The sequence below is a fragment of the Mauremys reevesii genome, linkage group 1, assembly GCF_016161935.1.
Source record: "Mauremys reevesii isolate NIE-2019 linkage group 1, ASM1616193v1, whole genome shotgun sequence".
Classification (NCBI taxonomy): Eukaryota; Metazoa; Chordata; order Testudines; family Geoemydidae; genus Mauremys; species Mauremys reevesii.
The window spans coordinates 283,354,206-283,426,294 of NC_052623.1; positions in this window are offsets into that span (position 1 = coordinate 283,354,206).

Below are 72,089 nucleotides of genomic sequence, written 5' to 3' on the forward strand. Positions count from 1 at the left end.
CAGAGGATGCCTGACCCAGGTACACACCAGGTTGGTCCAGGTACACCCCAAGAGGAGGGTAGGAAGTGGCCCAGGGACAGCCAATTTCAGTCTGGCTGTAGCACTGCTTGAAGCATGATCGGTGTGTTTCGGTTGGATTCCCCAGTGGTGGACTACTCCACCACTGTTAGGGCCCTGGGTCAGGGCCTGGTGGAATTGGCTGGGTCCGGGCACCCTGCCACATTGGGGTGGCACCCTCCCTCTTCAGGTCAAGAGGCCTGAATTTGTTGGCCATCCATCGGTGCTAGTATGCCCAACTAGAGTGCCTGCTCTAAACCTGCCTAGAGGGCTCAGAACTAACTGACTCCTGGATTTACTCTGCCCCTGCCTAGAAGGCTTAGAATCTAAAAACTGCTGTCTGCTCTTGCCCTGCCTAAGGGCCCAGGGCTGATAGACTACTGTGTTTGCTCGGCTCCTGCTTAAAGAGCCCAGGGACTAGAGACTGTTGACTGCTCTGCCCTGGGCTAAGGGCCAGAGCATACAGACTCCTGGGAGGCCCTGTTCCTGCCTCAGGGCCAGAGCCTGTTGACTATGTCGGGTTCAGCCCCTTGAGACTGCTCAGGATGCTAACATCTGTTTGCTAATTCCCCAACACTAGGTGGCGATCCCAACATAGAGTGTGCCACTGTGGCATCCCTATGACCGTCACACCACTACACCCAGGTACACAACATGTTTGAGATACAAGTAAATAGCAAAGATTCATATCTTCATCTACAAGTATAATGAACACATATAAACAGGATAATAATACTTTTCCATTGATACCTTGCAAGCATTCTTTGTGCAAGATCTATTGCAATTGTACAGCAGTGTTAGCAACAGTGATAAAAATTATCACCTTCCTTTTTATACAGCGTCACAGCCTATAGTTCATCTACTTTCTGGTCAAACCACATATTTTGCATTTGACAGAGTTTGCATTAGAACGTGAGGCAAGCTGCCCTATATCTTGCCTTTTTTCAACTCAGAGAGCAGGCCAGCTAAGAGCACAGCATGCACTTGTCACTTGACATCAAGGAGATCTAATATTTCAGGATTGTTATCACTGAACCAGTCATGATGATGGTGTTGCGTATACCCAAGAAAATCTACAGCAGTGTTATAGATTGTGTCACTCACGGATGCCCATTCAGCAGAGGTGTCATCACTAATTGCTGGAAGAGTTTCTAAAACAGTGGTTACCTGTGTTGAAAATTGTTGTGTGATTAACAGGTCTTTCAGCCAGGCAATATGTACATGCATAACTGACTGGTTTTTATGCATTTTTCAGCCAAATAGACAGAGAAACCTTTGATTGAAGAAGATGATAGTTTGAACAGTAAATCTGTGGTGGAGCAAAGAATTGAACCCCTGTCACTGTCTAGTATCTTAACCAATAGGCCACCCTTCTTACTGGGAGTCTGATCTGCAATACCACCTCTTCTCCCCAGCATCCCTGTATCCCTTGTTTTGCATCCCCTCCCAAAATTATAACTTTGATTTGTAATTTTGAAATTTTGTTGAATTAACTCCTCTAGATTTGAGATAACAAAAACTGTTCTGGAATGTAATAAGAGAACAATTTCAGTGCAAGATATTGAGGAAGATCCCATGATTTATTTATAAGTAAAATAGTATCAGCATGTTAGATAAAAATGTAGATCACATCTGAGTGTCAACATTAAATCGATTTTTAAATGCATTGTGTGTTTTCTAGAAGAGACACTCTGTTAATGCCAAAAATGGAACTGGTAAATTAATAGAAAAGTTGAGACATAAATATAGATGTGTAAAAAAAATTATACACTAAAGCTAAACTTCTGAAATTAAGTTCTGTGTAGTGCCTGTGTATTGCAGCCTATAGGGTCCTATGTCAGTGTATTAGTTTTAAGCATAATGCAAGAATGCTGAGTTAAGGGTGTTGTGGGAGCCTAAATTCCAAAGTTCATTGCTTCGGTGAGTGAATATCAGAACCTTAATGTTGTGTTAATGTATTGTTTGTATTGGTTTTGGTTTGATACACAGCCAATTTATTCTCATAGACTTTAAGGCCAGAAGGGACCATCACGATCATCTAGTCTGACTTCCTGCATATTGCAGGCCGCACAACTTTGCCCACACACTCCTGTAATAGACACACAATGTCTGGCTGAGTTACTGAAGTCATCAAATCATGATTTAAAGATTTCAAGTTACAGAGAATTCACCATGTACACTAGTTTAAACCTGCAAGTGACTCGTGTCCTATTCTGCAGAGGAAGGTGAAACCCCCACAGCGTCACAGCCAATCTGACCTGGGGAAAAATTCCTTCCCGACCCAAAATATGGTGATCAGTTAGACCCTGAGCATGTGGGCAAGACCTACCAGGCAGATACCTGAGAGCCCTCCCCATCTAGTGTCCCGTCTCCAGCAGTTGGGGATTTTTGCTATGGACAGTTGCCAATGGGCCACCTGCCATCACAGGCAGTCCCATCATACCATCCCCTCCATAAATCTATCAAGCTCAGTCTTGAAGCCAGTTAGGTTTTTTTGCCTCCACTGCTCCCCTTGGAAGGCTGTTCCAGAACTTCACGCCTCTGATGGTTAGAAACCTTCATCTAATTTTGAGCCTAAACTTGTTGGTTAGTTACAGATATTTGTTCTAGTGTCAGCGTTGGTGCTTAACATAAACAATTCCTCTCCCTCCCTGGTATTTATCCCTCTGATGTATTTATAAAGAGCAATCATATCTCCCTTCAGCCTTCTTTTATTTAGGCTAAACAAGCTACGCTCTGAGTCTCCTCTCATAAGGTAGGTTTTCCATTCCTTGGATCATCCTAGTATCTCTTCTCTGCATCTCTTCCAGTTTGAATTTCTTTCTTAACCATGGAACACCAGAACTGCACACAGTATTCCAGATGAAGTTGCACCTGTGCCTTGTATAATGGCACTAATGTTTTCCTATCTCTGTTGGAAATACCTTGCCTGATGGATTCTACACTTGCATTAACCTTTTTCATGGCGCATCACATTGGCAGCTCATAGTCATCCTGTGATCAACAAATACATGAAAATAGTTCTCTCTTGCTTCCAACTGAACTCCTCAGCTTATAACAATTTTTGTTATTGTTAGTCCCTAAGAGTGTGACCTTGCACTGTTAAATTTTATCCCAGTTTGCAAGGTCAACCTGATTTCCTGTATGATATTCCAGTCCTCCTCTGTATTGGCAATACTACCCAAGTTTATTAGCGCACACTCATTTTTTGTACCAAGGTCATTAATGAAAATGTTAAATAAGATTGGTCCCAAGATCAATCCCTGAGGAACTCCACCAATAACCTCCCTCCTGCCCGACAATTCACCTTTCAGTATGACCAGTTGTAGTTTCCTCTTTAATCAATTCCTTATCTACCTTTCAATTCTCATATGAATCTCCATTTTCTCCAATTTAACTAATAATTTCCCATGTGGAACTGTATCAAATGCCCTACTGAGATCTAGATAGATCTAATCTACTGCATTTCCTTTGTCTAAAAAATCAGTTATCTTCTCAAAGAAAAAAATCAGGTTGGTCTGGCATTTTATCCCAATTACCATTTACCTCTATGTTCTTAACCACTTTGTCTTTCAAAATTTGTTCTAAGACCTTGCATACAATTGACGTCAGACTAACAGGCCTGTAGTTTCCCAGATCACTTTCCCTTTTCTTAAAAATAGGTGCTATATTAGCAATCCTAAAGTCAGAGGGTACAACCCTCAGATTTACAGATTCATTAAAAAATCCTCACTATTGGTCTTGCCATTTCATGTCAGTTCCTTTTAATATTCTTGGATAGAAGATTATCCAGGCCCTTGATTTAGTCCCATTAAGCAGTTTGAATTTGACTTCTACCTCAGATGTGGTAATTTCTACTTTCATATCCTCATTTCCATTAACCACCCTGCCACTACCCCTAAGATCCTTATTATCCTTATTAAAAACTGAGGCAAAGTATTTGTTTAGGTGTTGGGCCTAGATTATTTTTAGGTTATCTTTAATCTCCACCCCATCCTCAGTGCTTAGTGATCCCATTTCTTCTTTCCTTGTTTTCTTTTTATTTATATGGCTAAAACTACTGGTTTTAATTCCCTTTGCAAGGTCCAACTCCACTTGGATTTTTGCAGTTCTCTTTTTCTCTACAATTTCTGACCTCCAAGAAGTAGATTTCTCTTAATAATCTACATAAGAACTACCATACTAGGTCAGACCCAAGGTCCATCTAGCCTAGTATCTTTTCTTCTGACAGTGGCCAATCCCAGGTATTTCTGAGGGAATGAACAGAACAGGTAATCATCAACTGATCCATCACCTGTCGCCCATTCAATCCTGTTTGAGATGCTTGGGCTGCATCCCTTCCATACATTTTTTTTCCCCTGCTTGGGATGCAGGCTTCAGATAGTTCTGCAACTTTTACTTCAAATAATTCTACGCCTCCTCCACCTTCAGATCCTTGAGTTCTCCCCAACAAAGCTATTCCTTGAGCAGGGAAATGTATTGTTGTGGCTTCAATATTTGTGAACAAGAAGTCTGTTCTAGTTTATTTCTCTAGCAGCCTTTTTTACGGGGAACTCTGAGGGGCATCTACCCCACTGGCCAGTAAGGGGTTAATAGAGCCTTAGGGAGGCTCTGGGAAAAGCAGCCAATGGGAGAGGGGCTGTGAGGAGCAGTTCATCAGGATCCAGCAACTTAGCCCATATAAAAAGAGCCACAGGGCATAGCAGAGTCAGTAGCTGTGTGGAGCCTGAGGAAGGAAGAGTGCCTTGAGCAGGCTGCAAACCTGTAGCATCTTGGACAGAGCAGTGTAGGCAGGAACCTGGGGAGAAGAGAAGGAGCTCTGAATGGGCTGCTGAGATTGAGGAGGGAGCTGTGGCTGTGGGGAAGTGGCCCAGGGAAATGCAATGATAGTAGAGGAAAAGGGGCAAAGCAGGAGGCTGCAATCCACAGGGTCTCTGGGCTGGGACCTATACTAATGGGTGGGCCCGGATCCCCCCCACTTACCACTGGGGAAGTGGCAGGACAATTGACTACAGTTGCCATTGGGGAAGTGGCAGCACTAGGAGCTAAACTCCCCCAGAAGTGGAGAACTCAGAGACACGGCTGGAGGCCGAGCCACAAAGAGCATGCTGTGGGTCCTGGACTGAGGCTGCAAGAAGGGCTGCAGATGAACTGTAGAGATGGAGTGATGGTGTGCAAACTGCGGACGGGTTGTTCCCCAGAGTACCAGGACGAGGCACCAGTCCATTGGTAAGTGATGTGCCCTGTGGCAGGGACGTGATTATAATCTCTGGGCCAGCTCCTCAGCTCTTTGATTTTTAATGGACCAATGCCAATTTGCACCAAGTGAGTGTCTTGTAACAGAAAAAAGGCCTGTTAAAATACTTCAATTCTTATGTAACATACATAAGAAATGAAATTTGTGTGTGTATTTGAGTGAGCTGATCATAGCCAAGTTTAGACACTTAAGATCTGATTTTTGAGAGTTATTATCTTAATGGTGTAAGGACTCTAAGCAGACATAAACCTTGCCGAATGATTTAGGTTGTGGATCAGTTGCATGATAAAATCACCTCCACTAATCATGGTACATTAAGGTACTGACTTGAAATTTTATTTTCTTAAACAATGTCTGGTAAATTAATTGAGCTTTAAATATATTGCTCAGGAGAATCCCAGTAGATATTGGTGCATTGCTGTTGTGGAGTGAATGGTTTTCCTTTGTGCATGGTAGTGGAGGAACATGAACATAGAGCACATGGACCAACATCTTTCAAAGAGGAATGCTTAAAGTTATATTCCTAAATCTATATTTATCTATTTGGTGATCCAGTGAATATAGTGTACTTCTACTTTCAGAAAGCCTTTGACAAGATCACTCACCAAAGACTCTTAAGCAAAGTAAGCAGTCGGGATAAGAGGGAAAGTCCTCTCATGGATCAGTAACTTGTTAAAAGACAGAAAACAAAGAGTAGGAAAAAATGGTCAGTTTTCAGAACGGAGAGCGGTAAACAGTGGTTTACCAAGGGTCTATACTGGGACCAGTGTTGTTCAACATATTCATAAACGATCTGGAAAAAAGGGTAAACAGTGGGGTGACAAAATTTGAAGACAACACAAAACTACTCAATATAGTTAAGTCCATAGCAGACTGTGAAGAGTTACAAAGAGTTCTCACAGCTGGGTGACTGGACAACAAAATGGCTGATGAAATACAATTTTGATAAATGTAAAGTGAGGCACATTGGAAAACATAATCCCAACTGTACATACAAGATGATGGGATCTAAATCAGTTTTTCCACTCAAGAAAGAGATCTTGGAATCATTGTGGATAGTTCTCTGAAGACATCTGCTCAATATGCTGCGGCAGTCAAAAAAGCAAACAATGTTAGGAAACATTAGAAAAGGGATAGATAATAAGACAGAAAAATATCATAATGCCACTATATAAATCTATGGTATACCCACACCTTGAATATTGCATGCAGTTCTGGTCACCCCATCTCAAAAAAGATATATTAAAATTGGAAAAGGTACAGAGAATGGCAACAAAAATGATTAGGGGTATGGAACAGCTTCTGTATTAGGAGAGATTAAAAAGATGGGACTTCTCAGCTTGGAAAAGAGATGACTATGAGGAGATATGATAGATATCTATAAAATAGTGAATGATGTGGAGAAAGTGAACAAGGAAGTGTTATTTATCCCTTCACATAATGCATGTATGAGGACTTACCCAATTAAATTAATAGGCTGCAGGTTTAAAACAAATAAAAGGAAGTTCTTCTTCACACAATGCACAGCTGACCAGTAGAACTTGTTGCCAGGGGATGTTGTGAAGGGTTAAAAAAACTATTAGATTTATGGAGGATAGGTCCATCGATTAGCCAAGACGGTCAAGGATGCAACCGCATGCTCTGAGTGTCGCTAGCCTCTGTTTGCCAGAAATTGGGAGTGGATGACAGGGGATGGATCACTCGATGATTGTTCTATTCATTCCCTCTGAAGCACCTGGCATTGGCCACTGTCGGGAGACAGGATATTGGGCTAGATGAACCATTGGTCTGACCTAGTATTTCTGTTCTTATGTTCATGCATTGAAACAAGTAGCCTGATTTTTAAAAAATGCTAATTACCAATCAGTTCTCATTGCCTATTACTTTTTAAATATCCATAATTTTTGTCTACATATTGAACTCTATTCATATAGAGATTCCTATAGAGATTTGCTCCCCAGCCCTTCTAAACTTGGAATTTTTTGAGTGATTAGCCTCAGCACATACCTGTAATGATACATTATTCTGCACTAGTAATATTGGGTCAATTTAAGGAGCTTAAAAGTATGTCTTCACTGCAAAGTTAACTCAGGCTCTGACTTGGGTGCTGTCTGTCCCCCATTCACACACACAAACCTCTGACTTGAGTTTAGTGGTCCTTTTCCCCCAGGCTGGCTGGGGCAGTAGGCCAAACATGGGTTCTGCTTTCTCTCAGGCTGGTAATCTGCCCACTTTGAATTGAGGACTTAGGTGAAATCAAGCAAGGTCTGACAGTCCTTCAGTGTGTTCCCACAATTCCCCCACATGTGTCCTGAAGGACAGTCAAGTTATCCCACAATTCACTGGGAAGGAATCATAGAGTGGCTCAGCTTTAAACATTGGAATATGCCCCCAGAAGTCCTAGTGACACACACAGGAGAGTTCAGTACCAGTAAGGACACAGTAACTCAGGTATGACTTTGCAGTGTGGTTGTCCACACCTGCATTAGACAGATTAACTTGGGTTCTGAACACTCAAGTTAATTCTGCAGTGAAGATCATAGAATCATAGAATATCAGGGTTGGAAGGGACCTCAGGAAGTCATCTAGTCCAACCCCCTGCTCAAAGCAGGACCAATCCCCAACTAAATCATCCCAGCCAGGGCTTTGTCAAGCCTGACCTTAAAAACCTTTAAGGAAGGAGATTCCACCACCTCCCTAGGTAACCCATTCCAGTGCTTCACCACCCTCCTAGTGAAAAAGTTTTTCCTAATATCCAACCTAAACCTCCCCCACTGCAACTTGAGACCATTACTCCGTGTTCTGTCATCTGCTACCACTGAGAACAGTCTAGATCCATCCTCTTTGGAAACCCCTTTCAGGTAGTTGAAAGCAGCTATCAAATCCTGCCTCATTCTTCTCTTCTGCAGACTAAACAATCCCAGTTCCCTCAGCCTCTCCTCGTAAGTCATGTGCTCCAGCCCCCTAATCATTTTGTTGCCCTCCGCTGGACTCTTTCCAATTTTTCCACATCCTCCTTGTAGCGTGGGGCCCAAAACTGGACACAGTACTCCAGATGAAGCCTCACCAATGTCGAATAGAGGAGAATGATCACATCCCTCAATCTGCTGGCAATGCCCCTACTTATACAGCCCCCATGCCGTTAGCCTTCTTGGTAACAAGGGCACACTGCTGACTGATATCCAACTTCTTGTCCACTGTAACCCTTAAGTCCTTTTCTGCAGAACTGCTGCCTAGCCATTCGGTCCCTAGTCTGTAGCAGTGAAGGGGATTCTTCCGTCCTAAGTGCAGGACTCTGCACTTGTTCTTGTTGAACCTCATCAGATTTCTTTTGGCCCAATCCTCCAATTTATCTAGGTCACTCTGTATCCTATCCCTTCCCTCCAGTGTATCTCCCACTCCTCCCAGTTTAGTGTCATCTGCAAAATTGCTGAGGGTGCAGTCCATGCCATCCTCCAGATCATTAATGAAAATTCTGAACAAAACCGGCCCCAGGACTGACCATTGGGGCACTCTGCTTGATAGAGGGTGCCAAGTAGACATGGAGCCATTGATCACTACCCGTTGAGCCCAATGATCAAGCCTGCTTTCTATCCACCTTATAGTCCATTCATCCAGCCCATGCTACTTTAACTTGCTGGCAAGAATACTATGGGAGACCATATCAAAGCTTTGCTAAAGGCAAGGAATAATATGTCCACGGCTTTCCCCTCATCCACAGAGTCAATTATCTCATCATAGAAGGCAATTAGGTTAGTCAGGTATGACTTGCCCTTGGTGAATCCATGCTGACTGTTCCTGATCACTTTCCTCTCCCTTAAGTGCTTCAGAATTGATTGCTTGAGGACCTGCTCCATGGTTTTTCCAGGGACTGAGAGAGTCTGACTGGCCTGTAGTTCCCCAGATCCTCCTCCTTCCCTTTTTTAAAGATGGGCACTACATTAGCCTTTTTCCAGTCATCCGGGACCTCCCCCGATTGCCATGAGTTTTCAAAGATAATGGCCAATGGCTCTGCAATCACATCCGCCAACTCCTTTAGCACCCTTGGATGCAGCACATCTGGCCCCATGGACTTGTGCTTGTCCAGTTTTTCTAAATAGTCCTGAACCACTTCTTTCAGAGGGCTGGTCACATCATGCTGTGCTGCCCAGTGCAGTAGTCTGGGAGCTGACCTTGTTCGTGAAGACAGGGGCAAAAAAAGCATTGAGTTACATTAGCTTTTTCCACATCCTCTGTCACTAGGTTGCCTCCCTCATTCAGTAAGGGGCCCACACTTTCCTTGACCACCTTCTTTTTGCTAACATACCTGAAGAAACCCTTCTTGTTGTTCTTAACATCTCTTGCTAGCTGCAACTCCAAGTGTGATTTGGCCTTCCTGATTTCACTCCTGCATGCCTGAGCAATATTTTTATACTCCTCCCTGGTCATTTGTCCAATCTTCCACTTCTTGTAAGCTTTTTTGTGTTTAAGATCAGCAAGGATTTCACTGATAAGCCAAGCGGGTCACTTGCTGTATTTACTATTCTTTCTACACGTCGGGATGCTTTGTTCCTGCAAATTCAGTAAGGATTCTTTAAAATACAGCCAGCTCTCCTGGACTCTTTTCCCCTTCATGTTATTCTCCCGGGGGATCCTGCCCCTCAGTTCCCTGAGGGAGTCAAAGTCTGCTTTTCTGAAGTCCAGTGTCCATATTCTGCTGCTCTCCTTTCTTCCCTGTGTCAGGATCCTGAACTTGACCATTTCATGGTCACTGCTTCCCAGGTTCCCACCCACTTTTGCTTCCCCTACTAATTCTTCCTTGTTTGTGAGCAGCAGGTCAAGAAGAGCTCTGCCCCTAGTTGGTTCCTCCAGCACTTGCACCAGGAAATTGTTCCCTTCACTTTCCAAAAACTTCCTGGATTGTCCATGCACCGCTGGATTGCTCTCCCAGCAGGTATCTCTCAGCAGGGTGATTAAAGTCTCCTGTGAGAACCAGGGCCTGTGATCTAGTAACGTCTGTTAGTTGCCGGAAGAAAGCTTTGTCTATCTCATCCCCGTGGTCTGGTGGTCTATAGCAGACTTCCACCACAACATCACCCTTGTTGCACCCACTTCTAAACTTAATCCAGAGACTCTCAGGTTTTTCTGCAGTTTCATACCGAACGTACCCAAGATGTACCCAAAAGGAATTAATTGCCCAAATCCATTTGACTTTCAGTGCCATGAAGGTGCCTAATTCAACTGGGCTCCTTTGCAAATCCCAGCCAAAGAATTCAGTGTGTTACCAAAAGGCCTACAGTCTTTCAGCTTTTATTAAATCTTTACTCAAATAAGAACATAAGAATGGCCATACTGGGTCTGACCAAAGGTCCATCCAGCCCAGTATCCTGTGTTCCGACAGTGGCCAATGCCAGGTGCCCCAGAGGGAATGAACAGAACAGGTAACCATCAAGTGATCCATCTTCTGTCACCCAGTCCCAGCTTCTGGCAAAAAATCATCTATTTGTTTGGAATTCCTACGTTGGCCTATAGTCCCAACAGAAGTACCATCTTGCCTGCTCCCTTCTTGCCTTTTCCCTCATAGCTGGAAATGGTTCCCTAGTGTCTTATTCTACTGTTGGATACACCTGCATAAATCTAAAGTTCACTGAATATTACTGACTTACTAGTTTTATACAGGATTTAAATGATCCTGTCACTGAAGCAACATCTGTGCAGCTACATTCCCGTTAAATTCTGTCAAATGGTTCAGAGCAACTGTGTGATGAAGAGGATAGTTTTTCCTTTTGGGGTTTTAGTAATACACTGATTTTTGTCAATGCTTGTATAATCCATGCAAATACCACTTTGGGAAATTCATTGTATTGATTACCAAAGAGAATACAGGTAACGTAATACTTTCCTTAACACTTGTGCAATTCCCCTGAAGAGAATGAGGTTGCACTGGTGGCAGAACGGAGAGCAGAATGTGCCCCAAGATGGTTGCAGTGTATTTATTTTAGATTTTATTGAAGACGAAAGCACACAAACATAATCTAACGATATCATCAAGAAATGTAGATGCCCTCTGCTTAACTGTCTGATGTTGTTTTTAGAGAGACAAGATGCATGAAGTAATATCTGAAGAAGATCTCTGTGTAAGCTCAAAAGCTTGTCTCTCTCACCAGCAGAAGCTGGTCCAATAAAACCTATTACCTCACCCACCTTGTGTCTCTAATATTCTGGGACCAACATGGCTACAACAACATTGCATGCAGAAATGGCTAATGTAGTTGTTATGAGCCCTGTGGAGTGACTCCTAGGAGAAAAGGGGGAAGTAACTGAGTGAGCTCTCAGGTAGTAGCTATTGAAGACTAAGGGGAGTCTACTCAGCGAGGCTGTACTTCATTTACATATTAACTGTGGATAATTTGGGGTAGAACTTGTCTAATTTTGTACTTGGGGCTGCTGTTTTGGACATCACCCTTTTGGGGACCACCTGGGCAAAGTCTGGATAATGACTGGGCTTGGGTTCACCCTGATTAAGACTAATGTTTACCGAGGTTGGGTAAAAGGCGTTGGACAGCACCAAAGGGTGACAGGGAGAGACTGCATGCTTCTGGCTTGCAGCTGGGAGCATATCTCTGAGTGGTAGGGACTCTGTGTAGGCTACCATATACCACTGACCCCTTTCTGAAAGACCTGAGCTGGGGGTAGCAGCTGCATCCTGTAAAGAGAGCAGAGCAGCAGATCTGATCCACAGCTGAGAGCTACAGCATATTTTACTATTCTCAGTAGCACCTATGAAACTTATAAGAGGGGTCTCCCCAAATGAGTGGAGTGGCATCCAAGCACTGAATCATTATCCAGCTATTAGCATTACTTCCTCTATTTTTCTACAGTAGAAGTCACTGCAGTGTTCTGAGGAAAAATACAGCCACAGTGGGATTAGCTACTGCAGAAGGTGACAGTTGTGAGAGGTGCACTGACCATTCTAATCAGTTTACAATAGAACTACTTTGGCTGAGAGAAATATAAACCAAATGACAGACAGACCACATGTGATGAGTACCCTGCAGTCCTGGTCTACTTACAAACTCTCACAGATTAAAATAAAATAAAGATGTGATGTTAAAATGGACTAAACTTTCTTACATTGGTTTAAACTAGGTTTATGTTGGTTTAGCTTGCCACTGTAATTTAAATAAACCAATTATTTAAATCACAGGACGAAGCTAAACCAATATAAGCCAGGTTTAAAACAAATGTAAGAGTATCCACACAGAAATTTTCATTATTTCAGTTGCATTGGGTGAACATCTTACCTCTAGCTAGACTGGTGCAACTGGCGTAGACAAGGCCTTAGTGATGTGTGAGGGGAGGGAAATGGTATATGAAATTTCATAAACTTTAATGGTACTACTCATGGACCTACAGTTAAGCTTGTGCGTAACTACTAGGCTGATCGGTGGTATAGACAATAGGCTCAGCCCAGACTGCCACCAACAAACCAGTATATTAACAAAAGTGTTATTGCTTTAACTATTATTTATTACACTCAAAAGTGTTCTAGGCACCTTGCAGAAGATACAGAAATATATGGTACCTGATCAAATGTGCTTACAATCTACATTTACACATAACATGATCCAATATGTAGGATACTATCTTGTCTGGTTAGACTATAAACCATTCATGGCAGAAACTCTTACTATAACTTGTATAGTACCTAGCACACTGGGGCTCCGACTTAATTTGTGCTTTTTAGACATTACTGTAACACTACTACTAATTAATGACAAGGGACTGTGACAAAGTGGAAACAGGATGTGGCAAGGAAGCAGGAGGCTAATAGCAATGACAATGTGGTTACTCAATTTGTCCAGGTGCACGTCTTGGTGGTTCTCTTAGGTTTTTATTTTATTGTGGAGTCATTGGGTAGTGACTATAGTTAACGTTGAGTTCTGCTTTGTGCTTAAAGCAGGGATTCCTTATTTATATTATGTATGGAGAATATGGTGTATCATCCCCAAACTTGCAACACATAGTGTCTGGGAATTTACTCAGAACCTACAAGTAAATTAACGAATTGCATTAAAGTTAATTAAATGAGTCCTTGAAGAATTTTAGCATTCTGTATTGGTCTTTTAGTCCCAAATGATCTCACTAATGAAATAACAGTCTTCAAACTCTCAGTGTAGTTAAATGCACTGAAATATCATGCCTGGGATAGATATACTGGTTTATTATGTTTAATATTAAAAATCCAAGTATGTTAAGGTAATGGAATGCATAGTTAAGGCCTAAGCTACCTTAAATCTGCCTTTTAGGCCTGGTCTACACTAGGAGTTTATGTCGAATTTAGCAGCATTAATTCGATTTAACTGTGCAACCGTCCACACCAGGAAGCTAATTAGTTTGACCTAGAGGGCTCTTTAGTTCGAATTCGGTACTCCACCCCGACGAGGGGAGTAGCGCTAAATTCGACATGGCTATGTCGAATTAGGCTAGGTGTGGATGCAAATCGAACTTAGTAGCTCCGGGAGCTATCCCACTGTGTTGACACTCTGGACAGCAGTCCGAGCTCAGATGTTCTGATCAGCCATACAGGAAAAGCCCCGGGAAAATTTGAATTCCTTTTCCTGTCTGGCCATTTTGAATCTGAGTTCCGGGTTGGACATCGGGGCGAGCTCAGCAGCACTGGCAGCGATGCAGAGCTCTCCAGCAGAGGAGTCCATGCAATCTCAGAGTAGAAAGAGGGTCCCAGCATGGACTGACCGGGAAGTCTTGGATCTGATTGCTGTGTGGGGCGATGAGTCTGTGCTTTCGGAGCTGCGCTCCAAAAAACAGAATGCAAAGACCTACGAGAAGGTCTCCAAAGCCATGGCACTCAGAGGATACAGCCGGGATGCAACGCAGTGCCGCGTGAAAATCAAGGACCTGAGACAAGCCTACCAAAAAATCAAAGCGGCAAACGGACGCTCCGGAGCCCAGCCCCAGACGTGCTGCTTCTACGAGGCACTGCATGCCATTCTCGGTGGGTCTGCCACCACTACCGCACCAGTGACCGTGGACTCTGAGGATGGGATAGTGTCGACGGGCAGTTTCTCGGCGATGTTCGCGGATGGGGAAGATGAGGAAGGGTTTGTGGAGGACGAGGCAGGCGACAGCGCTTACAATACTGCTTTCCCCAACAGCCAGGATCTCTTCATCAGCCTCACAGAGATCCCCTACCAACCCTCCCCGGCCGTTAACCCGGACTCTGAATCAGGGGAAGGATCAGTCGGTAAGTGCTATAAACATGTAAACATTTATTTTTTTAAAAACAGGAATAAAAACTATATGAAAAGAAGGTCAATACATATAGGGATCGAATAGTTTCCAGAGGGCTATGGCCACTCGCTTCTGCACAGTCAGGGCTGCTTGGATCCTCTTGGGACAGTTCCACGAAGTTCGTGGAACTCTTGGGACAGTTCCACGAAGCTCTCATAGAGGTACTCGAAAAGCCTCCGCAGGAGGTTCCTGGGGAGAGGTGCCTTATTGGGTGCTCCGTGGAAGCACACTCTTCTGCGCCAGGCCATCCTGAGGTACAGTGGGAGCATTGCCTCGACCAGCATGGCAGCATAGGGCCCTGGTCTGTGCAGGGATTCATGCAGCATGCGCTCTCTGTCTCTCCTAGTGACCCGCCTCAGGGTGATCTCGCTCGGCGACTGCTGCATCTAATTAGGGGAATTACTGTAATGTTACTATTGTGAATGCTTGACTTTTCCTTTGCATAACAATGACCGTCGTTTAACAGCCACGTGGTGGAGGCTGCAGAGGGAAAGCATACAGGGATCTTTCCCGGGGACAGCCGCGAGGGGCTGGAACAGGGTCAGACTTTATGCTTTCCAGATTGCCTGCAGCAGGAGGGCACTGCTATCCATTAACTGTTAAGCAGCCTAAAGTTTACGGCTTACCAGGCCTGGCTGCTACACGGATTCTGCTGTCCTGCCCTGCTTGTCCGATCTCCAGTGCAAGACCCCAGGCAATGAAAGTGAATGCCGAAAATTCGAACTTGTCCTGAGAGCACATGAGATAGGTCCCCTGTATGGTCTTGTTCACAGAAACTGAGTAGACTGTGTTCAGTGTTCGCAAACATGTATCTTTGCAAGGAAATCACTTCCTTTTTCCCATCACACAGCTGCGGCTCTTTCCCGAACTGCCCCGGCATCCCCCTCACAGAGGCTGGCGCAGATTAGGCGGCGAAAGAAAAAGACTCGGGACGAGATGTTTGCTGAACTGATGGCCTGCTCCAGAGCCGAGGCGGCCCAGCAGAGCCAGTGGAGGGAGACCCTCTCTCAGCAGCAGCGCTCACACAGCAAACGGGAGGACAGGTGGCGGCAGGAAGACCTGCAGGCGACTCAAACGCTGCTTGGACTAATGAGGGAGCAAACGGACAGGCTCCGGCGCCTTGTGGATGTTCTGCAGGACCGCAGGCAGGAGCAGAGAGCCCCCCTGAACTGTATCTGCAACCGCCCTCCCCCGCCACAAAGTCCTGTCCCCCCTTCACCCAAAATCACAAGAAGGAGGGGCGCTAGGGGCCGTGAAAACTGCCACTCCACCCCAGCAGAGTGCTCATGTACCAAACAGCTCTCATTCCCTAAAGTATGAGAATTGCTTCCCTTCCTGGCTCACCCAATCCAAAATCCCAGTTTCATCCCCCAACTGTGTAGTTGAGTATTAAAAATAGTTTGCTGTTCATTACTGTTTCCGTCATGTTTCTTTGCAGAAGACTTTGTGTGAAGGGGAGATAGGGGTTTGTTAATTGCATAGGACAGCCACCATTACCAGGGTACAGACATGGGGGCAGGATCAACAGCAGGTCACACACAGAGTGCAGTCACTAGGCACCCGGGTCACTCTGGGAGGTGTCTGCTGCCCCAGGTCAGTCTGGGAGGTGTATGCTGCCCCAGGGTCCGAGCGCCTGGCATCCACAAATGGCAAGGCAGGCTGCCCTTACCATGCCCTTCCACCCTAGCCATGAACCTCTCCGATGCCCTGAGCCCCAGCCAGAGCCATCATCCCCCTACACCTACTCACCCTTCCCACACACCCCTCACCCCTTCCTGCAACCCCCCCTTCCTGCACACCCTCCTGTAACCATCCTCCCCCCAGAGACCGCTGTAGGAGCAGGAGCCTGTCAGTCCTCAAGTGTAGAAGTGGTCTGTACATCACTGCACACCGTACCCACCACAGTCCGCATCCCTGTTTGAACCCTTTAACGCGAATTCGTTAGTAAAGAAAACTTTGTTAATTAAAAATGTTCCAATAACTTTATTTTTAAACATCTGTTGGAAGGGGGGAAACCTGGTGAACGGGGTATGTAACCGCTGAAAAAAAGTGAATAGTAAGTGAAACAGGGGCAGGTTCAGCTTCTCTGTAAAGAGACTGGACAGTCATAGGTTACCCTGCTCTCTGAGGAACCTAGCTTTCAAAGCCTCCCGGATGCACAGCGCTTCCCGCTGGGCTCTTCTAATCGCACGGGTGTCTGGCTGAGCGTAATCAGCAGCCAGGCGATTTGCCTCAACCTCCCATCCCACCATAAAGGTCTCCCCCTTGCTCTCATAGAGATTGTGGAGCACACAGCAACCTGCAATAACAATGGGGATATTGGTTTCGCTGAGATCCGAGCGAGTCAGTAAGCTCCTCCATCTCCCCTTGAGACGTCCGAAAGCACACTCCACCACCATTCTGCACTTGCTCAGCTGGTAGTTGAAGAGCTCCTTGTCACTGTCCAGGGCGCCTGTATAGGGCTTCATGAGCCAGGGCATTAGCTGGTAGGCTGGGTCCCCGAGGATCACTGTAGGCATCTCCACATCCCCAATAGTTATTTTGTGGTCCGGGAAGAAACTACCTTCCTGCAGGCGTCTAAACAGACAAGAGTTCCTGAAAACACGCGCGTCATGAACCTTGCCCAGCCACCCGACATAGATGTTGGTAAAACGTCCCCTATGGTCCACCAGTGCTTGCAGCACCATTGAAAAGTAGCCCTTTCAGTTAATATACTGGCTGGCCTGGTGGGCCGGTCCCAGGATAGGGATGTGAGTCCCATCTATAGCCCCACCGCAGTTTGGGAATCCCATCGCGGCGAAGCCATCTCTGACGACCTCGACGTTTCCCAGGGTCACTACCTTTGAGAGCAGTAGGTCAACGATTGCGTGGGCTACTTGCATCACAGCAACCCCCACGGTAGATTTGCCCACGCCAAAGTGGTTCACTACTGACTGGTAGCTGTCTGGCGTTGCAAGTTTCCAGAGGGCTATGGCCACTCGCTTCTGCACAGTCAGGGCTGCTCGGATCCGGGTGTCCTGGCGCTTCAGGGCAGGGGCCAGCAAGTCACACAGTTCAAGGAAAGTGCCCTTACGTATGCGGAAGTTTCGCAGCCACTGTGATTCATCCCAGACCTGCAGCACTATGTGGTCCCACCAGTCCGTGCTTGTTTCCCGGGCCCAGAATCACCGTCCCATAGCATGAACGTGACCCACTGCCACCATGATCTCCGCGGCGCAGGATCCCGTGCTTTGTGAGAGGTCTGTGCCACTCTGACACTTCATGTCCTCACCGCGCTGCCAGAGCCTCCTCACCCGATTTCTCAGCAGCTGACTGTGGAAGAGGTGGACGATAAGGTGCGAGGAGTTGACAACGGCAATAAGTGCAGCGATGATCGCAGCGGGCTCCATGCTCGCAGTGCTGTGGCGTCCGCGCTGTCACTGACCAGAAAAGTGCGCTAACAGATTTCCCGCCGGCGCTTTCAGGGAGAGAGGGCGGGAGTGACGGTTGAATGACGACAGTTACCCCAAACCACCCTCGACACATTTTTCCCCCAGCAGGCATTGGGGGCTCTATCCAGCATTCCAATGGGAAGCGGGGACTGCGGGAACTGTGGGATAGCTGCCCAGAATGCACCGCTTCCAATGTCGACGCTTGCCCCGTTAGTGTGGACTCACAAAGTCGAATTAGTGTCCTTAGTGTGGATACACAAATTCGAATTCATAAGGTCGAATCCACAAATTCGACCTAAGTTAAATCGAACTACTCTTGTAGTGTAGACATACCCTTAGTGACTGACTCTTTCTTGGGACATTCAGGACTATAAGTCACCTTGTTACCCATTTGTCTTAGCAAAAGAGGAATCTGTTGGTACAAACTGTGTAACAGCTCCTTGCCACCCAGCTTGTTAGCCAGTCCAACAAATTCTTTAGGACTCTGCCACTCCTAATTTTCCCTTGCAGGTTAACCCGATGTACTTCAGTTCCCAAACTCTCCAGAAGCATCTCCCTGTAGCATCCAGTCTGTTCCTGGATGCTCATAAAAATTACTAAGTCTGCTGTTCCCAGAGAGACTGTATACACACCCGTCTGTTGTTTCAGTTGAGTATTCACACTTTACTTTAATCTAACATTGAGATGAATTTATAATAAAACAAATAAGTTTATTAACAGAACAGAGATTTAAGGTGATGCTAAGCAGAAATAATAGCAAAAGAAATCCTTACAAATAAAGCAAAAGTATAATAATGTTTTCTAGTGACTAAAACTTAATTCAACAGGCTACAATCTTTGTCTAAGACAGTTTTCTCACCTACAGCCACGTTTTAGCATCAGCAACCCATAGGGCTTTCACAGATGAAAAGAGTGCTGACCACTTTCTTCCCTCAGTGGTGGATAACAAGATGTCCTTTTGCTTCTCCTTATATTCCCCAAGTTCATTGTCTTTGTCTCAAGAGTCAAGATGACCCCTGGAGTTCAGACTGCAGCATGTCCTCTAGTATGCTGATGCCACACTGTTTCTTCATCCTCCTGATAACTTGGGTTTACCTCAGACGCAAATAAACTTCCATTGTCTCTGACATCACCATGTTCAATTTACATTAGAGACACAGGCAAATCAACATTCCTTTGTCTAGGACAAATTTATTTGCCAACTCTGCCCCCAAAACACATTTGAGGAACATATTTCCTGCACACATAAGAACTCTTTACACACCATCCATATATACATCACACAATGATATTAATGACCCATGTGTCACCACCTTTCATCTGATATTTCATATGACACTCTTTACAGATAAATACTATGGCTGCAAGGTGTTAGATGTAGCGACTACATTAGGCCTGGTAGGTGGCGTTGTTACATGGCAGTGGTGAACCCTTTGCATTGAGGGGCGCTTAGGGTCACAGTGACATTCTACAATAACTTACATGAGATCAAATATTTGATAATGGGCTCTTCAATGTAGCAGACAGGATAACAGATCAAATGGTTGGAAGTTGAAGCTAGACAAATTTGGACTGGAAATAAGGAGCAAATTTTGAACAGTGAGAGTAATTAGCCATTTGAACAATTTACCAAGTGTTGTGGTGGATTCTTCATCACTAGCAATTTTTAAATTGAGATTGGATGTATTTTTAAAATATATGCCCTCGTTCAAAAAAGAATTATTTTGAGGAAATTCTATGGCTTGTGTTACAGCTGAGGTCGGACTAGATGATCATAGTGGTCCCATCTGGCCTTAGATTCTATAACCTATACAATTGATTAACAATATTAGTACTTGTGGTACTGAATTAGATTAAACTGATTTTTAAGAGTTGCATTTATTTTTTTCAATATAATCTGGGACCATGGGCATTAATATTCATCCATCAATTGTATAGTCATTACAGTGTGTCACTACAAGGCAGAGTTAGGGTTGTCTGGGCCTTAACTATGCATTTCTATATCTTAACATGTATGGATTTTGTTAAATTGAATCTTAAAGCCAAATTTCCTAGGTTTATAATGCTTGCTTTAAACCCTTAAATTATGGATGTATTTCTGAATGTAACTTTACACAATTCAAATGTAGAATCTAAATTTCACCAAACTGATTTCATTTCAAGGCAATAAACTTAATATCTGAGAATTTTAAAGTTGATAGTCTATGATGCTAGTGGAGCTGAGCCTGGGTGGGTAAGTTCACATCTGGAGCTGAAGCTCCCAACAGTTTCGAGATTTTTAGGGTCTCAGGTTTTGGTTTAAATTTTATTTGTTATCATGGCATAAAATGCTGAAGCCACACGAGCCACCTTACCTTTTAGTAATCACTGTTGTCGCATGGCTTATTTGATCCTGCAGTTCCTATCTTAAATCAGGGCCACCCAGAGGATTCAGGGGCCCCTTCCATAAAAAAAAGTTGCAATACTATAGAATACTATATTCTTGTGGGGGGTCCCTGTGGGGCCTGGGGAAAATTGCCCCACTTGCCCCCCCCCGGGCATCCCTGTCTTAAATGGAAGGAGGGATTGCTTGTTTCTCCATGAAAATGCTCACTTGTCATTTTCAACGGCATTTTCAGTCATTGGTAGGATGTTGGTTATCCTAACATTCCTCCTCTGTGAGATCCAACATGAAAAAGAATGAACAAAAATTAAAACATTTCACATTGTGTAGCATCTGCTTTTTGCAAGGTATTAACATAAGTTAAAATGGAATTCAATAAGAGATGACTATCTCCTGTATGGCTGTACTACTAATTAAATGAACTATCCATTTCTAACTAGGCATGGTCCTAAGTATTCTTGTCAATACCTTCTTTTAATGGTGCTTTGTTTCACAGTCTATTTTTCTTTTGTAAAGAATCAGTTCGTCATATTTAACATGGTGCTAAAGTTGTGCACAAAAGTAAAGCTTCGTATTTTGAAATATTTTCCCTTAAACAATTTTCCTGCTTGTAGTGCCTCATGGCCTTAGAAATATTGACATCTGAAAGGAAAAAACAGTCCTTGGATTATTTTATAAACAAACCTCATGGAAGTGTGAAGGATGTGTCAGTATACCAGAAGTTAGCTGTGTGCTCTTCTTTAAATAAAAACAAGGGGCCTGATTCTCTATTATCCTGTACCTTGTATAGGTGTTTAGTGCAAAGTGCATCTTAACCACTACCGTATCAGAATGGTAGTACTTTATGCCCACTTTGCACTTATTCTGCACTGATATGAATATCTATGCCAGATGCTGGTCAATTGTGACTCAAAGTCTCTTCCTCAGTTACTTCAGTGGGTATACTTCAATTAGAAAAAACAATAAAATGATCCTATAAGTAATCTCTGGGTCTATTTATACAAAATATATTATATAAAGTATAGACTCTAGTCAGGCAAACAATTCAAACAGTCACACAATCCCTGAAGTTGATTATGGAGGGAAGAATGGTTGTGTGATTAAAACACAGGATTGCAGTTTTGTTTACTAATATTTATATAGCTTCACAGATGATGCTTTATAGGCAGATTAATATAAGGTCCCTGTTCTAAATGTCTTAAGAGTCTAGGCCAGTAAACCCTCCCTCCTTGCACTGAAATCAAGGGGAGTTCTGTGCATAGAGGGTTTGGAGGACCTGACTTTAAATGTTTCTGGAACATGACAATAATGGCAAAAAGATATGCACTTCTTGTTGTGAGGTATGGAAGATTTGTAACATGAAGCATTCTGAGAGAGAACTGTATCTGTCACTGGTTGCTAATGACTGATCTTGTGAAATTGAAGGGATTTCCTCTGCAAAATAAATTATTTACAAGCTCAGAAATGGCTAGGTTCAAAGTTTAAAAAAATAAAACAAAGAAGCATTTCCAATTCTCGAAGGCTTTTACCTATTTATTATTGTATAATACCAGTAAATCTTACAAAGAGTAAGGGCAACTTATTGTAGCAGTATCACAGCAAACTTTTTATAAAGCTCTGGTTTAAGAATTGACTGCATATAATGACAATATTGAACATCTCTGGAATAAGTATTCCACACGAAAGAAATCCCAGAGATGGATTGGATGAATCCTCTCACTTCAAGTTCAAACCTGATCACATGCATCATAAAAGGAAGATCGTATTATCAGCAGGATGTTCAAAAGAAAGAATTGACTTGCTCATATAATGCTTTAAACCCTCTACTAGAAAATCTTAAATGATTAAATAGTGATTTCATGTCTTGGGTGAGATGAAGAAATGAAAATTCTAAGCAAACTGAAAGCTTTCATTGTAGTACTTGAAAGGATCCCGTAAGGGTCCTATTGAAGTGCATCTACTTATAAACCATGAAACTGGCAGGTCACTAGCCACAGGCTTTGCAGGGTTAGGAGCTCAGTGGAATGAGTTCATTGCTCCATTAGCATAGGATGAGGGAGAATTTCTTTTTGCCCTTGCCCCCCGCAAGTTCTCAGTGGTATACATCCTGGCTGTTCAAACTGCTCTGGGGATTAGAACTGGGAGAAATTTTTCATCCCTAAAACTTTTTTGATGAGAATGCAGATTTTGCCACAGCAAAACATTTTGCAAAATGTTGAATTTGCCAAATTTATTCGGTCAGAAAAAAGCCTGGAAAAATCAAATAATTTCATTTTGATTTTTTATTCAAAATGACTTTGATTTGAAATGCCCTTTTTTAGTTTTTTTAAATAAAATAACTTAAAATGCTCAAAATCTAAACAAAACATTTAGCTCTGGATTGAACAAAGTGTTTTGTTCAAGCCAAAAGAACTTTTTTCCATATTTTGGAATTGCCAGTGGACTAAAGAATCTGTTATTTGCCCAGCACTAGTGGGGATATCGCTTCGTCTTTAAGGCTATTAGTAAACTATAGATGGGTGCATAATGATTCCTCCTCTTGCTTATGTAAGGCCCGACAAACTCCTATAGACTTCAGAGAGACAAAGATTGGGACGACAGTTAATGCAGTAAAGTGTTTTGAGATACCTAACTATGAAAACCAGAGCTGTATTTACAATTAAATTCTACAAACATCTAAAAAGGAACTTATGCAATTGCAGGCAAACTATCTATGCTGAAAATAAATGCTGCATTTCAAACTTCAGGTAATGGAATGCCTGCTAGGCCACTATTCATAGTAATTAACTCATGTAGGGTCGCAGAGGAAAAATAGGTAAAACTCTGTATGGTAACATACAAACTTTGTGACCGTTATAGTTGTAGCAGGGCACACCTCATCCACTCAAAACCTTAAAACATGGAATTAAGAAGTTAAGGAGTAAGTCGTCTGCATTCTTTTCCACCTTAACATTGCCTACAGCACTGTGAATAACACACTTCAACACCATAAGGCTTTCACTTCCATCTCCAACAGATACCAAAAAAGTAAGGCGTACCCCAGCTTCATCAAACTTACAGTGTAACACCAAACCTTAATGATGACCTCAGATCTTGTAGTAACAAATTGGCACATTTGACTGTTGCACATTGCATGCATTTGGGAAATTAATCTGCTTTAACATTGCTGATATCACCTTGTGTGGCATCAAGAGCATTGTAGGCAATGTAAAGGGGGCAAAGAATTCAGGAAAGTTCCTTAAACAACTACTTCTCCATACTTTTTAGGCTTCAGATGGGGTGAATGGTGTCCTGCTGCAACCTTAACTGTCACTTAAACTAAGGTTTTTTTGTGTGTTAATTTCCTAGTTTCATATCCAGAGCCGCTGTACTTCAGTGGGTAGCTCCTTAGGGCCAGGGAGGGCTATAGCACCTGGGAAACAGAGGAAGAAACTAAAGGTAAAGGTAATAATTGGAGATATACCAATCTCCTAGAACTGGAAGGGACCTTGAAAGGTCATCAAGTCCAGCCCTCTGCCTTGACTAGCAGGACCAATTTTTGCTCTAGATCCCTAAGTGGCCCCCTCAAGGATTGAACTCACAACCCTGGGTTTAGCAGGCTAATGCTCAAACCACTGAGCTATCTGTCCCACCAAACTGTGCTGCTGAAGTCATTGTTGAAGTTGACCTTCTGAAAGGGCCTGTGAAGCTGCAGCATGTCACAGAAATATCCTTGTTTATATTATATTTTAGCATTGCTTAAAAGTTTTTGAAACAATATGGCAAGAACAAACTCTCCATATTTAGCAATGATGATGTAATTTATCAAAGGAACTCCTGAAGGAGCCTGTGTCATGCAGTCTTTTAGTTCTTTCTTGCCATTTCCCTATAAGGGAATCAGTGATTTTTTTTAGAGCCTTCTTCCAAAACTTATAATTGGATGCTTGGCTATCATGTAAATTCGTCTCGCTCCAAGGTCCACTAATATCTAGTGTTGCCAGGTGTCTGGTTTTCGACTGGAATGCCCGGTCGAAAAGGGACCCTGGCGGCTCTGGTCACTGCAAAATGGGATCTTAGTTAATGACTGAAGCTTCTAGATAATACTGCAGTACTGAATAATTAATATATTTCAGCTGTTTTAAAATGTTCAAAATTTTAGACATACATACTACTATATATAACTAATACTTTAATAATCAGCATACGGAAAGCAACATGTGGAGCAAAATAGAGAGCCTAGAGTATTTCAGATTTCTTGCAAAAGGAGTCTGAAAAAAACAGAAACAATCCAGGAGAAAAGTGGTGAATTTTGAATTCCTAATATTTTTTCAGTATCAACTTATTTTTCATCAAACCATAATGAAAAAAAAATATTATCTAAAGTTCACATTCTGTGTCTGTTTCCCCATTTTTGTTAGATTAAAGATCCTATTAAACTTAATTTAAAAAAAAATCCTGTTGTACAAATCTAAATATTTTATCTTCCTCCTTACTGATATATAGAAATAGGGTAGTTGAAAATAAAGGAAACATTATTGTACCAATTCCACCAAATGGTTAATAACCCATTTTCTATGATAAATGTCTTAAGAGAGTCCTGCCTTCCAGATCAACCCTACTATGTTTTAAATCTTCCCTAACTTTATCTCTATCATATAAATTATGCATACAACTTGTCTGTAGGTCTGGGGATTTTTCATTATTAAATCATGAGCTTTTATTCCTTAAGATCAGTTTCTTCCTCCATTGAGTTTGTGATGAATTCTGTTCACTGCACTCTCAGGCTTTCTTTCTTTCTCTTTGTCTAGTTCATTTGGCCCATGGAGAATTTTTTTTAACACTTGAGACGTTCTCAGCATGCCTATCTTATCATTTTTTCACTAATGTTGGCTTCATTTTTTTCATCAGTGATCTCTCTTCCTAGGAATTACCCCTAGCTCCTATTGGTTGCCTTCTCTGTTTTTGGCTATAGAGATAATGTATTCCATGTAAACCTAGGGAAGAGAAAGTACCACTTTGTATAGCCCATGTTACCTGGGGTTCTTTCGACCCAAAGCTCTGGATAACTTTCCTCCATGTGAGGTGGTGTCAGGAAATAAATCAATGGAGACATGTCCATCTGACTGATGTAGTGTCCTGTTTGTGCCAGTCATCTAAGAGTGCTCGCACTTAAAGTTATACTTTACTTAGTCTCAAGCACTTGCACATGTCTGCAACAGGTTAGTAAAACATCCCAAAAATGCCAAATTCATATTTACTCAGGCTCTTGAGGCAGTCTCAAGTGGATAATTGCAAGCATCCAGTAGTCGGCCAGCCGTCTTCTGGGGAACTTGAGAGTTGTCAAAGCATCCATCGAGCTCAGATTTCTTCCTCTTTTTATATCCAACTGGTTAGTATTACATAGCTTGTTCATTAACAAAATTGCTCAGCAGAAGCTAAGTTAAGAGTGGAGATTTTGAGCCTGTCAGGTGAGCAATTTTCCATCCGTCAGGCACGGGAACTTGCCATCGGTTAACCAGCTGTATAGCAATAGTTAACTATTGTCAGACTTTCCATCTTGCAAAAACCACATGCTTCAGAAAAACAACTCAAGTCAGGTGGGCAGAGGGTCATGTTCACATGTCGAGGTCTTTCACTTCACCCTCCTCTCCTGGTCTGCTAGTTGTGCTATGGTTTCAGAAAGGCCTTCTTTTAGCTGCTTTAGGCAATAAGCATAACAACTGGTCTTCCAACTGCTGGCAGTGGTTTATACATGTTACTGGTCTCTGGGCTATCAAAATCTGCACCTACAGACACATCTAGAATAACAGATGCAGTTCTAGTCTTTTCTATTTAGAAAGGGCATTGAAAAAGTAGAGAAAACACAAGAATACCAAAAATGTCATAAAGAACCACAGCCTGCCCCTCTGTTCTCGTTGCTTCATTCTGCATTGGTGGGGCAAAGCAGCCATGAATCTTATAGATCTGGCCCCTGAGAACTCTTCCTTTATCATCAGATGACACAGGGCCTCTGTTGTGGCTCATATACCACCTCTTCTGAATACCCTACATGGATATCTGGGTGACTAGGAGAAAGGGGGGAGAGGTGTCTGCAAAATCCAAATACTAGAGCTGTGCAAATAACTGATTTTTTTTCATTCACTGGCAGGTCTGAAGGTCTTTTTTTAAAAAAAAAAAAGTTTCAGGTTAATCCAAAACCAATATTTTTCAGAATTTTTGGCAAATAAGTCAGAAAAAATTAGATCCTGAAACTAAATGTTTCATTCCAATGTTGGGCATTTTTACCCTTTTTGTGGTAAAAGCAAATGACATATAGAAACAAAGGTTTCACACAATAGAGGAGCCAGTGGTGCCCCCCAACAGTCCAGGGGTTAGGGCACTTAATGGAAAGAGGGGAGACCTGAGTTCCATTTCTAACTCTGGAGAAACATTTTGAACCCATGACCTCCTCCACCCCATCTGAGTGTCCTAACCACCACCAGGCAATTGGGTATTTTGGGGTGAGTCTTCCTTAATCTCTTATGTAAAAGCTGTTCCCCTTCATATCAAATACTTAAATATTCATTGGGCCAGAAAGAGTGAGAATGACTCTAGAGCCTGTTGGTTAGGGCACTCGCATCAGAATGGGAACACCCAGGTTCCAGTCCCTGCTCCAATGAACATTTAATTAATTATGCAAAGTGGAACAGCTTCCATCGGAAAGACTGGGACTTGGAATAGCCAATATCTTGGTGATTAGGGCATTAACCTGAGAGGGGGGAGATGTCCCAGAGTCTCCCACATCTCAAGTGAGTGCCCTAGCAACTGGGCTGTGGTGTATAAGTGGACCTCCTCCTCCGCCTTGGTTTTGTGAATCTACTCAAATGGTTTTGAAACATTTTTTGGACTAAACAATTTGCCAAAATTGACACACATTTACAAAAAAATGTTTTGGTCTACTCACATCTGCATTTTTTGGCAAAAAAAGTTTTGATTGTTATTTCACTGAGCTTTAGCAAATATCCTACCAAATTACCAGCTGCCAGATTAGCCCCTTGGGACCATAGCCAAGAAGATATAAATTAGAGCAGCCTTGAGTCTTCTCTAGCATGCAAAGAGTGGTCTGATCTTTTGCCAGCCCCAAGTTCAGAGTACTTAAATAGACCTTTGTACCTGGCTTGCCCCAAAGTAGGGAATGGTGTTGGGAATATTTGTGATGATTTCAGAGGCTCAGATTGGAGGAACTATAAAGCCTTTTCTTTTCTTTCTGGTCCTTCCAGCTATAACTTCAAGAACATTTAATTTAAAAGAATATTTTAGAAAGATTAATTCCAAGTCCACATTTTATGAAAGACTTTGACTACTGAGTGTTGTCATTGCAGAATGAGAAAATTAGTCATCTTGTTACTCAGTGCTTGAAAGTTGCTGTCTTTTCTACTAGGGTCATTGTTTATTTTTCTTCCTTTTTGAAGCTTTGAACAGGAAAACGTATATTATGTCAAATCTGCGTAGTATATGTTATCCTAACATAGAGGAGTAGAGTAAAATGTATTTAGTTTTTAATTAACAAATCAGAGCCTGTGGTAAAATCTAGTGTCTTGTTACATAAAACATTCATTTTAAAAAAGCTTGCTCTGTTACTGCAGCATGCTCAAGTAGCAATACATAGCTCTTCATGTAGTTCCAATGCCAAGGAAAGAACTTGCAGTACACAGGGTGTCAGTATTTAGCTGGGAGGCCTTAAGCACTCAAATGATGTAGTTCCCCCAAAGCCTATCCCTGAAGATACTTTAAACCAGTCAGGATTTGAACCTTCAGCATGTTGACATTCTCATCTCCCCAGTGTAATCCACCCTTTAGTCCACATTTTATACCTTTGTGGACCACTTTGTGGTTGCCCTGCATGAGTGGCAATATGGTGGAGAAGGCATGGGAGCTAGTGCTTAAATAACTTTGCAGAGCTGGCCAAGATGATGCTGTCTCTCTCTCCTCCACTTATGACTATGACACTGTGTATGAGTCAGCCTCAATCTTAGTGGTGGGAGTACAAGTACTGCACTAGGCTACCAATGTTACTAGGTGCCCAAAAAAGTGGGCAGGGAGGCACAATGTAGTTCTATAGCTTGATCTTGCCTTTCTTCTGTACCAGCTAGCACAATGAACCCAGCATGGGAGCTTATGCTGCCTTCCCTTTATTGCTTCAGGATGCACTGCCTCAGAACCCCTGGAGAAATTCTGGCCCTTGCCTCCATTACATGCTTGGCTCCTTCCACTCTCATGACAGAAAGAAGATCCACTACTGTGGACAGATACTGCAGATGGCCTCACCCTGTGCTGCTGCAGATGTCCCTCCTATTGCAGAAATAGGGGAGTTCTACAGCCCAGTGCAGGGAGATGCCTGCTTTTCTACAAGCACAGATTGTTAAATTCTGCTGGGGTCCCCTATTGGATTTGGATGGGGAAAGAATTTTGGAGAAGCCTGGCTGGCTCGACTGTCACCACCCGCCTACTCCAGCTAGAGAACTGGAACTCTAGAGAAGGAGTTCTGGTACAGGGGGCACTTTATACCTGTGACCCTCACTCCTGTCCCTGTTTTTGCATTTGTTGTCCCCTGAACTTATAGGATGCCCAGGCCCAATGGCTTCTCCCCTTAGGCTAAGAAGGAGAGGCCTTTAACATGCCCCATGCTTAAACAGGTGCCAGCACCCACCCAATTCTAACTAAGGAACTGGAACTCTAGGGAAGGAATTCTGATACGGGGGCAGGTATCAAGGGCCAAGCAGAACTACCCTGTTGGTTAGCGCAGACTCCTGTTTGTAACAATGCAGAGAGGAGCACCGGACCCTAAGTTTTCTAGCAAAAATGATTGCTAGAGAAACAGAAAATGTGACGGAACATTTTTGGGATGCTAATGCATTTACTAGCTTTTTATGGACAATATGCTGCAAACTTGTCAAATTAGTGGAGCTACAGATGCTAAAGTTATTAATTTATGGTGTCAAATTGTAAATCATCGTTTTAAATGCTGGGTCATCTACTGATGCAGTGAAGACCACTGGCAATTTTCCCACCTCGGGCTGTTTTGAAGAAGTGACTTTTTTTGCTCATCTTATTTACAAATCTAGAAGGAAATTGCAGCAGTTTCAAAAATATGCTAGGAAAGCTATCCAGGGCAATGTCTCATTTTCAATATTTAAAAGTCATTGCAATAATGAAAGCCCAATATGCATTGTAATGGATGTATGTTAATATTAAAGGGAAAAATTCGGACTGATCACGTTAGCTCTCTCATGAACAAGAAAATGTATGTACAGTGCAAAATGAGCCATAGGGGCCTAATCTTGCAGGATGCTGAGCACCTTAAGTAGTCATGGCTGTCACTGGGAGTTAAAGGTGCTCACTGCTGGTAGGACATGCTCAGCAACCTGCAGGATGAGATTTTATACTCTTAATTCAGCAATGCACTTAAGCATGTGCTTAATGCTAAATCCCATTTAAATTAATGGGATTTAAGGATGTTTTTAACCCTAAACACATGTTGAAGTGCTTATCTGAACTGGAGCCTATATGAAGAGTATTTCTAGAAAATCATCATCCAGAAAGAGGCAGTATTCCTGGGAAAAAAAATCAGTCAGACAAGGCAAATGCAAGTGTTTCTGTAAACCATATAAATAAATTGTTCTGAGTGGCAAATGTGGGAAGGGACTTGTATGGTTTTGCCTTTCTGTTGACGATAATGAAGGATCACCAAAATTCAGCATATGCCAAAGATGTGAATAAACATCTGACAGTGATGCCATGGTCTCTGTGAAGGAGAAACTTATTGAATGGCTTTGTTCTCTACGTCTATTTGATTGTAGTTAGCAAGAAAAATACAAAAACACTTCCTGCAAAGTGGATTAGTGCAATGTAATGACTTTCAGTGTGATTGCAATTGACATCCTGTACTGTAGGCTCAAATTAATGCAAAATCTATTTCTGCTAGTGTAATTCCCTGCTTTCTAAAAAATTTTTTTTAAAGAATTGACACTTTTAAGGTTCATTCTTGTATCATACAAAGAATAAAGACATCTTTCCTTATTTTATGCTAGACAAAAAATTGAAGTTTTTCATCTAAAATACATTAAGCTCCATATACAAACTTTCATCTTTACTCATTGAGGACTAGCAATTTTTTCAGACACTTTCTGTAACTTGTAACTGCCCTGAATATACAGAAAAGCTACTCAGCCATCTATCTACTATGATACATGCTACAACTCTGATATAGGGCTCTGAAGGTGCCAGTCCCTGGAGTGTATTGTTGCATCATACTTATCTCAGAATATCTCACGTCAGAAATGGAAATAATTTTTCATTTCTAAAAATAAATCTGAACATGTGGTATATTTTATGAGTCCCTAAATTGTATCTCACACAATCGCAGCATGATAACTTTATATTCATATTTTGGTATAAACTCTGGAAGCATATCCACATTAATTCATATATTGTGATATACCAATTGGGCAGGTAAATGGAGATTGCTGCTTTTAATTCTATTTGTTTTTTAAAGTCTGAAAACACAGTAATTATACAGTGACCCAACAGCTTGTTTCCTTTGCTTCAAAGGCTTCATTTGAGATAATCATTTGTTTATTCTATTTGGTTTATTTCTCTTTCTTCTCTCCCCCCCCCTCCATTTTTCTAACTGCTTGTGCTTAATCTTAGAACTTTTTCACCTCAAAATCAAAACTCTCTTGGTCGAAAAGCTAATTCTTCCTTGATATAATGTAATTTCACTTTATCTCCGTTGACATTTGAATTTGTATGCATTCATTAAACATGCAGATTGTATAAATAATATGATCTGTATGTTAACAAAGGAAGCTTTCATGGCTCAGTAATTTTTTTTCTTGCTGTTGTGATAGCTAGGGGGAAACGTAGGCCTCTGCATTTTAAAAATGTACTACTTGTGAAAATACCTTGCAAAATATATCCAACAGATTTACGTTTTGGCTTTAACATTTATAATCACCAGATGATTAGAAACGTAAGACTGTGTTCTGAAGACAGAATTTTGTATTAATATGGGGAAAAAACACTGTATTGGGGATAAAAATGGATATATTTAGTCATCTTAAAAGTACAGGCAAGAATTTTCAAACTTGAGTGATTAAAGCTTCACAAATAGATACATATTTAGGCATATAAATAACTGGCCTGATTTTCAGAGCTGCTGACCATCCAGGAGTCCCATTGACTTCAAAATATTTGCCTACAATTTCTTTTATACCTCTTGTTTCTGAAATCACAGTAAGTGAATATATACCTTAATGAAAACAATCTAAAAGGAATCCTACCTGTCCTGTTGTCCTCCAGTGAGGCAAAATTCCCTTTGATTTCCTGGGATCAGTCCCATTGTAATGAGTTCTTTAAAAATGTGTTTCTAAAGCAGCTAAATGAGTTGCTTATATAATATTTTTTTCTTAAGTGTACATCTGTTAAATCCCTCCCCTTTCTGCAAATTGGGCAAACTAAGAAAGAGACCAGCAGAGAATCCATAGTTCTGCCTTAAAATTCCTGAGCTATCCATGTTGCAACACACATTGAAAAAATTCTAAAAAGAAGTGCTTGTATGTGTACATATTTCATTCATGTGTTTAGGGCAGCATTAGCTTGTTGCCTGACCTCCATGCAGCCCCAATTCAGGAAAGCACTTAATCATGTGCTGAAGACCCATCGGACATGTCTGCACTGCCTCTGGGAGTGAGCCTCCCAGCCCAGGTCTAAAAATGTATGTAGATGTTGTTTTGATGTTGTGGCTCTGGCTTTTAACCCCACACCCATCTCACACCCCTGAGCTCCAGGTTGAACCTCAACATCAACAGAGCTATTTTTAGAGCACAAGTGTGAGATCTGCTAGCACAATCTGTGGCCCCAGGCTGGGAGATTCCCTCCGAGATGCAGTGTAGACCTACCCTTTGGCTTCAGTGGAAGTTACACATTGTAAGTGCTTTCCCGAATTGGAGCCATTGTACCTGAGATTTTATACCATTAAGGCCAAACTGTCAAATCCTTTGAGATTCTTATATAAGCACTTATTTTCTATGTAAGAGGGAGATTGGAACACATGGAAGCTTCAAAGGAAGCTGACGGGCTTGTGCAGAGTGTTTGGGCACCAAAGGAGAAGATGTGCAAAAACTAGTTGTTTTGTGGTTGTGACGTTGGATAGTGCACACGTCATATTTTCAGAATAGTGCAGGTGCCACTCAGGCTAAGACTGGCACACAGTTTTGGTTTAGGCAGGCAAAAGCCAGTAACTGGTGGTAGAGGTGGCCTTCCATTAACCCAGGCTATCCACTGCAGTTAGAGGTTAGACCACACAACCACACATGACAGAGGGCTACGGTTAAGAGGCTGAGGAGCAAGGACCCTGCTTGTTTACAGGAGGATGAAGAAGAATGGGCAGGAAAGGGGGGGAGAGAGGCAGAATAAGGTCCCCCTTCCCATCTCCATAGGCTCTGCAAGTAATGTGAGAGTCTCTGTAAAAGAGTCTGTGTAAAGCCATCCCTGCCCTTATATCTCATCTCCTCCACCCAAAACTACCATGTCAGGTCTTACTGAAAAGGATAGAAAGCATATCTTCCATGTTATGATGAGGTTTCTTGTGCTGGGCTCAGGTCAAGTTGTTGTCTGATAGAGCTGGATAGAGTTACAAGGGTCAAATTAATGAAAAAATAAGAATAATTAATTCTGCCCACTTTTCTGCCCAAGCACATTGAAGTACAGTACTTCTAACACTTTTCTGCTGCTGCATAGCTACTTATAGTGTTTCTGGATTCTTCCACCTACACCCAGGTAGTGGACTACACTCTCATCATTCCAGTTTGTTTGACAGTAACTACAAAGTAAAACTGAATCAGTGCCACTTGGAGATGCAAAGGTCCTGGAGAGGAGCAAAGAAGTGAGCTATTTAAGTGAAGGGCACACACACAAGCCCCTCTTCAAAATCCCATTTTTGTGAGTGCAACCCAAATGTCTGAGCACACCCCGGACCTAGGCCATCCATGGTTCTATTCTAATTCTCAAAGCACTGATGTGGAAACAGACACCAACCTGTAGACTAACTACAAGCTCCTTTGTGGGTAGGTACAAGTAGCACTGGAAATTTGGTCCTTATTCATTCTGACATTCAGTAATAAGCATAGTAGTATTCAAGGCTGCAGAACACTCTCGGGTCAATCTGATTGGCCTGTCATGCCCTGTTACTTTGTCACACTGCCTTACCTAATATGCCGATGTAACAGGGCATGATGTGCTGTCAAGATGATTTGTCAAGCCTGGAAAGTTTCAAAGGCAACATTTTACTACACTAGAATCATTATTTTTTAAATAAACTTTTAAACTTAAAAAGATGTTCAACGCTCTGTTTAGCATCACTCATTGGACTTGCTGAGTATCTTCCTTGTTAGTATCTGCATCTAAAAGAAACACACTTATAATATGTAGGGAGCAGGCAGTCCAGCGTCCATTTCTGACTGCTTTTCTTTTTTTGTCAGCTCTGGATTTGTTTTGTGATAGAATGGGTATCATTCGCTTCATGGCCTTTTCATTTAAAGAATATCCAGAATATAACACTGTATATGGTCCCTGGTCCATGTTAAATCCTGGGATTGGGGAATTCTGGGCAATTAGCCTTTCTCACCTCCCCCCAGCTGACCAATGGGTGCCAGAGACTCACGGGGGTGGGGAGGAGCACCTGGCGTCCTTCAGTAAGGCCTGGTCTACACTGGGGGGGCGGGGTTTCGAACTAAGGTACGCAAGTTCAGCTACGCTAACTAGCGTAGCTGAACTCGAAGTACCTTAGTTCGAAGTACTTACCTGTCCTCACGGCGCGGGATCGAAGTCCGCGGCTCCCCTGTCGACTCCGCCACCGCCGTTCGCTGCTCCAGGTTTTCTGCCGCCGAAATGCTGCCCCAAACCCCCGGAGTGGAACTCCCGCCGCCGAAATGCCGCTGAAGACCCCCGGAGCGGGGCCCCCTTAGGCGCGGGGCCCTCTTCGGCATGGGGCCCGATTCCAGGGAACCGGGTGAATCGGCTTAAAGCCGGCCCTGGTCCCCCTTCACTACTAGCTCCATCAAGTTCCCCCACCTATAGAGACAGGTGGGTGGCATATAGCAGTGTAGCCAGTGAGGCACTGCTTAGGCAAGAAGAGTAAAGACACAGCTGGAGGATTTGAGTATGTATGCAAGTACATGTCCTGCATGCTCTCTAGTTACCAAGCTGTGCTTCCCTGTCTAAATATAGCAGTGTAGTGTCCCATTTCGTCCCCGCTACTGGAGCCCTTCCCCTGTTGTACTGAAAGGCTTTGACAGCAAAGAAAGGCTCACAGTAATGAAAGTTTTCCCTTTGGGAGTACTCCAGATACTGAGGTAACTTTGTCTTAGTTAAAATTTACAAATTAAGGTCATCACTCTGTGTGAGAAAGGGAGGGAACAAACCTCTAGAGGTAATAGCCATGTGACAAATTATATTTAACACTCATCTCTGACTATTTTACCTCCATGCTGCCCATTAATCTATCTACCCCTGAGGCTTCTTAGAACATTGCAAAATTCTCAGCTTCTTCAAACAGCCACCATTTTTATGAAGAGCCACACAAAAATCTGGTGTCTTCAGATCCTACAGGATTAGTAATGGGAGCTTTTCACTAGTGGAAAGGAAGATTTCCAATTTATGGGATTTAAAAGTTGCTTTAGTCCTAGAATGAATGTACAACTGAAGAATTACATACAGAAAATGTATTTCAGATTGCATATTTAAAGGTTTTTCTGATTCTCTCTGAGCCCTGTGTTAACCCCTGGTAGTGAAGGTACATGTTTTACAAGTCGGAGGGTAGATTAAAGAACCAAGAATGGATATGCTTTAAAAAAAAGTTCTAAAACATGTCTACAATATGTGGCATTTAGTCTGTAATGTTGGTTTTATTTCACTTGTTTGGGACAAACTGCAATTGACTCAGCTTCACATGACTCTGACCTCATTTACATTACATTCATACCAGTGTAGCTTCCTTGAATTCAGTGGAGTTATTCCTGATTTACACTAGTTTAAATGAGGGCAGAATCAGGCCCATGTGTATGTGATACATTTATTAGAACAAACTAAATATAACAATAATACAATGTGGTTATAGAAAAGCATAACTGAATTTGTAAAGAAATAGATATGCTACTAATTAATAGTTATGAGAAGGAGATTATCTCAATTAATTTTTGAAGTTTCCATGAGAGCCTAAAGTGCCAGGAAGAAGTTCCTGTTACAGTTGTTGAATTTTAAAAAGACATTTTAAAAATTAAAATTCAGCAGATTAATCATCACCCTGGTGGCCTTGGAGCTCATTTGGAGGAGCGCTGAAGCAGTCTGAAGAGTTTAAAGTAATTTTGTTTCCAGAAACAGCAGCCAAATTTCTTTCCAAATTAAATATATTCTCTGTCAATGCAGAACTAAAGAAGTTACCATCCATTTCTTAAGCAAATAACATAAAAAGAGGAAAAGACTGGAATCTTGAATACTGTTTCTTGCTAGTTACTAGATATTTTCTTGGTAGTTACTAGATATTAATTTTGATTTCCCTCAATTTATTTTGTAACTAGACATTGTGCTGAAGCAACTGATACGATCTAAAATTTCAAGAATTGCATTCTATGGGGCCATTGTAAATACCAGTATTATTTGCGTACACTGACTGTAAACACATTTTTTCAATGTAGCTGCAGACTTCGAACCTGATCCAAAGCCCGTTGTAGTTGATGAAAATCTTTCCACTGACTTCACTGGGCTTGGATCAGGCCCTTTTTCTCTGTACTGCTCCACTGATTTCGGTGTGCTGCATGGAGTATGAATTGTGGCAGAATGTGGCACTTATTTGGCATCTTTGATCTCTTTTTAATTTTTGGTATAATTCTTTTGTTTAAAAGTTATATAGTATGACTAAGAGCTAGCAAGAGCTGCTGTGCTCCTTTTATTTACAGAAAGTTAAGGGGACACCAGGAGACCCTCTTGGGTGACATATCTTAATGTCATTAAATAGCATCTTAGCCCAATATGAAAATATTCTTCAAACAGCCTGGGCTTGATTTTTCTGGTTTTACTGTGGTGCCATTCCATTACTTCCGTCAGTGGTAAATCCGGCCCCTTTTTTGCATCTGGTATGACAGCTATCACTTAATGACTCCCATTTTGAATTATACTAATGAGGTCAAGAACAAGTCATATTCTTTTTTGAGTGCCTCATTCTTATGAATCCTGTTTGAATCTCATGAATTGGTTTTGGTTAGGATCAACTCTAATCATTTTTGTTATTACTTGTGTGAGTATTTTGCAGACTGCATTAATTCAGAAAATTGCTCTATAATTACTGCAGTTTCCTGTACCTTACCAGGTTTCAAAACAACAAAAATAATTGCACTCTTAATAGAGACAGGCAACTTTTTCAAATGCTGCATTATACATGTTACAATAAATGCCCCCAAAGACTCACTAAAATATTAATAAAATTCAGCTTGGAAAGTGTCAGATCTGGTATTTCCCTGCTGCACAGAGGATCACTTCCATTCAGGACTATTTTAGTTGACTTTTCTAAAATGTACTTTTAGATGCTTGCTATCTTAAAAGTCTGTATATATTTAAAGAAATCACTGAGTTGAATCCTGATGGGGTGGATATCCTCTGACTGCAGTTTTTCATAGTAAGACCCTAATTTATTTTCCATCTGGATATTATTACATATGCCTTTGCTTCCATTTTTATGGAAGGTAGTAATATTTTTTTCTAGGTCAAAGCTTTTAGTGACAGCTTTTAGGGGGAGGGATAGCTCAGTGGTTTGAGCATTGGCCTGCTAAACTCAGCGTTGTGAGTTCAATCCTTGAGGTAGGCCACTTAGGGATCAGGGGCAAAAATTGGTCCTGCTAGTGAAGGCAGGGGGCTGGACTCAATGACCTTTCAAGGTCCCTTCCAGTTCTAGGAGATTGGCAATATCTCTAATTATTACTTTATTAATCAAACTACTTGGATTAGGAAGGGGAGAAAGATTTGCCTATAAAAGGGTATTTTTCTGGAAAGATGATCTCAAATTCCCTTTTTAAACAGAAATAAAAGGTAGATAAATAAACCTTTTGTTACAGAACACTTCTATCTTTTGATTGCTGTTAAGACTGTACAGTAAAAAGAAAGATAGAAACGTTGATAGAAAACACCATTACATCGCTGCCTACTTTTAGTATCGATGCAAAAGAAACTGAGTGATTTTAATACCCTATAATTTCTGATAAGGCTGATTTTAATTAAAATTTTTTCCTTTTCTGTCTTTCTTTGTTTCTTCACTTTAATAAACTTTCATATTTAGAAATAATTTTCATGTGTGTGATAGGTCATAGTAAGAATATGTCATTAAATACTGAGCACTTATTAATGGTCATAGGGTAAGATTCTCTGGGGTGATATGTTCAATTTGCACCATGTCATTGGTTCAATCTCATCACCTAACTTGCTAAAGGGGAGTCAGCTCAGTGCAAGAATGATGCTGACGTAGAATACAGCTGATGAAGGAGGAGTGGCCATTCTGATTCTGGCCTGTATTTTGACCCACTATGGTCATTGAAGTCTGACATAACTCAGAGAAGCACTCAAGCTGCTTTAAGATGGCACAAGTTTGATCAGCCCTGCACAGAGCAGTATCAGGGGAATGCAATGGCAAGCTTGGGGTATGGCTACATTGTAAGCGGGAACTGTGAATTCAGCGTATGTAGCCATACCCAAGCTAGGTTTGATCTATCTAGATCAAAGCTAGCTTGAGTAACAATATCCATGAAGCTGTGGATGCAAGAGTTAGCTCTGCCTGCCTGGAGTCCTGAGTTCATATCACTGGGATGTATGCAGTTTGGCCACAATCCTGGATCTAGCAGACTAGAATTCAGAGTTCATCTAGCCACATTTAAATTCCCTGAATCCAGCAGATTCTGACTTTAGAGTGGAAATAAGGTGTAAATTTTTAATAAGGTGAAAGAGAATTCATCACTGGAACAATTTACAGATCATGGTGGATTCTCCATTACAGACCATTTTTAAATCAAGATTGGTTGTGTTTCTAAAAATATGCTCTATATATTTCTAAAAGATATGCTCTAATTATTTTGGGGATGTTTTGTGGCCTGTGTTATACCGGAGGTCAGACTATACGATCACAATGGTCCCTTCTGGCCTGGGAATCTATGAATCTAGCTGAAAATATAATCAGTAGTTCTAAAACTTTGTAACTGTATTTCAAAAGTGTAATTGTCATAGGCCCAGATGTTGGTCTCAATGTGACAGATATATCAATATCCTGCAATATCTTTGGGAGACCTTTAAGTATCTTTGGGGTCCGTTGTATAAAATGAATCATTTTTGTATTATTATGGGCTGAGACTGTATGCAGCTTCTCTAGGGGGTAGATATGATGTGAGGCCTGGGAGTTCAAAAGACTGTATTGAAAAATGTGCCAGACAAGAATGGATTTTTCGCACAATACACGTGAAATTAATTTCTTGGAGAGGTTAATGCAATTTCCCCACCTATGGTTATGCAAAAACCCAATCTTTTGAAACTATGCCATAAGAAGAGGGTTTTTGTCTGCTATTTACCTGTTCCCTGAGACTATACATCAAAAGCAGAGCTGTATACAGAAACAGATGAACTGCCCAACTGGCTCTTATGGTTCTGATTCTGAAACAGTTATGAACTTGTAAATTCAAGGAAAACCTGCTCATGGTTTTTGAAGGACTGACACCTACTAGAGCCTGAGGTTGGAGTTATGGTGACCTCTGGTAAGCTTTTTAGCTTGTGTATTTTTTTTATTGTTTTAACATGTTTTCTCTGTAATGCATTCACCTTAAGAATAAATGTGCTTGCTTAAAAATAGATGTGGTGACTACTGGTAATTATAGCTGTTCATAGTCTTCAGAGAGAAAGCAAAATGTAGACACTGGCTGTTTAGGCAGTCTGGCTTACTGGGAATATCACAGTGTAGGCAGAGAACTGTGCAGCCTCAAAAAACAAAACAAAACAAAAAAACAACCACTCAGGAGGGAGAAAGACATGGGTTCTTCCCTTGATAGATGATGGCTGAGGAGCCTGGTGCCTAGAGTGGGTGCTTTTGATCATCCATATTTTTATAATTATAACTATCTCTACTGCAGAGAATAGAGCTACTCTATATTTACACAGGTGTAAATGAGATAACTGGTTCATTAAATCAATCTTAAAAAGCACTTTTATACTCTAAATTATATTAAGACATTACCAGGGAGAAAGAAACTGTAAACAGCTGGATATCACTTCCTGATATCTAGACATTTATAGTCATGTAACAATTAACCTTTCAGCCGCTGAGCTCCTCCTCTGAGGTGCAGAGCACTTCACTTCCCCTTGAGATTAGAGGGAGTTGGATGTGCCCAATACTTCACAAGAGGCACTTGCAACTTTTACGACCAAACCCCCATGCACTATAGCGGAAGAATGAGAAATTAAGGTCCCCATCCCCTAGCCTGTGCTTTTGTGAATAACCCTTATGCAAGTTGTCCTACTGAAGCAAATAGAACTAACTTGAATAAATGTTATATGAATAGGCTGTGAAGGAGCTTCATTGCTTTGAGCTACACAGTAGATATATTATTATTATTCATTTTGTTATAAGGAAGCGGTTATTTTTATTTCTATTTGTTGGGGTTTCATTTATTACCTACAGCTAAAACATCTATCTAAAAAAGCATTTAAAGCTACTCTAATGGATTGCCTTATAACAGTCTATCTTCTAGATCTGATGCTCTAGATATCTCTTGACCTGTTGACAAGTTTACTGGAATATCACATTACATTCACTGTTATTAGATTCATGTTCTATTTTTTTCTCTTTTGATGATGCTCTAAAATTTTTACATACCATTTTGTTTTAGCAAATCAAATTTCAAGAAATTTCCATTTCTTAAATTGCTTATCTATCTTTACTTGCCTTTATATTTTGTGTTAGTTCAGTGAATATCCTTATAGGTTTTTTATGCCTACTGGCTTTCCAGCCTTCTGCTGTTTCCATAGTTGCTAGTGATTTTTAGTAGAACTTGGTAATTTGTTCCTTAATGCTTTTTTAAAAGTGATAAATACAGTAGTTCTTAATATTTGAGAAATTTTCAGTATCTCTTAAAGTTTCTTTTTAGAGTTGCTGTTATCTTTCAACAGCTCTCTCAGCTTTATCTTGTAAATATGCCTTGTTAAAATGCAGTGTATAGACAATAAAAAAAGATGATGTAAGCTTTTATTTTTTAAAAAAAGTTAAGAGTTTTTTATAAATCTTTTCTGTTGCCTCACAGTGTGTTCATGAGCCCAGAGTGGCAGCAGCCACATTGAATAGTTTCAACACACTTGCAGGTTTATGTTTTTGTCAGGAACTGCTGATATAATAGCTCCAAGGGCTTAAGGGCAGAGTTTGCATTATAAAAAGAGAATTACAGTGGGTAAGCAATTTAATGCATCACATTACATGGAATATGCTAAATTTTAAGTAAAGAGACTTGAAACGCCTTCTTTTTAATCACTGAAAATGGAACTAAAAATTCATGTTAGACGCTAAGAAAAATAATTGTGGTAAAACAATTGATAAACATGTTTTTGCAGTTCCAGTTTTGTGCAGCTAATGGCTTTGATAACCTAAATAACACTGACATTAGCACACAAGATTAGCAAATGTGTATACTAGTCTAACACTTTGGCATATCTGCACTGTTGAATACAAACATCTTGTGAAAAAGGCTGAATTTGCAAAGGCTTCAATTCAAAATATGTAGCAAGACATGACTTTTATATTTTTGATTGCCTAGATGAATTATAATGAAGACTATTTTTTTCATATCCCAGACCATTAGATGGACATAAAATGTAACTACTGCCACTCTTCATAGGATGGATTCTTCATGAATGAATTATGATAGCATTTTTACTTTGAAATCTATTTCAGTTATCTTTGAAAGCTTCCTCATGCTTATCTGATGCATTCATTTATATTCAGTGTTGTTGAAGAAGAGCTCAGTGTAATCTTGAAAACTTGTGTCTCTCACTAACAGAAGTTGGCCCAACAAAAGATATAACCTCACCCACCTTGTTTTTCATATTCCTTTATATTCATTCTCAACAAAGCAAGCACATTATTTAATAGTATATTTTCCTGGAATATAAATATGAAATGAGAAATGCAATAGAGGAAAAAGATGTAATAGTTATCATTAAACAAAGTTAGGGCCAAATCTTGCTTTCCTTACTCATCCAAGTAAAGCAAGCTGCATTTGCCCCATGCCACCTTCTCTTCCACAAGGGGAGAGGAGCATCTTTGGTAGATATGGCAGGAGAAGGTGAAGGGGTGGTGGAAGTGCTGTATCCTTGGCACCTCTACATCCTACTGAAGCTCCATTGGGATCCAGATCCCTGGGATTGGTGGGGCTGGGACTGGCTTCTTTCTATTAACCCGTCCCTTCCCTCTTAATAAAACTGCTAAGCAAAGGTATGCGAGTTACTGCAGACCAAATGCACAGATGCATTGTCCTAAATTCTTAGAGGGTCTGGGCAGTAGGGCTTTTTCTTGTAGGAGCTTTGCTGTGTCTATTTTAGGTGTAAATGTAGTTCCAATCACTATAGTTTGAGGTGCTCAGAATAGGCCACAGAAAACTGGAGTGTGAAAAAGGATTGCAATGCAAAGGCTAGGGACCTTTCACAGATCACTAAGGATCCATGAGTTTAGGTTGCTGAACTCCTGACCCCTTATGCAGCAGAAGATCCTGGGGAGACCTGACTCTAGTGAGGAAGCATGAGGAAGAATCTGCATGACTTGGGATTGAGTTTTTGTTCTCCATACAGGAAAAACATAGTATGGGCACATAGAGCCTACAATATAGAAAGAGGCGGAGGTTGGTGTGCCAGAGTGGGTTCATGATACTGTATGGTTCATTTAATAAATTAATGGAAGATTAGGGTTGGAAGAGACCTTGTGGGGGTCATCTAGTCTAAAGCTCAAATCAGTACCAACACGATCTAAATCATCCCAGCCAGGGCTTTGTCAAGCCGGGCCTTAAAAACCTCTAAGGATGGAGATTCCACCACCTCCCTAGGTAACCCATTCCAGTGCTTCACCACCCTCCTAGTGAAATAGTGTTTCCTAATATCCAACCTAGATCTCCCCCACTGCAACTTGAGACCATTGCTCCTTGTTCTGTCATCTGGTACCACTGAAAACAGCCGAGCTCCATCCTCTTTGGAACCCCCCCTTAAGGTAGTTTGAAGACTGCTATCAAATCCCTCCTCATTCTTCTCTTCTGCAGACTAAACAAGCCCAGTTCTCTCAGCCTCTCCTCATAAGTCATGTGCCCCAGCCCCCTGATCATTTTCGTTGCCCTCTGCTGGACTCTCTCCAATTTGTCCACATCCTTTCTGTAGTGGGAGACCCAAAACTGGACACAGTACTCCAGATGTGGCCTCACTAGTGCTGAATAGAGGGGAATAATCACTTCCCTCGATCTGCTGGCAGTGCTCCTACTAATGCAGCCTAATAAGCCGTTAGCCTTCTTGGCAACAAGGGCACACTGCTGATTCATATTCAGCTTCTCATCCACTGTAATCCCCAGGTTCTTTTCTGCAGAACTGCTGCTTAGCCAGTCGGTCCCCAGCCTGTAGTAGTACATGGGATTCATCAATCCTAAGTGCAGGACTTTGCTCTTGTCCTTGTTGAACCTCATCAGATTTCTTTTGGCCCAATCCTCCAATTTGTCTAGGTCACTCTGGACCCTATCCCTACCCTCCAGTGTATCTACCTCTCCCCTAAGATAATGGCCAATGGGTCTGCAATCACATCAGCCAATTCCCTCAGCACCCTCAGATTCATTAGATCTGGACCCATGGACTTGTGCATGTCCTTAAACTATTCTTTCACCGAGGGCTGCTCACCTCCTCCCCATACCGTGTTGCCCAGGACAGCAGTGTGGGAGCTGACCTTGTCTGTGAAGACCGAGGATAAAAAAAACATTGAGTACATTAGCTTTTTCCACATCATCTGTCACTAGGTTGCCTCCCCCATTCAGTAAGGGTCCCACACTTTCCCTGACCTTTTTCTTGTTGCTAACATACCTGTTACCCTTTATCCCTTGCAAGCTGCAACTCTTGCGTTTTGGCCTTCCTGATTACACCCCTGCATGCTCAAGCAATATTTTTATACTCTTCCCTAGTCATCTGACCAAGTTTCTGCTTCTTGTAAGCTTCCTTTTTGTGTTTAAGCTCACCAAAGATTTCACTGTTAAGCCAGGCTGGTTGCCTGCCATATTTGCTATTCTTTCTGCACATCGGGATGGTTTGTTCCTGCACCCTCAATAAGGATTCTTTAAAATACTGCCAGCTTTCCCGGACTCCTTTTCCCCTCATATTAGCCTCCCAGGGGATTCTGGGATCCTGCCCATCAGTTCCCTGAGGGAGTCAAAGTCTGCTTTTCTGAACAGGGTCCGTATTTTGCTACTCTCTTTTCTTCCTTTTGTGAGGATCCTGAGCTCAACCATCTCATGGTCACTGCTGCCCAGGTTGTCACCCACATCTGCTTCCCCTACCAATTCTTCCCTGTTTGTAAGCAGCAGGTCAAGAGGAGAAAGTAATATTCCTTTTCTAAGGTGAAAGGAAAAAGTATTCTGGCGACTCTGCATCTTTTCAATAAATTATGGATTTGGTATGGCTCATCACTATTCTTAGTCTATGTGTTGCTAAACAGAGGAATGTCTGCAAGAATCTTGTTGGCGTTTCTTCTAGAGCTGTTTTACCAGTCAGAGAGACTCTTCTTATATATAAAAAAATTAGGTGTTTGAGCTATTAATAATGCTGATCAAAGTTGCATTTAGATTACACCTTATCCTTTTAAAGAGGACAAATATGTGTTAGTTATTAACAGCAGTGAAAATACTGTGCCATGGTTTCGAATTTTCTCCAGCTTGCTAAACTTAAGAAAAACACCTCTTGACCTGTTTCCTATTTCACTCTTAGCAGTGTAAATTGGAGGTAATTCAATGGAAGTTAATGGTGTTATACTGTTGTAAAACCAACATAAGATCAAAATCAGACCCTATAGTTTTAGAGTATGTGGCTAGGCAAAAGAACTTTATTCGTATTAAATCAGAGACAAGATGCTAGGATGGCTTCTCCTTTTACAGGAGATTCAGAACAGATTCAGAAGAAGATAATCTAGGAGGAGCCAAGTTTGGGGAGAAGACTTGTTTTGTTCATTTACATAATATATTAAAGACCCAGGAAGGGAGTGAGTTTTAGCTTCCACAGGCTGTGTGGACTCTATTGTGAAGCATGTGGGAAGATCATTTGACCACAATCGCTTTTTACATTTCAGAAAGTTAATTATGCCTGTAAATCAGATATTATTGACAGATGTTATTTTGTTCCACCTCTTTCTCGTTACTAAATTGTGGATTTCTGTAACATACTGGGCATTGAAAAAAACTCCAGCAAAGCAAAGTGACTTATAATATGCAAAAAGAACAGGAGTACTTGTGGAACCTTAGAGACTAACAAATTTATTTCAGCATGAGTTTTTGTGAGCTACAGCTCACTTCTTTGGATGCATAGACTGGAACACGCAGACAGGAGATATTTATACATACAGAGAACATGAAAAGGTGGAAGTATGCATACCAACAGGAAAAGTCTAATCAATTGAGATGAGCTATCATCAGCAGGAGAAAAAAAATTAAGATGGGTCATCTTAATTATCACTTCAAACGTTTTTTTTCTCCTGCTGATAGCTCATCTCAATTGATTAGACTCTTCTTATTGGTATGCATATTTCCACCTTTTCATGTTCTCTGTATGTATAAATATCTCCTGTCTGCGTGTTCCATTCTATGCATCCGAGGAAGTGAGCTGTAGCTCACAAAAGCTCATGCTGAAATAAATTTGTTAGTCTCTAAGGTGCCACAAGTACTCCTGTTCTTTTTGCGGATACAGACTAACACGGCTGCTACTCTGGAACCTTACAATATGCAAATAATTCATGTCAGCCTTGTGAGAAGAGGCTTGATATTTGTTTGCTTTGTTGTTTTATACACAGCGTTATGCTAGAAACTGGTTATTCTGCTGCCAGTGATTCAGATATGACATGCCTATTTCTCTATTCTCTAATATTTCGTTTAACAGTCAATAAAAGGTAAGCACTGCACATTCCTTTTCTAAGAACTTGTCAGGCCTCTTCAGCAATCTGGTTACTACTGTTCTCCAGTTACCTTTGTCTGCGATATGAACAATAGCAAACAAGAATTCCTCTTAAAGCATGGCTATAGTCAGAAAAGTGATGCTGTAAAAAGACTCATGGCATTCCATGTTTATTCATTATTATTACAGTGAATTCCCTAGCAAACTTGCTCAGTTTATAAGTCAAAAGGACCTTTCAAGCTTCCAGAGTTTCAAACTCTATTTAGGTTCTGTTCTATTAATTTAAGTGGAATAAATATACTAAAGATGTTAACATAACCTAGTCACCGTCTAACATTAAACAATGTTAAATAAGGTTCAGGATTTGGTATACAGATACCTCAGGCTGCTTGGAAACATCACACTATTAAAAGCCCTTTTAAACCTTTTAATAAAGATACAGAAAAGAGAGAGAGTTAAAACACCTGAAATGTACAGGGTTAAGTAAGGCCATCATTTTAACATTTCTTGAAGAAGAAGAGCTCTGTGTGGTTCATAAGCTTCTCTCTCTCACCAACAGAAGTTGGTCCACTAAGACATATTACCTCACCCACCTTGTCAGTCTGTTAGATGCTAATAACTGTCCTTTTTGGCAAAAGAGAAGTTAATTGAGATGAGCTGTAGCTATTGATTCTGCTGCTGCAAAAGTCCAATCTTTCTCAATCTCAGGTGGTGGTTGGGATTCAGCTGGAGCTGGTAGGGGTCGTGATGTTAACTGGGCCCTTCTCTCTTTTACTTGGTCTAGTCAGGACATCTTTCAGGATCACGGCGATGAAGCCCTGGGGTCCCAGGAAAAGATGGGGGTAGCAGCCAGGATGGTGAAACTCACTCCAGTAGCCTCCATTTGTTCTTTCATATTCTCCCCTCAAAGTCTTTCTTTAAGGATTCCAAAAAAAGGGAGCGATGGATGGAATAGCTCATCCCCTCATGATTTTGTCCATCAATTAGGCCTAATATCTGACACACCAATTTTGGTTCATTAATTTCTGGTTCCATGTCTTGTGTTTTTTACCAAGGATGATTTCAACATAGTTCTTATATCATATCAACGTGGCCTTTTTTTGTTTGGAGTAATTTAACCTCTCTTTCTGGTTCTATTGCACCTGTTTATAACATTCATTGTTGAAAACAGCTTGACCCTCTTTTCCTATAGTAGGTTATTGAAATGTCTTATGAACTTTAATATACTTTTACAATTGAGCTTACAGTTAGGGTAAATTTGTAGGCCCAGTTATCACAATAGTTCTTACTGTCAGTTTTATGTTATATCAGAGCAGGGCATTAGGGCCATTTACTTCATATTTATGGAATTAATAGCATCTTAATTTGTCTGTCCCCAGTCTTCCACCATATTCCAGTTTGGTTCTGTCTCTAAATGGAATCTAAAGGAGTATTCTGTTTTGGGGATATGCTAAACTTTGCAGTGACAAATAATGTACAATCCCATGTAAATTAGAGCATGATTGAGCCCTACAATTCTCTAGGGATCTCTTTGTGTGACTATTTTTAAAATAACATTAAAAGAAAACTGACATCACATGTAATTAGGGTTAGAGTTTGGAAAATGTCCCGAGGTTTCCTACACAATTTTTTTCAGTAAAATTTAAAAATTGTCCAATCTAGCAATTTTAATAAACATTTTTTAATGTGTGAACAGACTGCAATTTCTTCAGATTTTACATGTTCATCATCATTGGAAAATGTCTAGCTGTTTCATGTAAGTTTGTTTATTTACAAAAATTGCCTTTGGTCAATGACAAACCCTAGAAAAATGTTAGCAGAGCAGAATAATATTGTTTTCCTTTTTCAACATTGGTGGAAACCTCAGAGCACCTCAGTCTGTTATTTCAGTAAGGCAAAGTATATTAAGGAATCCCTCTTGTCTTTGGACAGCTGGGATAGCCCCTAACTAGGACAAACACATTGGGATGCAAATTGTAGAAACAGCTTGAACCAACAACAGGAGTCCATTTTATTTTCTTTAATGAACAAGATCCTTAGCAAATTTTTGCTTGAAGGCATTAATAAATCTGTTCTCCAAAAAATCTGTATCATCATACCATGGTTCCTTTCCTCAAGGTAAAGGAGATTTTCTTTCTCATACATTACTTATCTAAGCTTTAACCTTTCTCCTATCCCCTGAGTTAACTTGCAATACAGGTTTTTCTGCAGTGATTTATGTATTATATTATAAAATATTCAAAGTAAAGTATGCTTTTACTCAAATAGCCCCCTAAGTCAATTTAATTTGCCCTTCTGGATAATTTTTTTTAAAAATATGGTTGATGCTGTTTTATTCACTGGGTTTTTTTAAAACAAAACTATTTTTGAACTAGATAATCTTGCCTTATTAATGCTTACTTTTCAAATAAGCTACTAAACCCACTTCACTTATACATATGCTTTAGTTTAAAAAAAAAGAATTGTAATGTTGAAAATAATTACTAATTTCATGATACTATGAATTTTAACCGGGGCACTGATGTGCATATAGAATAGAAGTACGACTGAGGATTGCAGTTCTTGAGCTGAGAAGCAGAAGCCCCCAACAGAGTGATAGGCTCTGATAGACTAGGCACAAGAGAGTCTGGACTAAGTAGGAGTTCAGCACTGAAGGAGTAGGGAGCTTTAATTAGTTGAGTGGAATACGTAAAGATCTGTTAAACTATGTAAAGCACTAAAAACTTAATTTCAGCTTGAACATAAAGACAACACTTAATGCAATCTATCCCCCCAGTTAATGGTGCCAATTTACAATACACACTGAAGAAGCAGTGGGCCAGTGGATAGAGCACTGGAGTGGAACTTCATAGATTCTAGTCCTTGTTCTGCCACTGACCCAGCATGTAACATTGGACAAGTTGCTGCACCCCTATTTACTATCCCTCCCTTTTTGGGTATACCTACACTTACAGCTGAGGGTCTGATTACCAGCTTGAGGAGACATAATTGTGCAACCTGTCATTGAGCTGGAATGCTAAAAATAGAATGAAGCCATGGAAGCACAAGCAGCAGGAAGAGCTACCTGTGATGAGTACATACCTAGCATCCCTGATGGCCATGTATTCGAGGTGGCTAGCACTTCCTGCTGCTTGCCCTGCCATGGCTACACTCTATTTTCAGTGTGCTAGCTTGATGACAGCTAGCACAAGTATGTGTCCTTGATCTGGGAATCATGCCCCCAGCTCAAAGTGGAGACATACCCATAGTCTTGTCTGTTTAGATTAGAAGTCCTTTGAGGCAGGTGTGGTTGTTTACTGCATGTCCCTCCTGCCTAACAAAATGGGAATCCAATTTTGGTTGGGGCATTTAGGTGCTACTATAATGCAAAGAACAACAAGTATAGAGCAAATAAAAGTACTGGGAAGGAGGTTGTGTTGGTAGAAAGGAATAGGAAAGAGGTCCTGGAAGATAAATGTAGGTGATTATGAAAGAAGCTTAGGTCCAGAATCTCTCAAGTTGCTTGCTCTGAAGTGATGCTACTTCTAAGTACAGGAAACTAGATAAAAGGATGCATCTGAATCTCAATATATGGATAAAAAGATAGTTTAAAGATGAAGGGGTTAAATTTATTAGGAATTTGTGTAAGGAAGAGTCTATACTCAAGACATGGGCTCTCACTTACTCAAAGTGGAACCAGACTGTTATCTATAGCAGACAGTCAGGAGATTGAGAGATGAGTGACAAAAATTATTACAGGCATGCAAAGATCTCCTTATGAAGAGAGACTGAAAAGATGGAAACTATTTCATTGAGAAAGGAGATGAATAAGAGCGGAAATGATAGAATTATTCAAAATGGTGAATGGTATAGAAAAGGTAAATTGTGCACTGCTATTTACTCTTTTTCCTAGCATAAAATAAAGGGACATAGCAAAACTGGAAGAGCAGCAACCAATAAAAGTAACATTTTTTGTGCAGTGCATAGTTAATCTGTAGAACTCATTGGTACTAGAGATTGTGCCTTAAAGTAGGATTACAGAAACCTAGTTGAGGTAACACAGAGCAAGACTGAGAAACATTAGAAGGCACAATCATGTTTCATGGCATCAGCAAACCTCCAAACTTAGAGTCTAGAAAGAAACTTCCATTGTGGGTAAATTATCTCTGAATAGTTTGTTATGGGGCTGATCAAAAAAATGTTGAATGAGACATTTTCCCTTTGCAAAATGCACTTTCATTAAAATAAACATTTTCCACAGGAAAAAAATATTTTTGGTGGAATTTTCAAACAAAAAGTTTGCATATATATACCTGCCCCTGGAAATTTCCACTACATGCATCCGATGAAGTGGGTATTCACCCACGAAAGCTCATGCTCCAATATGTCTGTTAGTCTATAAGGTGCCACAGGACTCTTTGCTGCTTTTACAGATCCAGACTAACATGGCTACCCCTCTGATAGGTTTCAAATAATCTATTTATTCACCTAAGGTACAGCAGTGCATCATGGGAGTTGTAATATTTTCTCCCATGAGGAACCATAGCTGCTCAGCCATCAGGAAAGACCATGATGTATTATAAGAGATAGAGGTAATCCAGAAAACAGGTTTTAAATGGGGAAAATGGAGGGGAGAAGGACATGGAACTACATCTCCTATGAGGCACTGTGGTGGCTCAGGTGGATGGAAAGATTAATATGAAGCTGAAACAAAAAAATTCCATTTGGGTATGTCAAAATGTTTCATTTTGATTGAAAACATTGAAATTAAACATTTGGATGCTTCTAAATACATTTTTTTAGGAAACTTTCATTTTATGAAAAGTATTGAATGATGCCAGACAAAAACAAAAAGTCAAAATACCAGAACTTCCCTGCAGAATAGAAATTCTGTTTTTTGATCAGCCCTATTATGGGATTTCTTTCCCTTGCTTTGATTCTGTCCAGTGTCAGAAACATGATACTGGACTACAAGTCCACTGGTCTGATGTGATGTAGAAATTCTTACTTTTTACTTATGGTCTGAGTGGTGATGTGGAAACCACTTAATTTAAAACTTCATAAACTATATTACTTTTTCAAACCTCAGAAGAAATAACTCTGAAATATTAATATTTAAGCAAGAACTGATGTCGTGATCCTGTATCATTTAGATAAAAACCACCTGGAGATAGTTAAAAGCCTGAGGCGCTGACAAGGATGCTTAATAAACAGCCAAGCTTTATCTAGCTGATGCAGGCCCACTATCTTTGTTGCTAGTATAAACTGATTGTGCTAGCCAAAAAATTAACTGTCATGCTAACATGAGACAGACAGGTCTTTTTCTTATGATTTTACAGATAGAATGGGCCTGTTTTTGCTCTCAAGGAGAGAATAAATTTTCGGTGTGATGAGTTTAAAAGAAAGAAAAACATGATGCCCCCAAATTAAAACAAAATTTGAATAATAAGTGTAGGAAGAAATTAAAACTTAAAAAAGTAGGCCTGGCCTCATCTGGTGTAAATTGTCTTAGCACGGACATTATCGGAACTATGACTTTAATGGAACTATGCCAATTTAAACTAGCTGAGGATCTGGACCAGTATTTGTATGGTATTACTACAACAGTCTATGAAATAACTTTTTAAACAAAATATTCATTATATTTGTAACAATGCAGGCTTCTCTCTTCTGGCTGCTAGAAATAGGCCAGAAGTCTATAGAGACACAAGCAGCATTTTTTATCTTTGCTCCTATTTTCTCTTCCCGTGGTGGGGTTGGGTGTGTGTGTGTGTGTGTGTGTGTTCTGTGTTCTAGGAAATGGGATTGGACTTTAATAACAGCAGCAATAACAAGAGCTCCTGACCATTTCAACTAACTTCCTCTCTTTTCCTCAGAAAGGATAGTTATTACCATCTTTAATACCATCTAAAAGACTGTCAGACAATCGAGGGATTGTTCTAAAAACTCCTTCAAGCTAAAGGGAAAAAGAAAAAGTGATTTAGTTAAAATGAAAGCCTTACTTAATACTTTACAGTTCAAATGTTTTAACTATTTTTCCTTCTTTTTTTGTATGTTTAATAAAAGGTTAAAAGGATTTTTTGATGATGTTTGCCATAGTACTAAGCAAGCTGAGGTGTCTGTATACCAAATCCTGAATCGTGCTTAAAACTATTTAGTGTTGGACATTGACTGGGTTATGTTAACACGTTTGATTATTTGGACCTCTTTATTCCTTCCAAATGAATGCAACAAACCAAAATGCCCCAACAGTTGGGGTGCAGAGACATTTATTTAGTTTGAAAACAATTAACATAATTTTAGGAGCGCAGTTCAATTACCTTGGATAGGACATCAGGTTTTCCAGGGAAAAGCAATCCAGTTTGAGTTTTTCAAAAGCAAGGTAGGACTAAAGTGCTCTCAGCAAGGGATGGGAGAGATTTAATTTTAAAGTATGCCACCTATCCCTGTATCTGATCATATCTAGTCATGAATGGTACCCCTGTACAATGGGATATTCAAAAGCACTCAGTGTTGGCCTAATTCTGCTCCTACTGACTTCAATGAGAGTTGTTAGGTGAACGTTAAGGGCTTCTGAAAAATCTCACCCATAATGCAAGACAACTGTGCAAAATGTTCAGTGATTCTATGTTATTAAGAAATATATAATATGGAGCCAAAACACTTTGCCATTTTTTGGTTTAGTGTGTGTAGCAATTTGATTTTTACTATGAGTAAGGTTAGCAGGGTCTGGCTTTATATACATGTTTTGGAATGGTTAGGGAGTATTTCCTGGCAATATTAATGTTCTACTTGTAAGCAGAGTCTGATTGAGCTCGCTCCTGACATCTAGTGTTGAGCTGTGGAAGAGGACTTTAGGAGCTGATCTCGTTTACGTGGAAACACCCAACCTGCCTAGGTGCTAAGCATGATGGGATTGCTTGCCTAAATGGTCACTTTTGGCTGGTGTTGGATTCCCAGTCTCCTTGTTATTGGGGCAGGAGTAGTAAAGGGTTGTTATCCTTACTGTGTGAATCCAGGGCAGCAGAACTGTATTTGGCATTTCTCAGTTGAGGTAATCACTCTCAACTAAATGACACTCATTAGGCAGGGGACATGGATTCCAAAGCCCAGTGAGTTAAGGGAGGGTGGGGCCAGATACTTGTACCTGGTGGTGTGGGGCCTGCCTAACGGCGCTAGACACCATCTGATCCTTCCTCTCTCCACTGTGTAATAACAGAGCTAATTTAGACTCAATTGAGAGTCTTGTTACATGTTGTACAGCTGAAATCACTGATGCTAAGGTCTAAGTATTAGACCTGCTTTGGGATAGTATCTCTGATGCAAGAGACTTCCCAGTGTGCACCAGAAGTGAGGCTCCCCCATTAACAGCTGAAATTACTGAGAGCTTTGTTAAGCGGTGGACCCTAAAGACATCTTGGTGAGTGGCCAGCAGGGTGGATGGTGGAGATGCGTGGCCAGAGGGTGGCCAGTGGAGTGACACAGTGAGCAGCCAGCACAGTGGTTGGCAGAGAGGAGCAGAACCCCACAGAGAGGGGTGGTGAGTGAGTGCCTGAGTAGCGGAGCGAGAAAGGTGCCTTCTTACCCCCAACCTCCACTCAGCATGGGAGGTGAACACTGCAGATGCACCTCTGAACTCTGGGTCTTCACTGTCCAGGGACAACAACTATGAGTGGGGTGCAGAGAAGGGATGGGCAGGCTATAGGGACTTTTGGGTTGCTGGACTTAAGAACCTGAGGGGAAAAGGACACTGCTCAACTTACTTGGGGGTGGGTCTTTTGATCATGGTTTATGTTTATGAGCCCTGTTTGTGGTGTTTCCACAAATTAATGCTGAGTTATTTCCCTCCTTTATTAAATTTTCTTTGCTACACTCAGACTCTGTGCTTACGAGAGGGGAAGTATTGCATCTTAGAGGCACCCAGGGGGTGGTGTGTAATTGTCCCATGTCACTGGGTGGGGGCTTGAGACGGTTTTGTGTTGTGTTGAAAAGGAACCCCTAGATACTGAACCCGGCCCTTGTTGCTGCTGGCTTCACCTGGCAGAAGGGTTACATACTGAAAATATTAGTGTGTTATCTCTCTATCTCTCTCCTTTTTATGGTGGCAGATGACATTTTTTTAATCTTATATTGCAGTGCATATACTTGACTTCAAGCTCCATTAAGATATGTTATGAGGTGTATATAGTTGTAAATTATTGGCAGTTCAGGTGATTATAGTGTAGGAGCTCAGGTACCATACTAACAGGCTTTTTTGTTTAAATGTAAAGTTATACATCAATGAATGAAGGCTATACTTACACAATGAGGAACTCTATCCTGGGAAGCAGTTAGGGATCATGATGGATGATTAACTGAATGTGAACTCCCAGTGTGATACTATGGCCAAAGGGGCTAATGTGATTTTAGGATGTATAAACTGGGGAATATTGTGTAGGAGTAGGAAGGTTATATTACATCTGTGTTTGGCTCTGAAGCAGTGGTGGGCAACCTGCGGCCCATATGGGTAATCTGCTGGTGGGTCTCCAGACAGCTTGTTTAAATTTGCACAGCTGCCCGCAGCTCCCAGTGGCCGCGGTTCACTGTTCCTGCGAGAAGTGGAGGCGAGCACGTTCCTGCGGCCCATGCTGCTTCCCGCAGCTCCCATTGGCTAGGAACAGTGAACCATGGCCACTGGGAGCTGCGGGTGGCTATGCAAATGTAATCAAACTGTCTGGTGGCCTGGCAGCGAATTACCCTGATGGGCAGCGTGTTGGCTGCGGGTTGCCCACCACTGCTCTGGAGCACTACTAGAATACTGTGTCTGGTTCTGGTGTCCATAATTCAAGAAAGATGTTGATAAATTGGAGAGGGTTTAGAGAAGAGCCACCAGGATGATTAAAAGGTTGGAAAACTTTCCTTATAGTGATAGGTTGAACTCCTTGAGTCTATCTTATCTAAGAGAAAGTTAAAGGGTGCTTGATCATAGTTTATAAATATGGCCTGTTTGATTATCTAGTCTGACCTCCTGTAGAATAGCAATCCCTTCTGGTTTTATAATCTATGAACTGTATGTAACTTTGTTCCACCAAATGCATTTTTTGAGTCCCTAATTCCTCTAGCATGCTAATGCTTGTTTCCACATACTCATGTTCTATATTTTTAGATTTTATTTAATTTCCTTCAGGGAAACCTGCTGAAAAGTTATATGCAATATGAATGTAAAACTGAGTCTTTTAAAATATGCATATGACGAACAGTAATTCCTTGAAAACTTGCACCTTGAAATATAGATAGAAAGTGAAACACTAAGGAAATAGTAAATTGGGAACTGGCAGCTCTGCAGGCAGCTCTGTCATCACTAGTCAATTCCTCCTGGAGCTATAAGCTAGTGGCATAAACATAAATTCAGTATATATTATGTATCATCACTTATTCTCTTTAAACAGAATGAAAGTGAAGAAAATGGATAAATAAGGCTCAATTACGATTCTGCAGCATCCCAAACCTCAGGCTGATTCTTCATGTTAACCTTCTTATTTTGTCCATGAGTCTTTTGCTTTAAGCATGTTCTCCTCTATCAGGTTCCATTTTATCACCAGCAGAACAATATCTGCAATCCCTGTTTTTTAAAATTTGTACTTGAATTTGCCTTCAGAAACTGCAAGACAGAGCTGAGTCTGGCTTTCTAGGCCTCCTGTCTGTCTTCCAACTAGCCTTCTGGGAAATGGACTATCTCAAAATCTGGTTTCAGAATATAACAAGTTCTGCAATATCAGGCAAGGTACCTTTACAATGCTACCTAAAGTAGATAAAAGGCTGCAATCCCCTTTGGAAATGGAAAGCTCTGTTATTTTTGTATAACTAAATGGGTGGACAGATGGATGCCTCATTGCACAGGGAAAATGGATACTTAGGAATATGACTATCCGCTTTGGTTCCAGTTCTGTTCCCGTTTAAACCAGTAGGATGTCGCTGCTGACATCAGTAGGAATGGTACCGGTCCTTTACTGTGTGTCATAAAACATATTGTACACATTTAGAACAATGCTCAAGTGGGTGCACAGGCTTTGTGAAACAGATAAAAATGTAAATTTCCAATATTTTTTACTGGTCCACTTCAGATCTAGAAGTTTCATTGTTTTTCCAGCAGAAAATGTCATAGCAAAAACATGAGAGATTTGAAATGCTGGCATCTTTAAAAATATGAAATGATATTACTGATTGAGACTGCTCAGTACACCAAACCACTAAGCTGCCAGTAGCTTGCAGCTTGGCAGCAAGCACTTTAGAAGCTTCACAAGCTAGGCCTTGTAGAAGTAGCTATGGTGTGGGTCCCAATAACCACTTAGACCCACAGCTAAGGGAAAGGGTATTTTACTAGGGCTGGCAGGAAAGGGAAGGGTTGCAAATATCCTAGGTACAGAGACTGAAACAGTTACAGTTCAAAAGGAGCAATAGTAATTCTTTCTTGGATCCTTGGAAGGGTGGCCAGGTGTCTGGTTTTTGACCAGAAAGTCCAGTCGAAAAGGGGACCTGACAGTGTCTGGTCAGATCTACTCACTGGACACCCAAAGTCTGGTTACTGCAAGCGGGGGAGGCAGGGAGGCACCAGCTCATCACCGGTTCCAGCCGCTACTCAGCCAGGGCCACTTTCTACCTGCATTGCAGGCAAGTCCCTCCTGACCCGAGTGGTGGGGGGTGGGAAGGGAAAAGCAGTGATGAGAGGGGGAAGAAGAGAAGAGGAATGGATGGGGCAGGGCCTCAGGGCAAAAGGCGGGGCAGGGCAGGGACATGGGGCGGCTCCAGGCCCCAGCACGCCAAGTGCGTGCTTGGGACGGCATGCCGCGGGGGGCGCTCTGCCGGTCGCCGGGAGGGCAGCAGGCGGCTCCGGTGGACCTCCCGCAGGCGTGCCTGCGGAGGGTCCGCTGGTCCCGCGGCTTCTGTGGAGCATCCGCAGACACGCCTTTGGGAGGTCCACCGGAGCTGCGGGACTGGCGACCGGCAGAGCGCCCCCCACTGCGTGCCGCTGTGCTTAGGGCAGCAAAATGGCTAGAGCCGCCCCTTGTGGGAGCTTAGGGAAAGAGGTGGTACAGGGGCAGGGCTTTGGGGGTAATAGGCGGGTCAGAGGCGGGGCTGCAGGGGGAAGAGGTGGGGCAGAAGAGGTTCCAGCACTCCTGCTGGAGTATCTGGTTTTTAAATATTACCAAGTTGGCAACTCTAGGACAGTTCAATAGTAAGTCAAGGCTCTCCAGGGCAAGTGCCTGGGGTACCTTCTCCAGTCCAGTCTCTATTACAGGCAAATAGGCGTTTGCAGGTTTACAAGCAGGTTTACAACCCAACCTGAAGCAAATACTCACCAGCAACCACACATCACTGAACAAAAACACTAATCCAGGAACCCACCCTTGCAACAAAGCCCGATGTCAACTCTGTCCACATATCTATTCAAGTGACATCATCATAGAACCTAATCACATCAGCCATACCATCAGGGGCTCATTCACCTGCACATCTACCACTGTGATATATGCAGGGGTGGCTCCAGACCCTAGCACGCCAAGCACGTGCTTGGGGTGGCATATATCCACCGGAGCCACCTGCCGCCCTCCCGGTGACCGGCAGAGTGCCCCCCGCGGCATGCCGCCGTGCTTGGGGCAGCAAAATGTCTAGAGCCACCCCTGGATATATGCCATCATGTGCCAGCAATGCCCCTCTGCCATGTACATTGGCCAAACTGGACAATCTCTATGCAAAAGAATTATTGGACACAAGTCTGACATCAGGAATCATAACACTCAAAAACCAGTAAGAGAACACTTTAACCTGTCTGGTCATTCAATGACAGACCTGCGGGTGGCAATTTTGCAACAGAAAAGCTTCAAAAACAGACTCCAAGGAGAAACTGATGAGCTGGAATTGATATGCAAACTAGATACAATCACCTTAGGTTTGACTAGGGACTGGGAATGGTTGAGCCATTACAAACATTGAATCTATCTCCCCTTGTAAGTATTCTCACACTTCTTATCAAACTGTCTGTACTGGGCTATCTTGATTATCACTTCAAAAGTTTTTTTTCCTTACTTAATTGGCCTCTCAGAGTTGGTAAGACAACTCCCACCTTTTCATGCTCTCTGTATGTGTATATATATCTCCTCAATATATGTTCCATTCCATGCATCCGAAGAAGTGGGCTGTAGCCCACGAAAACTTATGCTCAAATAAATTTGTTAGTCTCTAAGGTGCCACAAGTACTCCTGTTCTTTAAGCCAGGCTCATTTAGTGCCTCTCATTGGGGGCCCATCTGCACTGGCTCTCTGCCCCTTCCCGCACAGCATCTCCCCTGTGAGTCCAACACAGACCCGCACCCAACTGTAGTATCCAGCACTCATAGCCTGTTCCACATACAGCTCTGCATCTGATTCCTGGGGAATGAGCTCTGAATTCAGCTTCTCTCCAGCTCCCTGCTTGCCATGAAGATGCTGCTTCAGCTTCTCTGTAACTCCTGGATAGCCATGCGGAGGAAGGGGAAGGGTCCCTCCTGAACCTGGCAGGGAGGAAGTGGATGTGCAGTGGGAAGGGGGATGATGGAAGTTGTAGCGCTCTGTTTAGCAGATCCACCACTTGATTTTTCATCCAAAAGAAGTTCTGATTTTTTTTTTTTAATAAGAGGACCACTTTTGCCCTAAATAGGACTATTTAAAATTGACGCTGCAGGACGGGGGCTGAAAGGGAAGACATCTTGGTGACATTCTTGTCACATAGATTTGCTTTTGATCATTTTCTTAGAGGGGGTGGTTCTAGACCAGTCTTAATCATACACTAACTCATCCTCCTTCTCCCCCTGCTCAAAGAGGAACGTAGCCTTAAGTAGGAATGATGAATAGTGATGAATAAACCTTGGATGATTGAAGTTTCAACTCAGCTAAGAAACCAAAAAGTTTGGGTGCTTATCTGAATCATTTATAAACACACTGAGCCTGCAAAATGTATTTGGAAATTCTGTGAGGTCAGCCTTTTCATGACAGTTCTATTATTCTCTATTTCTGATCAAGCTGGTATATTGCTACAGTACAGAAGTTTAAATCAGCCCCTCTGCTACAAAAAACAGTTTAACAGAAGTCAATGGAGCTATGACATTTTACACCAGCTGAGGATCTGTCTCTTGGATTTCAACTGGTGCTTCAAATGGGAGGGGAAGATGTTTGGGAAATAGTTTTATCCCATCTTTTTGTATTATGAGCTATGTTAAGTTTGACTGTATGTATCCATAATTGAGGGTAAAATATCGTATAGGGTTGTTTGATTGTCCTCAAGCCAAATATTATAATAGGGTTTCTGTTTTGGGAGGTATATTAATTTCATTTTTCAGAGTTTATTTTTAACAATTTTTGAATTTTATGTAGAAGTCCCAAAACCAGGGTTTTCAGGGCTTTCTTTTTGTATATACTCTGATGAGTAATGTACATTATATACACACTCATTATAGTAGTGTATATTGTAACGAGTAATCTTTGTAATATTCCCTAGTGCAATTTAATGTTGTACTGTTTCAAACAGCACTACATTAAAGCACTCTAGGGAACCTTTAGTGCATACTAGTAGGGTCTACATGGACCAATCAATGCATAACATGTTAGTGTGCTTTACAAATCACAGCCCCTGTACTCTGCATTACCGCTCCCATGTAGACAAGCCCTTAGATACAAGTAACCATTTCAGGTGTTTTTCTGGTATTTATTGCATAAAACCAAATGTCACTGTTTTTGTATTGGGAGCATTTTGTCCATGTTTATTGAGTGAAACCCAAAATCAAAAGCTCTAATTATAAATGCAGAAAATTCAAAATTAAGTTTAACCTTAAAAAAATGCAAAATTTTTTACATATGGAAATTCTTTAGGACTAAAGACGTTTTTGCTTTTACTCTTCATAACTGAAAGTTTTTCTTCATGGGGGGCTGGTGAGTAATGTTCTTCTACAGAGAATTCCATAAATGACTTTCATCTCCTATTGTTCTAAATGAAAAGAAAGCCAATATCCTCAGGGAATATATGGGCCTCTAATGCTATCAGGGGCCACCATCTTCCTTGATGGAAAATTGCCTGTCTTTAGTGCTATTGTGAAAAATTGGTGGCAGAGGCCTTTTTGGAAAAGGGAATTCTTTGTGGAAATATCTATAGAATATTATTCATCAACCCATACTGAAGAAGAAACTTACTCTTCATAAATAAAATGGTAAAACGTGACCATTAATCCTTTCTAAAAAAGTTGTAAAGAAAAAATCCTTAGGTGAAGGCCTAATAGAAAGCACATGGAAAGCAGACTTCATTGAATTCTTCTGTTGGAGGAGGTTAACTCAAGGTTCCATTCTGGTGAGAAGAATGTAGGGAAAGGGTTGCATGACTGGAAGAAAATATCCTCATAACAGATTTATTTTAAAAATTTTATTAACCAATTGCTTTTGATTTGTTTTTCCTCTCAGTAGGTTGCCACTCACAACCTTGCTTTAAAAAGCCACTAAATTTTTTAGATCCAAATAAAAGGGGTAATCTGGGAATCCAAAGAGTGATATACCACACACTTCCAGTTAATATTTTTAACACCTAAGAGCCTATTAGTTTTTATAACCTTGTAAACAAAACACCATATAAACAATATTAAGATGCACTTAGTGAGGCATAAACTTCACATACATAAACATGATGGACATTTCGTGGCTATTACTCCAAGGGGGTTCTAGTGCTGTTATTTGAAATGAGTGCAGCTTTTGTTGAGATGTCATTACTTTTTATTTAACTACTACTTTGGTTTTAAAGATTAAGGATCATTTTGAAGACACATTATTATTCTGCACAGCAGCTTATTTGAAACTCATTTATTTTCACTTCTGAATTCCCTGTGCCTTGGCATGTCGATTTTGTTCATTCTGGTGTGTGGTAAATGACAAAAGGGAGACGATCCAGTTTGTGCTTTTTCTAATCCTTTGAGTACAGTCAAAATTGGTGTAAAAATGTTTTTTTTTTGTATGCTAGAGAAAAAAAAATGTTATGTTTTAGTGATTTACATTTATGAATTCCAGATATAATGGAATACAATTAGTTAAGAAATTAGGTATGCAAGCTTACGATAGTGGAATCATATTTTGATTGGAATAATCTTCATAAAAGAAAAGGAATGCTATATATTATAATACTTTGTATTTAAATAGAACCTTTTATATATAAACATTTTATCAATATTTACTAATCAAGGGCACATAACCTACCCTGTGAGGTAGCTAATATTATACACCAGAAACAAAGATAACACACTGGGTCAGTGGCAGCATTGGAAAGAGAACAAAGGAATCCTGGTTTGCAATTTCCTGTTCTTGTCATGAAACCACAAGTTCTCTTTTCAGAAGCAAAGTTTTTGTATAATATGTACTCAAGTGGCAACATCAAGTTATGATTAAATTTATAATAGTTTGTCTGCATAAGTAAAAACCAAAATGAACACTTATTTTTTCATCTTGATGTATGTAGTACAATACACAATAAAATTTTCTATTAACTTTTGAACATCCATGCTTGATGCCCCTTTCACACAGTATGAATAGCAGCAAGCATAGCAAACATTCAGAACTAAGGACTTTTATTCTAGTCTTGTTTTTGCTCAGCTACGTCCAAATTCTTCATAAGAAATGTATACCCTTAATATAGTTATGCATTGTTTTCAGTTGGAACACATCTTATTTCATATTTAAAATTAACCATTTTCTTAACTTAATAGTTCTTATAATGTCTAGATATAGGGGATGTCTATGCTGGAGCAGGAAGATGTAATTTCTTGAGCAGACGTACCTGCACTAGCTCTTATCAAGCTAGGGAGCTAAAAATAGAAGAGTAGCTGTGGTGCCATGAGCGTCCTGTCCAATCCCATCTGAGACCAAAGGTATGAACATGGATGGCTAGCCCCTTTCACTACTCGCGCTACTAAAGCTACATTTCTATTTTTTAGTGTGTTAGCTCAATCAGAGCCAGCATGAATATGTCTGTTTAAGCTGGAAATCACATCTCCCAGCTCCATTGTAGACAGAGAGATATAGAGATTGACAGATATTTTAACAAATACAGAAATTTCTAGCACCAAACATTGGAATATAGTGATGTATTTACTAGGAGGGAGCTCCTTTCTGCTGAGACTGCGTATCCATGACTTCCTAAAGGCTTCTTATTGGCTGGGTGCCAGAATTGCTATGTTAATTTATTAAAGCAGATTGTACTAATGGCGATGTGAATATATGGGCTATTAAAGTCAATTATGTCACAGCCAAAACAGTATCAGAACTACATGTATGCTTGAAAAAGTAATGGGTAGCTAGTTCAACAATTCAAATTACAAATGTGGGAAATGGAGTCCTTGTCCTGCCTCCCCACCACCCTTTTTAAGGCAAAACCAACGCTTAACTTCCTATAACATTTTGTGAGAGAGACACACACAAATCCAGGTTAAGAAATTTATGTACTGCACAAAATTCAGCTGTTGCCTAGGAACATGTATGCTTTCCATTTAGTGGCAAAAAATTGATTGCTTATCTGCTGTGCAAAATAGTTTGTGTGTGAACAATAAACAGCTTAGAGTTTCTTATGCTAATATCTTTAATAATTCCTTATACACCTCTACCCCAATATAACGCTGTCCTCGGGAGCCAAAAAGTCTTACTGCGTTATAGGTGAAACCGCATTATATCAAACTCGCTTTGATCCGCCAGAGCATGCAGCCCTGCCCCCACCCCATAGTGCTGCTTTACTTTATATCTGAATTCGTGTTATATCGGGTCGTGTTATATCGGGGTAGAGGTGTATTTAAATGCACAGGTTGGTATACTAGAGCCTCAGGTTACAAACACCCAAAGAACAAGATGATGCCATTTCATAAAAATATTACAGGACTTTGAAAGAGCTATACAGATAGATGCCTGTGTAACATGTTTTGAATTTTATAAAAAGTAGACTTATAGAGCCTGATGCTTCACTAGAGGTTTTGCCTGGGTATGGACTGAGAGAGTGGTTTTACCTCTCTGGGGGAAAATCTGTAGGAGTGAGGATCATTTCATAATATTTCCATTACAGGTTGTAGCTGGCCTTTGTGATGTCCTGTAGGAGGTCCTACTGCACCCTAACCCTGGTAGCAGCAAAGTGACAGGAAAGGAGAAGCAAAGGTGCATCCTCCAAGCCTCTCTAGAGAGGCCTCATGGAAGCAGCCAGTCAGTGCCCAGCAGGCTCAGATAAAAGGAGCTGCAGGGGTTGTGACATACCCAAGGTACAATCTAGACTAATGAGTAGCTGTGTCACCCCTTCCCTCAAACCTGGGATGTTCTTTACACTGCTTTGCTGTTTTTGCCTCTCCTCCAGGACTGCTCATAAACAGCCTCTAGAATGTAAGTCATTCCCAGCTATGCCTGTGTGCACTGCAACCTGCCAGCCACACTCAGGTTTTCACTAGCCTGAATTACACTGAAGCAGGGGTGCTGGAACAATTTGTATAGTGGGGGTGCTGAGAGCCATTGAACCAATCTGTAAACCCTGTATATGATGGAAACCATTTCAAGCCTAGAGGTGCTGCCACACTCACAGCACCTCTAGTTCCAGCATCTCTAATTGCAGGGTGACCCCGCCTCCCCAGCACACTCCCAGTCTCAGTCTTCCCCCAGAAATCTACATCTTGTACTGCCTAACCCTCTCTTGGACAGTACAAACTCTTCATATGAAGTCTGTCATTTTATTAATAGAACTGATATGCACAAATGCTGTTATCTCAAATGGAGTTTCCCAAACACTTCAGTTCAAACACTGATTTAGATAAAACAATACAAAGGTTATTAACTACAAAGACAGATATTTTAAATGAACACAAATATTGGGCATAAAAGTCAGAAATGGTTAGAAGAGAAATAAAGATAAAGCAGAACTAATGCCTAACTTAAAGAAACTGTTAAAGCCAAAGCAAAGTTTCTCTCACCACATGCTCTCAATAGTCTTACTAGCCAAATGTATATGCCAGGACCCCTTCTTCTTTGTAATTGCTGCTTCCTTAGTTTCTTCTGGTGCAATCACTTAATGGACAGAAACTGAGAGAGGGGGAGAAGGGACACCTTGTGGTGTTTGACCCTCGTATTTATAGTGTCTGTCTCTGTAGTGTGTTGGGGGGAGTGGCACCTCCCTCTCCGGGTCTGTGTGCGGCCAATCCACCTAACTACAGTCTACCTCCTAGAAAACATTTCCAGCTGAGATTCAGGAGACAAAATGTTTACAGGGGAGGATATCACATACTGGTTTCTCCACCTGTTGGAACTCCCTTTGTGCTTGATGACTGTGTTTACTGATTAAATGCAAATTAAGCAGAGCACACTTTCTTCTGTTTGAGACAGATCTGTTTGCCAACTTCAGTTCGCTGACTGGGGCCATGGTTTGAAACATGTGTTAATAATACCATGAAGTGGAATCCTATAACTTCACCTTACAGTGTTGCCACACATTTTTTATATCAGGACAATATTGGCCAGCAAAATTATGAGTTTTCAAATGATACCTTGTAAGGCATACTTTGTACAAAGATTATTACAATAATGTGCAAGAGGTGAATACATGGATACAGACCGTCATAGGGGTTTAGCAGGTCAGTTGCTGGCTGGGACCAGAAGAGTGAAGAGGGGTCTCCTCTCTAGCTAAAGGAGCCCAACATGTAGACAGAGTTTATGGCTTGCTGCACTTACACTGAGATTGCAGAAGAAGGAGGACCTGAGGATGTTGACCCTGAGGCAGAGCTGGAAATGAAAGGGCCTGGTAGGAAGAGCCCCAGGGAATTAGTAGCAGAGGACTGGAGTAAGCGATATGTGGCTGCTGTGTATAAGGTCCCTGGTTTGGCCACACAGAGTAGTGGGTGGGCCAGGATTCCCCTACGGGCCACAGATAAAGTGGCATAAATCCCAGGGAGGGATGAGGTCTTATTTGGGAGCCTGGACAAAGGGACAAATTTAAAGGACCCAGAGTTGGGGCTGAAGACCCTTGCAAGGGTAAATAGACTGTTAGATGCTGGACTCTTTAGTAACCCAGAAGGGGTTCATTTGGACTTTGTGACATGGACGGAAGGCCAAGCTACTGAAGACCTCCCACAATGTCATCCAGAAGTCTGCAGGGCATACGAGGGATGAGAAGAGGTCTGCAGTACTGAATCTGGTCTCTAGGAGGTGCTCAAAAAGTGAGTGGTCCATTGCAATTTCCCTAGTGGGGCTGCTTCCAAATTTTTCCATTTGGATGTGACAAAATTTATTCCTCTTCTTTTCATACACAAAGAAAAAAATCTCGGAGGGCTCAGCCCTCAAACCCTGTGGATTTTCTGAGATCTGAGAATCTGACTGGAAACACGTGTCTGTCCACAGGGGATCCTGGGCTTCCATATCAGCTCTAGGATTCTTTGCTTCTTCCCCTGGAATTGTGCTGGCAGGGAATCCTTGTGACGGGAGGTTCCATAGCACTGGTCGGATCAGGGTATGGGATAGGATTTCCCCTCTGCCCCCAGGGCTTGGAGTGGAGGGAGAAGACAATGTGTGGTGATTTTGCTTTCCTGTTTTCCCTATCCCAATCTGTTTGTGTGCATGGGTACCTGGAGCTGCAAAGACCTTTCATATGTTGAAAGTCAAGGCAACAATGCCAAATAAGTCTCCTTTCCTTTTGTGTGTGGGTCCCCTTAGTGTGCTGGTGCTGGTAGGACAATTTCTTCCATTCCTCCCTAGGATTTAGACTATACTGTTGAACAGTTAAATAACAGCACAGGTCACAATAACCCAAACTATATGTTAGGCAGTGTGGTACAGTGATTGTGGGGAAAATATTTCCAAAACAGTGTGTCTGGATTCAAATTTCCTTTTTATTGACATACAACTTAATGAAGAGTGTTTCATGGAAGCTTTGCTATTGCATGTCATCCTATCTATTTATTTAGGGCTTTCTAAAGTACCTTTTGTCATCACCTTAACATGAAAGGGCAGTTTTATTCTGAAAAGCAGCTGTGCAAAAATGACACTCTATCTTCAGCACCAGAACTAATTCCTTGGTGTCTTCAGTCATATATCTACTGACATGTGACAAATAAGCTTTTACTACTTTTTACTTATTCACCCTGTAAAGACAGAATAGCTAAGAGTGAACTGAAGATTCTGTTTCATCTTGTGTATCAGCAACAAGATCGTTGTTTCAGTTCTAGTCAGTTATACCTGTGCAATCCCACTGAAGACAATGAAGTTGTGCACAGATGTCATTGAAATTTTATTTGGTCTGCTTCGTGTTTGTTTGATGATAGTGAATGAGATGGAAAGAACCCAGGGTGGGCTCTCAGAGTCCAGGTTTAGATTGCACGGCAGGCAGAGTAAGGGAAAAAACATTTTTTTTTAAACTTTTCTGTAGGTAGTGTGCTCAGTTAAATTATTTGGACACAATGAACCCAGAACCCCTCAATGCCATTTATACAAAGTAACTTTTCAGGGTAGAAAGCAACAAAGAGTCCTGTGGCACCTTATAGACTAACAGAGTGAGACAGGACTCTGTCGCTTTTTACAGATCCAGACTAACACGGATACCTAATACTTTTCAGGGTAGAAAGACACTTAAATCTTTTAGAGATTTTTTTTTTATGAGAAAAAGGAGAATTGAAGTACCTTTGTGCTTCCTTAATTAATTCACTTCTGGGTCTTTGAAAGGAAACTGACAAATGTGCCTAGCATATTGTATGAATTGTAGATCTTTTCTAAGAAATGCAGGCCTTTGGGGACTGAGATCATTCAATTAATTTTGCTCACTGTACCTAGAATTTCCAGTCCTATAGAATCAACTAGATCATAGATGAAAAGGCAGTTAAATAAGACATCCTTTCCTACTCAAGAAAAGTCTTATTTTTACATTTAACAATATCTGTCTGCTGGTGGTGAACAGAAAGGATTTTTTTAAAAAAAGTTTCAAGTTGTATCTGAAATTACTTTCTCCATGTTGTCATGTAGGGTGTGATTTAAAGCATATACAGTAATATTCTGAACAAAGAATACATTAATGTTTTTCTGACTTTCTTATTACACTATCTGATTATATATTCTCTGTGGCTTGCTGTTGTCTAGCAACAAATTTCTTGTCTAAATTAATTGGTTTAGTTAGAATTGGGAATCATGTTTTTCAAAATGAACTGAACCCAAGTGATAGGCCTTTTTGAATTATTTTTAATTAACCTAAAACTTGAAGGGAATGGTTTAAAAATATTCTGCCAAACTTTCAAACTACCAGGAACTTTGTTGGTAAAATACAATACTCTAGTATCTTTTATTTCTGTGGTTGATTGCTGAGATATTTAAATATTGATTATTCCATTTCTCACTTTTGGCTGCTTCTTCTCACTCTCTAAATAAATTCCTTTCTTTTCTTCTCAAATGGTATTTTTTTTCTATTGAAACTTCGGGGGTCTCTTTTGAGACCCTGTTAATACTCCATGGATTGGCAAACAGGCTTGAATGGCCTTAAATCTTGGAATTCACATCACCTTTCTTCGAGACTCCTCCAGTTTGAAGACTGAGAGTCCCAATCCAAAGCACTCTGACACACATGACCCATATGACTATTTTAAGCAGAGAAGCTTAATTTTGCCTGGGAGGCACAGTCCTAGGCGGGAGGCAGTATGGAAATGTACAAACCAAGCAGAAGTGTCAGAAGCAGGCACCATCCCTCTAAGGAGCATAAGAGAGCCTGGTTCTTCCACTGTCATTCTAGATGTTACAGATCTCGTTCCTCTCTGTGCTTGGTCAACTCTGCTGGTTGGAACAAAGGGGACTGAGTCATGGCCTGGATCAATTCTTGCAGTCTGAGGGCAGTGGCTGCTATGTGTGCAGCATGTGTGTAGTGGTGTGGAAGGGCACTAGTTCAGCCCATGCTACTTACAGTAGCTAATAGCTATCTAGCCCTCAAAGCTTGGGCATGGTCAGAGCCATAACCTTAGTCACTTTTAGTGTTGGGATGGTTGTACTGGGTAAAGAATTTGTTTCCTTTTAAAAAAAAAAGTATTGGTAACTCTCATGATTTTATTGCTACTCTAATGAGTTTGGGGTGTCCTTTTGCTTATCTGATTAAAGGTGCCACCACATGATGTTTCCCTTATTCAAAATGGCCACCATTTCCTATGACTGTTAATAGGGCTGAAGCCAGCAAGTTGGCTGCCATTTTCCAACATTCTATCTGCTTGTGAAAGTGAATGTAATGTAAAGTCCGTTTATTCATGTGAGAGTACTGGTGACATTGTAGCAGAATTTTCAGAGTGTTGTAAGTTTAGGAAACACTGCCCTATTACAATGACCCACCTTATTCCTTCCATGGTAACTTTCTCAAGGTTATTTCCATATCTACGTCTGATTTGATCAAAGTGTATAAGTTTGATCAACAGATCAAAGTGTTGATTTCTGACAACGGAGTCTGCTTCTCTCCAATAAGATTTCTAATAGTAAGGCTGCCCTTAATAAAGCTGGCTGCACCACCCATTGTTTTCAATGAAATTGAAGCCATGCCCATAGGCCCAATGGCTGCCACTTGATGGTCTAGGCGGCTAGACAAGGCACAAGGACTGTAAGATGCAGCAGACTATGAAAGGTGAATGCAGAGAGTGAGCAGGAACAGGGCACTGTGGGAATCAGGGAGCAGAATTAGGGGCTTCAGGGGAATGAGGTGCCGGGAGATGTGGGTGGGGGGCAGGAGGAAGGCTGAGACAGGTACTGGGGAGGGAGTCTGGGGATGCAGAAGACAGTGATGGAGTGGGAGATGGAGAGGACAGAATGGCAGCTCCCCCAGTTTGGGGGCAGTGGTGGGAAGGGGGAGTCCCCTCTGAGCAGCCAGGGCAAGGCAGTGTTGCCTACTCTCTTGAAACAATCATGGATGACAGGATTTTGAAGCCTGCAGGAGGAGCTCTTGCAATCCTATGAGAAAGTTCTCTAATCCCAAAATTTTCAGGGCTGGAAAGATCTGGTGTTGAAAGTACCTCATGAATGAGGACATAGACCTGCCCTGCCTCTTATCCCTTCAGCGTATGGTTCTATTACAGTCAGTTGGTCTTGGGGCAGCAGGACACGGGGGGGTGGGGTGGACCCAGCAGAAAATCTTACCTGCCTTGTGCTGCCTTGGTACTTCTCGTCTACTTGGGATATGGGCAGAGGAGAAATCGGGGGGGAGGGGTGAATGATGTAGAGCGCGAGTGTCAAGACAGTAATAGGAAATGGATGGCAGCTCCCACGTTTAAGGGTTGAGGAGAGGCTAGGTGGGATCTCCATCTGCATTAAAGATTGACTTTTCAACCTGAAATTATCTTGCACATGCAGCCGGAAGAGTAGACAGGAGTTTGTCAAAGGATAGACTGAAAATGTGATTTGATCATGTTTTTAATATCTCATGATTTGTGATGCCAATCTCCTGACTTCTTTGGGGATCTGACTCATGATTTTTGGTCTCTTGAAGTTGGCAAGGGTATGAAAGGGTATGCTAAATAATGCTTTCCCTAGTACACAGGAGGTAGTATGTTTTTGACAGCCCTAATGCTTCCTATCACCACTGCTCTGCTAATGTACTAATTTCTCCCACAGTGCTGCTCAGCTTCATAAGAGGTATAATTTGGCCCTAATATTTTTAATGTCCCTGCATCAGACAAGACAGAGCAGACATGTAAGTTAAGAAGCAGGATCTATCACCAACTAGGAGAAAATAGGAAATGAATGGATTGGAACTAGAGCAAGGAAGATAAGAACTTGGAAAGGAGGAGGGTAGAAATGAGGGGACAGGGTGAGTTTTTTGTTTCTATTTTTTTTATGTCACAAAACATAAAATATTTTTTTCTTTTCATTTTTTCTCTTTTAAATGATCCCTAATTTTTTTAATTGGGTTGTAAAACATCTAGGGCCAAATTCATTCCTGAGGTAATTTCACTGACTTCAGTTATGGATCTTAGACTGGAGTAACATCATTTTATTATGCTTTCATTATCTGTTTCAGGTAGCACCCAAAATGGGCTGGGTGGTTTAGAAACATAACAAAAGGCATAGTCTCTTCCTCTAAAGAGTACCAGGAATTAACTGCCCAATCGTTTTTTGTTTTTTGTTTTTTTCCAAATGCTGATTTTCACAACTGGAATCCTGAATCTTAGTACTGCAGGTTTGCTTGGCCTGTTTTCCCAGAATGTTGGACTGATCATGTTTAATGCTTTACTTTTGTAAAGGTGGTTTTTGTATGTGTTGGAGAGTAATATCCACTACAAAGGTTGTGACTTTAGAAGATGCGTGAAATGAAGTGAGTGGCACAAAACAGTAGGTAGCAAAGCATTCTACAATTCAGTGAACAACAAGGTCAATTACTTCATATCTACTTGTGGTTCAGCACAGCTGGAGTGAAAAAAATCATAATACCTGACTGGCATTCTGCAGCAGTTTAATGTGGAATAATAATGGAGCACAGATCATCAGTTTACAGAAAAGTGTCAGTCTGACTGGGCAAACATAAAAAGAAGATGGAAGAGGGGGAAAATCCTTGGAAATAAAACCCTAGAAATGAAAGGACCAAATATAGCAGAACTCCACAGTGCTTCTTTTAACTCTGGGCCTGGAATACTAATTTTTCCTGCAAAATTTTATCCTAAAACTACCTGCTCAGAGTATTATGGTAGCCCTCCCCATACAAACACTACTGCTAGTTCTTTTAATCAAAATAGTCTCAGCCAAGGTTTTCCAAAAAACAAGCATCTGAATGAAGAGTTGAGTTGCAATAGTAAAATGCTTTAAAATAAATAATGAATGTTGTAATTATACATGTGCATTATAGAAAGTGCTTCCCTGGGAAACACTTGAAAACAATAAAGATTACCTTTCTAAATGCAGTCAGCTGAAGTACACAGGCAGCAGTTTAATAAGGAAGAACATAAATAGGAAGGGGAAGGGGTGAGGTCAAAACCAAAATTGGCATATGCTCATAATTAAGCAGAAACAAATCTCAAGTAATATTTCTTCTGGATAATTATAAAAAGAGCAAACTGTCAATTAGAGTTTTGTGTGTCCTTTCACAGTATTCATAAGTGCTGAATGTAAATTCGGATTTTTTTATAGAAGATATAGCTGCACTCAAACTCAACCTTAATGTGTATAGTGAAATGATAGAATTTGCATTTGTTTGTCTAGTATCCACTACAAATAAGGAGGAGAGCATGGATCTTATTTTACATGTGATGTACATGAGGTATTGAACCCATGTTGCCATAGCTGTGCTTACCGTAGTAATCTACTATGATTTAGGCCACAGGATCTCCATTGTTATTATTAAGGCCTTGTCAATGAGGTGAGTCCCTCCACATACTCAATAGTTTATGCATCCCAAGTCAGTGTCTAAACTCACCCCTTTCCTGGGGCTTAGCTTTATTTATAACCAAACAATAACACAACAGAAATCTAAGCCTCCTTGAGCTGGGGAGTTCCTTGAGCTGGGGAGTTCTTTGAGTTTAGCTGTTCCTATGGCTTCCCTCCTGGACTATTTCTGCCCTCGGTCTCTGATTTCCTCTCCCCTGGGGTGAACTCTCTTATATCAGATTGGTGTTAGGTGTAGTTCCTTAACAAGAATCAGATGTCATCTCCCTTAGAGCTGCTAACAGGGAGGTTCAAGAGATGCCGTATTGTGATTCAAAATTATAGCAAAACTAATTCCAGAAACCCAATAAATATAGAAAAGTGAAATGTACAGTGGGCAACAAAAACATACAGCCAGCTTCCTTCTTGACATGCAGTGAACTGAGGGAGATTATATAGTGCATGAGAGATTCATGGCATGGCACCGGTAGTGGGCAAAAGTTCAAAAGTTTTATTCATAGAAACATCCAAAAAATTTTCAGTTCAGCATTCAAATCTCAGTGGGAGATGGACACCTAACTCTTAAATTCCTTTTAAAATCCCAGCCTGTATGTTTATATGAAGCTTCATTTGAACTAATCAAATTTGTAAAGCCATCCCTGCCCTGAATCCTTCACTAGGAACATTTTCCTCCTTCATCCTAATGACATCAGTATTCCTGGGGGAGATCCAGAAGCATTTCACTTGCCAGTGTTTTCAAGGAGTAAGCCAAAGGGCTTTCTATTTGCTCCTTCTTCAGCCAACAGTCAGTCTCTACCCTCACTCTAGTCTACAACACTCAGACCATATTCCCTCTGGATTTTCCCTTAGTTCTTTTAAAAGCTCAATACCAAGCTGTATCTGCACTGCTAAGTATCAGCATTTCCATTTTGAATTTGTGTGATCTGGCATGCACTGGAATCTGGAACATATGAGTATTCAAAGAGGAAGTACTAGGATCTAAAACAATTATTTGGGTTTTGATGGAGAGTATAAACACTATGCTGGTAGAGTTGGAGAGCCCAATTAGCCCATTCTGGCACCTGGAGGGAATATGGTAA